Source organism: Pelophylax lessonae (genome assembly GCF_965119305.1).
Source record: "Pelophylax lessonae genome assembly, chromosome: 1".
NCBI lineage: Eukaryota > Metazoa > Chordata > Amphibia > Anura > Ranidae > Pelophylax > Pelophylax lessonae.
In genome coordinates, this window is record NC_138768.1 from 427069809 (window position 1) to 427141897 (window position 72089).

Consider the following 72089-nt stretch of genomic DNA (forward strand, 5'->3'; position numbering starts at 1 on the left):
AAAAGGGTCAATACATTTGTCTTTATCTAGATAGATTCCAAAGCGTCAGAGCAATCTGTCACAGATAATTGGGTTTCATTTTGTGTAAAAGTTGAAACGAATCAAATCTATCTATATACAGGCATAGCCCACTTTAAGTACACAATGGGACCAGGGCATGTATGGAAACTGAAAATGTACTTAAAGTGAAGCAATCCCTTTTTTCTTTTCTCGATGCATGAAAATACACCAGCTCCATTGTAAATTTTGGCCACATTGACATAGCCTTACTCCCAAACCATGTGGGAGCATGTTAAGGGGATCCAGGACTATGACATGATAGATTACCTAGGCAAGCTGGCCAGCCACAAAATGGATATGGTGTAGTCCTGGGTACCCTGTCGTTGCTCCCTAAGTTTGTTATCCCTGTCACTTATGGTTTGTGAGCAGTGTCATGGCAAGCTGAACAAGCTGTGTCCTTACTCACGATTGTATATAAAGTGAGTGTACTTAAAGCAGGGTATGCCTATCTATATCTATATAGAAAGTTCAGAGATGTGAACCTGTTCCCTATTATATACACTAATATATGGTATATAACATATTCTATAATGTATCTAATGTATATATATTGTATATAATATATACATAGTATATATATTGTCTAATATATATATTTTGTATAATATATATTTTTTAGATACACATACATACATCTATATATATATAATATATATATAATATATATATAATATATATATATAATATATATATATATATATATATAATATATAATATATATATATATAATATATATAATATATATAATATATATATATATATAATATATATATATATATATATAATATATATAATATATATAATATATATAATATATATATATATATATATATATATATATAATATATATATATATATATATATATATATAATATATATATATATATATATATATATATATAATATATATATATATATATATATATATATAATATATATATATATATATATATATATATATATAATATATATACACACATACATATATATATATATATATATATATATATATATATATATATATATATATATATATAGGGAACAGGTTCACATCTAGGAAGTTTCTATAACAGGAAGCTTCTAGATCACGTCTAATAGGCAGAAAGTGCATGCGCAGATCAGCAGACCAAAAGTTTCTTGCACACCCGCTAGATAAGCGACCCACCCAGCCACCATCCCCCATCCCGCACCCTGCACATTCACACCCCCTCCTTACCTTACACACAAATGCCACTATTTCGGCTGTAAACAGTGCAGGAGCCATGATGCACACTTACGACAGGGCCTGGACAATTTCCGGAAACGTGTGCACGCACCAAAAGTTTCGTTTCCGGTTTCATGTATAAATGTGAGAACGCGGTTTTGTATATTCGCGAATTCGCGAATAGTGAACATACACAATCATTAAGCAGATTTAACTTAGAAAAAGAAATACAAATACATACATTTGTGGACACCAGAAAACTTTATTTAGACACATGAAGACATTTTAAAAAAAAAATTGGAAACATGCTGTTTATTACATTTGTATTTTTCAAACCAAAACAACCTTTGTACAACATTTAGACCATATACATCGACAAAGAGCCCATAATCAACAGATGCATGTGCAGATTGACAGAATTATGTTAACAGCAATAAATACTTACAGAGAGTCAACACACAACACAGCCAAATCTCACCTCCATAAATAACAAAGGGCCAAAAATGTTACCCATAAAACATGTGACACACAAATATATTGGACCTCTTCGTAGGTCAAATCTTTCCTGATGTCTGAGTGAGCTATATATAATCCAAGCAAACACACCCAGAATGGTAACGCCCAGTCCAAAAATTAACTGTGTGTATCCTGTGTGTTTTGGAGCATGCTCAGTTGCCAAAACAAGGGAAATAGAAATGAGGAATAGAAATGTATGTAGGTGTGTATAGTATATGTGAATTGAAAAAATTCTCTCTTGAAGTTTGCTAGTCATTATTTAGAATGTTTAGATACAGGAATACATACATATATATACAATTACGTGAGAGAGAGAGAAATATATATTTAGGGAAACAATTGAAACACACCTTTTGGGATTTGAGAAGTGAGATTGTGACGATTGAACAGATATGTAAGCCAACAATCTGACTCATCACTCATGAACATCCCTAAATTTGGCGTGGCAATTATATCAGGCGTTCTTATGTGCATTTTGGCTGGCGTTTTCACAGGCGTTTTGACATGCATTTTTTGGGCAGGCATTGTTATATGAAATCACCTACAAAAGCCCCAAAAACAGACCACAAACACGTACATGTGAACGTAGCCCGTTTGGGGGCGTTTGAGGGGGATTTGTCCAGCTCAAGGATCAGCTCCCAAAACAGGCAAAAAATCCAATCCTATTCAGTTCAATGGCCCCTGTTCCCATGTGAGCATTTTGACGGCATGAGGAAAACACCCAACGCTCACTGAGAAATAGCACAATGATTAGGGAGTCTGCCTTCCTGCTGTAGGTTTGTAAGTTCGAATCCGGAAGGTGCCCTCTGTATGGGCAACACTTGGATATCTCCAATCCTCCAAATGTTGACATCATTAATTTTGTTCATGTTTGAAAAAGGCATGTGTATCAGCAAACTTTTAATCCAAAGACATGAACAAAATACAAAAGATGCCCCATAAAGTCAATATGTAGCAATATTGTGAGCTAAAGCTCTATTTGTTTGTTGGGCATACTTTGCTAATTAGCCAAGTATAAGGGATATATATATATATACCTTCAGTTAAATGTGTAGTAAAATGGTAACACTTGGCCATACCCATATGGAAGAAAAGGTAGTATTTGCAATATATTTCTAAAAACATTCTTTGGAAACACATAAAATATTGTCAAAATTGTGACATTTCCTTGATATGTGTGAAATGCTAATAATCTTTCTTTGAAATATGTTTTACATCTATTTTTTTTCTATCTGACGACCAATTCCCCAATGTAATATTTTGTGGGTTTTTTCAGAGAATGTGGAGGTTCTATATAAACACTGTAGATTTGACTGCTATGATTTCGGAGTTAGCAGGAAAGGTGTATGGAATGTGATGGTGTTTACTAAAGGATCCCTTGTTGGAAGTGTGCATGTTTTTCCAATTCCGCCGGTTTTTGCCATTTTCTATGGGCGAGACAGCGGATTTGCAAGCGGTATTCAAAAAAAAATTGACCCAAAATCGCGCTGGCGAAATTTTTTGAGCCAATTTGACGTTGCGCATGCGCACATTCGCGAGTTCGCAGCTCGCGGCTGGAGGAGCTGTTTAACCTTTCCACACTTTCGCAGATATCTCTCTTTCTAAGTCAGTTTTTGAGATTTTTTAAACGCAAGTCATCTCCAAATTGACTTCCACACCTTCCACAGTGATTTGGGATTTTTGGGGGTACAGGGGAAAATTTGGCTAAACTTTAGTCGAGCTTTTAGCTGGCGTGGTTTTAAGTCGCGCTCTGACCATATTGCATCTTAATGAATCTCACACTAGGCGCTATTTTCCGCCCGCCGTTCTTTGAATGCCAATTTCAGACTTAAATAATCGCCGCTTCGCAAAATCACGCCGAAACGCCAATTCGCCGTACTATGAATCAGGCCCAGAGTCTTTAAAAGTCCAAGTCCGATGTTAATTAATAATAGTAGCTTGAAGGTCTGATCGCTGCAGGATAAATATTGATGGGGAAATGACCATCAAGGCTGAACTATGACAACACTCTGTGCTGTGAGGGTCAACTGCTGGGAAATTAGAGATATGCTGATTCTCTGGTCTTATGGGATCCAACCTGAGGGGAGGTGACGTGATCCTTTCACACATGCATCTGAGTCAGTGCTGGGAAGTTTGATTACATTGGCCCTATTTACATATATTTGTGTGGCTGGGTCCGGGAGGTTTGCTGTATCCTGGGGGTGTAACATACTGAAAGGATTGATGCTTGCGTATTTGACCCGCTGGTAATACAGGGGTCATGTATTGAGGTGAGCGCATATGTGTGCCTTTGGTGAAGGGGATGAGCACTGGACATAGACTGCCTTTCAGCACCTCATGTGGATCCTATTTACTTTAATGGTTTTTGGGACTTTACCTCTTTTCATGGACGGTTCCTCTACCCATCCTTTATTTGTTGTTGCATTTTAATCATCCTTTGTGAAGTTATTTGATTTGCGCTGCACCATTTCACTGTGTTTATTTCTGTCTGGGTTTTGCACTGTGTTTCCTGGGTCGGTGTTCAGCATGCATTTCTGCTTTTAGTTTTAATTTATACATTCTCTGTCTGCGCTGATTGTTTTTGTGTTATTATATAATTTTTATTGCCCACTGGGTGAATCTTCTAACGGCCGTCAAGCATGTAACCCGTGGCACCCGTGTAGATTTGGATTTACCACCACGGATTGCATGCAGGCCTGCCTCTTCTTCTCCTCCTCCTACTCCATCCTCCCTCTCCTTCTTGGCTGACTACTCCTTTTCCGCTGCTACCGTCTCTTCCGCTGCGCCGCCCAAAATCCCCAGAACCTATTCGGCATGCCAGGTGAGATGTTGCCATGCTGTGTTGCGTCTGTTGTGCCTGGAAGCCAAGAGCCACACTGGTCCTGCACTCCTTTCAGCTTTGTGTTCACAGGCAGATCAGTGGCTAACACCGCTCAATTTGACAGTTGGTAAAGTGGTGTGCGACAACGGTGCCAATCTGCTGAGCGCGCTGAAACAGGGCAAAATTACGCATGTGCCATGCACATGTCCTGAATTTGGTCGTTGATTCGTTGTCAAATACCCTGGGGTCCAGGACGTCTTGCAGCAGGCCAGGAAAATCTCGGCCCAATTCAGAAGATCTTACACAGCCATGGTTTGCCTTGCTGACATTCAGCAGCGACACAACCTGCCCATCAGACGTCTTATTTGTGGCTGCCCGACGCAATGGAACTCAACCTTGTATATGCTTGATAGGCTGCTCCAGCAGAAACGTGCAGTTAACGACTACCTGTACGAACTCTGCGGCAGGACAGGTTCTGGGGAGCTTGTTTTTTTTTCACTGTGCCAGTGGCTGCTCATGCGCGACACATGCAGACTTCTGCGGCCATTTGATGAGATCACCAAACTGGTCATTCGCAGCCAGGGCACCATAAGTGACATCGTACCTTACGCCTTCTTTCTGGAGCGTGCATTGTGTCGTGTCATTGATTAAGCCGTCGAGGAGCAGGAAGATGAGGAAGTCGCAATGCTGGATTAATATAGAAAGCATATTATAGTGGATTTGTATTGTGCAGCATTGTTACTGGCAAGCGATTCTGCAGCGATACTACAACTACTAAGAGTGACAAACGCAATTAGAAAAAAGTATTATAAATGGTGTGATAGACCAGTGAGTGGCCCCACAAAACAACAGATTAAAGCGGGTGTGTTATATAACAATATACTTTCATAATAGTGTATTTGGGTACTGCAGAAATTTTGCCTCTGCATCATCGACATCACCTTCCCCACCACTAACATTAGAGATCTCGGAGTAGGCAGCAACAGTGGGGGACCAACCTCCTTTGGCTGATCTGGGTACTGTCGTCAGACTGCTGAGTGGCCGCTGTTGCTACCTCCTCTTCCTGATCCGATGCCAAGAATAGCTGCGCATCGTAAATGTCTTGTGATGGATCGGAAAATAATTCCTGTGACTCAAGCGGAGGGTATATGTTGGTGGTGGTGTCTTTGGGGGTGCACACAGCAGAGAGTGAAGAGGGTGCAGATAGAGAGGATGAGGAGGGTGCAGATGAGGAAGGCTGAGTGAGCCACTCAACCAAGTCTGTTTTGCGTCCTTTGACGTAATCAAACGCACCTCCTGCAACTTCCCATTTTGGCTCCAGACTGGTGCTCCTGCCCTACCCCTACCACCCCTGCGGAAGGGCCTGCCTCTTCCTCTGCCTGTCATTTTTTAAATGAAGCGTAGTATATGTGGAAGAAGGTATATAACACCCCGCTTCAATCTGTCGTTTTGGGGGGGGGGGGGCACTGGTATATCACACCAGTTATAAAAAAAATTCCCAGTAACTTTTGTCACTGTGTGTAGCAGAGTTAAGGCAGCGAAAGAGGCAAAATTTCTGCAGTAACCAAATACAATATTATGAAAGTATATTGTTATATAACACCCGCTTCAATCTGTTGTTTTGGGGGCCACTGGTTTATCACACCAGTTATGAAAAATATATTCTAGTAACTTTTGTCACTGTGTGTAGCAGAGTTAACGCAGCGAAAGAGGCAAAATTTCTGCAGTACCCAAATACACTATTATGAAAGTATATTGTTATATAACACGCCGCTTCAATCTGTCGTTTTGGGGGCCACTGGTTTATCACACCAGTTATGAAAAATATTTTCTAGTAACTTTTGTCACTGTGTGTAGCAGAGTTAACGCAGTGAAAGAGGCAAAATTTCTGCAGTACCCAAATACACTATAATATGCTTTCTATATTAGAAAGTATATTATACAGTAAGTGTATTACACCCCTATATACTGCACACCAAACAATAGTACACCTATACCAGTCCTTTAACCACTTGCCGACCGCGGAAAGTACATTTACTGTCCCCCTCCTGGGCAAAGTGACGTAGTCAGCCCCTCCTGGGCAAAGTGACGTAGCACTACGTCGCTCGCCCAGGAGCCTGTAGGGGGTGAGCGGGCGCCGCCAGAGGCGCGCTCCCGCCCCCGCTCGTTCACTGAGGTCCCCGCCGCGAGTGACCAGTGGCTCTGATGTCCGCCGGCCACTCGCGATCTCCCGCTGGAGAGGGAGAAAGGCAGGCGGCTAATGTAAACAAAGCCGCCTGTCATTCTCCCTGGTGTAACAGCAGAGATCATACGATTCTGCTATGTAGCATCATATGTCTCTGTGGTTACATCAAAAGACACGCCCCTCTACAGTTAGAGTCACGCCCCTAGGGACACACTTAACCCCTTGATCTCTAATAAAGTTAACTCCTTTCCTGCCAGTGTCATTTTTACAGTAACAGTGCATATGTATAGCACTGATTACTGTAGTAATGTCACTGGTACTCCAAAAAGTGTCAAAAATGTTAGTCAGGGGTCCGATCTGTCCGCCGCAATGTCGCAGTCCCGCAAAAAAAAATCGCAGATTGCCGCCAATACTAGTTAAAAAAAAAAACAATAAAAATGACATAATTCTTTCCCTTAGTTAGTAAACGCAATAACTTTTGCGCTAACCAATCAAAATACGCCCATTGCGATTTTTTTTTACCAAAAATATGTAGCAGAATACAAATTGGCCTAAAATGTTAAAAAAGTGTGATTTTTTACATTTTTTTGAGGAATTTCATATAAAAAATGTGAAAAATATTGTTATTTTTTCAAAATTGATGCTCTTTTTTTGTTTATAGCGCAAAAAGTAAAAATCGCACAGGTGATCAAATACCACCAAAAGAAAGCTCTGTTTGTGGAAAAAAAAAGGAAGTCAATTTTATTTGGGTACAGTGTTGCACGACCGCACAATTGTCCCTTAAAGTCACGCAGTGCCGAATCTCAAAATAGGGCCTGGTCTTTGAGCAGCCAAATCCTCCGGGGCTTAAGTGGTTAAAGGTTAACGACACCCCCAGCTCAGATCGCATATCGCAATGCGATCTGACAGTTCGCACAGAATTGGATCGCACTGGTGTGAACCACCATGCGATCCGACTCTGCTGCTGACCAAAAAAAGGGTCCTGTGCGTGTTCACTGCGATTGCGGTGCGAATTCAGCCATACAAACTATATGGCTGAATTTGCACCGCACAGACATTGCATGTAATTTTAGGAGCAGTGCGCTCCGAATTACATGTGATCGCATCAGTTTGAACTGGCACTGACAGTCTGTCCCTGCTCCCCACAGCAAACCTCTCCCTACACTGACAAAAGACAGAATATAGACAGTACACCTATACCAGTCCTTAAAAGGACTTTTGTGGACCTATTACTGAGCAATCTGTGTCACTGACAATCTGTCCCTTCTCCACACAGAAACCTCTCCCTACACTGACAAAAAGCAGAATGTAAAATGTCAGCCAGATCAGGTCTATTTATAAGGTAGGGGCAGTGGTTGGATTCAAAAATTTTAGTAACCAGTTCCAACTTTCAAGCATGGTGTCATTTTTTTTATCTAATGTCAGTTAGTGTCCGATCTGTCTGCCGCAATGTTGCAGTCTCGCTAAAAATCACAGATCGCCGCCATTACTAGTAATAAATAATCAAAAATTACATAAATCTTTTCCGTAGTTTGTGGATGCGATAACTTTTGACAAACCAATCAAAATACGCTTATTGCGATTTTTTTTTTTTACCAAAAATAAGTAGCAGAATACAAATTGGCTTAAAACGATGAAAAAAATTGATTTGTGTGAGTTTCTCCACCTCAGGGGTCTCATCATCCCTGTCGGGCAGCAGTAGGGCCCCCGGTACTCCCTGTAGGAAAGAGTTCCTGGTGGGAGATAGCCACGGAGAAGCCTTAAGGTGAGAAGGGGTCCCTGTCCCCAGGGGAGAAGAAGTACCTGTCCCCAGGGGAGAAGGGGTCCCTGTCCCCAGGGGAGAAGGGGTCCCTGTCCCCACAAAAGAAGGAGTTCCTGTCCCCAGAAAAGGCGTCCCTGTCCCCAGGGGAGAAGGGGTCCCTGTCCCCAGGGGAGAAGGAGTCCATGTCCCCAGGGGAGAAGGGGTCCATGTCCCCAGGGGAGAAGGGGTCTCTGTCCCCAGAAAAGTAGTCCCTGTCCCCAGGGGAGAAGGGGTCCCTGTCCCCAGGGGAGAAGGAGTCCCTGTCCCCAGAAAATAAGTAGTCCCTGTCCCCAGAAAAGAAGGAGTCCCTGTTCCCAGGGGAGAAGGGGTCCCTGTCCCAGGGGAGAAGGGGTCCCTTTCCCCAGGGGAGAAGGAGTCCCTGTCCCCAGAAAAGGTGTCCCTGTCCCCAGGGGAAAAGGTGTCCCTGTCCCCAGGGAAGAAGGGGTCCCTGTTCAGAGGGGAGAAGGGGTCCCTGTCCCCAGGGGAGAAGGGCTCCCTGTTCCCAGGGGAGAAGGGGTCCCTGTCCCCAGGGGAGAAGGGCTCCCTGTTCCCAGGGGAGAAGGGATCCCTGTTCCCAGGGGAGAAGGGGTCCCTGTTCCCAGGGGAGAAAGGGCCCCTGTCCCCAGGGGAGAAGGGGTCCCTGTTCCCAGGGGAGAGGAGTCCCTGTCCCCAGGGGAGAAGGGGTCCCTGTCCCCAGAAACAGAGTCCCTGTTCCCAGGGGAGAAGGGGTCCCTGTCCCCAGGAAAGAAGGGGTCCCTGTCCCTAGGGGAGAAGGGGTCCCTGTCCCCAGGCGAGAAGGAGTCCCTGTCCCCAGGGGGGAAGGGGTCCCTGTCCCCAGAAAAGAAGGAGTCCCTGTCCCCAGAAAAGAAGGAGTCCCTGTCCCCAGGGGAGAAGAGGTCCCTGTCCCCAGGGGAGAAGGGGTCCCTGTCCCCAGAAAAGAAGGGGTCCCTGTCCCCAGGGGAGAAGGGCTCCCTGTCCCCAGGGGAGAAGGGGTCCCTGTCCCCAGAAAAGGAGTCCCTGATCCCAGGGGAGAAGATAGAGTGGGGTGGGGGATGAAATGGTGTGTGGGGAATATGGGGTCGTCTCACTCACCATGACAAAGCTGCAGCACACTCATCCTTGGTCACCAGGGCTCCCTCCAGCAGCAGCATGGATGGGTGATCACTCAGCATATCTCAGACTCCGACCGAGGGCGACCTGTATATGACAGGGGGGAGGAGGGGGGCTGGCCTTGCAGACAAGCCTGCTGTGTGCTGTGTCCTCCGGCTCTCATAGGGCTTCTGTACAGCAGCACCTGTGTCTAAACTTCATTTGCGCGGGAGATGACTCGAGGGTGGGGGCGGGACTCTGGCTGGGGAGACTTCGCTGAGCTACGCTGCAATGAGCAGGAGAAAGGAAGAGCCAGCTGAGCACAGGGGCGGGGAATTTCAGATTGCTGCCTGCTGCCTGCTGCCTTGCGAACTATCAAGACCCTGTTACATGACCTTCTGTTGCACGACGCCTGGCGTACATTGAGGATCAGGATCGACTATGTCTTTGTTTCCCAACACGCTCTTCTGTCCCTACTACGTGCTTCCATAGAACCCATGGTCCTATCGGATCACCATCTTATTTCCATCACACTTCAGATGGGGTCAGACACCCGTCGCTCTCGCACCTGGCGCCTGGACAATTCACTTTTATCTGACCTGATTTGTTCCGCCGAAATTGCCACCTCCTTGTGCCAGTATTTTACAGAGAATGGTTCCTCTGAGATGTCCCCGGTCACTTTATGGGTGGCGCATAAGTGTGTAGTCAGGAGGAAGTTCATTGCCCTAGCAGCTAAGAGAAGTAGGGAATGGCGGGCACGTATCACATCTCTCACCGCTCGCATCCAGGCCCTCGAACGCTCCCATAAGCAATCCCTCGTGGCACAAACCCTGTTGGCCCTTACACAGGCTAGGCAGGACCTCCTGGAAGAAATAGGTAGATCCACTAAACGTAAATTCGCCCTGCTGCAGCGCAATTTTTACGAACTTGGCAACAAATCGGACAGCATGCTGGCGAGAGCGCTCCAGGCCAGGAAGGCCGCCAGAACGATCCACTCTATTACTGACCCCAGGGGTCGTAAGGTGTCCTCCAATATTGACATAGCTGACCAGTTTCTTTCTTACTATCGCTCCCTGTATAACTTACCTCAGGATCCCTCCCGACGCTCATCCATAGACCGCGCCAAACGCATTAGGTCCTTTCTGCAAGAACACTCTCCTTCCCCGCTGGCTGCTGCAGATCTTGAATCCTTGGATGCCCCAATAACCACGGATGACATTTCGTTGGCCCTTAAGCAACTCAAACCTGGTAAGTGCCCAGGCCCCGATGGGCTCACGGTGGGATACTACAGGTCCTTTCCCAAGCTCTTGTTATCTCCGCTAACACATTTCTTTAATGCCTTCCCAGACTCTCCGACCCCTGGCCTGGACCTCCTGGAGGCCCACATTGTTGTGATTCCCAAGCCAGGCAAGGATCCTTCCTTGGTGACCAATTAGAGGCCCATTTCCTTACTTAATGTGGACATTAAGATTTACGCTAAAATTCTTGCTAACCGCCTCCTACATTTGATCCCCAACATCATCTCCTTCGATCAGATGGGGTTTGTCCCGGGCCAAGAGGCCAGGGACAACACCATTAAGGCCCTCAACGTCCACCACTGGCTCACCTCTTCCCGCACACCAGGCTTTCTCCTGTCGCTCGACGTGGAGAAGGCGTTCGACAGGGTGGCTTGGGACTACATGATCGCAACCCTGGAAGCTATTGGCATCTCCGGCAGGATGCTAGACTTTATTCGGGCCCTATACTCCGGCCCCACTGCCAGGGTGCGAGTCAACGACCACCTGTCGGATGCCTTCCCCTTGTCGAATGGCACGCGTCAGGGCTGCCCCTTATCCCCCCTTATTTTTATCCTTACCCTGGAACCCCTACTTCGCAAGCTTAATTCGAATCCGGACATTACTGGTGTGACTGTAGGTGCCAAATCCTACAAACTCGCGGCATACGCCGATGATATCTTATTATTTATCACGCAACCAGAAACCACTCTGCCGAACCTCCTGAGGGACCTGGATATGTTCCAAGCACTCTCCAATCTCAAAATAAATTACTCGAAGTCCGAGGCACTGAATGTTTCCCTACCAGGGAACCTTCAATTTTTTTGCCAACAGAACTTCCCTTTCCAGTGGGAACCTCAGGCCATTACTTACCTGGGTATTCATATCCCGGCCAAGCTGTCCGACCTATACGCAAAGAACTTCAACCCCATTCTTACGGCAGTTAAGTCGGACTTGCATAAATGGGAACATGGGTCCTTCTCGTGGTTTGACAGATTGGCCATCATAAAAATGAACATCCTCCCTAGGCTGCTATATGTCCTTCAAACGGTTCCCATCAAAATTCCCCCTGTGTTCTTCCATTCTTATAGACAAATATGCTACGATTTTATCTGGCGCTCTTAGCGCCCTAGGCTGTCTTGGGATCTCCTAACCATGTCGAAATCGTTCGGGGGCCTGGGCTTACCCCACCTTCGGAGGTATTATTGGGCCTGTCACTTGTCCAGGATTGTTGACTGGCACAGTGGTCACCTCACGAAGGACTGGGTGACTCTTGAGGACGCCATGTCCCCCTCCCCCATACGCTTCCTACCATGGTCTAGCCCCATTTCCACTCCGGCGCCCTGCGCAAAACACCCTCTTACGCATCCCACCCTACTTGTTTTTCGCCAGCTCTGTAAGACCTTGGACATATTCTCCAGACCGGGCCCCATGGTCCCCCTATGACATAATCCGGACTTCCTCCCTGGCTTGGTGCGCCTCGATCCACCTGTACCCTTGACTGACATCCCACACAGGGCAGCTCATTTCTTCAGGGAGGGTTCCCTTCTCACTTACTGCGTTTGGGGAAGGCAAGGCCTAGAAAAGGCATAATGGAAATAAATTTCCAAAAAAAAAGATTTGGGAATACGGGGAGACCACCTCACCAGAATGAGGTGGACTACTCCTCAGATTCACAATCAAACTCCTCCTCCTCCACACATTCCTCACTGGATCATCGCCCGGGTAAACGGAAGGGTAATCCCTTCAAACGCCAGGAACATGATGTAAGTGAAGGGAATTTGCAACATGGTAATAAACAAGCGAAGGGAACTGACCCCCCAAGGGGGCAATCAGACAACACCAACAAAATATCTCGGGCAGGCAATAGGAATGACATCAATGGCAATGGGCAGAGGATCACAAGATCCACCCAGCAAAATGCCAAAGACCTAGGAGCAACACCCAAAACCAATGATGGGCCTTTTTTAGGCAAGGGCTCAGTGGCCAAAACCAACGGCCAAAAGGAGATAGAGCAATACATGCTCAGGTCGACCTCGAGTCCGAGCCTAAGCGAGACTCAGGCTTAAATATCATCAACCTGTCCTCCCACCCCCTAACATCGGAGGAAAGGGAGGTCCTATCTTTGGGCTTATTTTTCTGCCCAACAAGATCGGTAGACAAATTTGAACTGATCAAACATACCTATCTCTTTGCTCGGCGGCTCCTTTTCAAAAGTATGTACACCAAAATTGAAAACAAAGAACCGACTATCCAATCAGGCCTTACTGCGGCAGACTTCAGGGCCCTCAAAGACCTTAATATTCTGCTCTGGGAGAATGTCCTGGATAACTCAGATGAAGATGAGGAAGATGATTCGGGACCTGTAGAGGTACCCTCTTCATGTTCCCCTCTATCTAGTCTCCGCAGAGGCTCTTCAAAATTTCCCTCCTTCGATTTGAACCCAGCCCTATCATTATTTGTGAAGCAAGTCACCAAAGACTTGGAAGCCATAGGTAATGACAACTCTTATACCAACTTGAGTCCAACACTAAAACCAGCTTTAAAGGCCCTCCAAGATAACACAAGTATCACCATTAAGCCCTCCGATGAGGGGGGGCAACATTGTCCTTATGGACAATGAGAATTATGTACATATGTGTCAAAAATTTTGAAGGACCCGAGATGGTACCGACAGGTACCAGGCTCCCTGATGAATAAGTCCAACCTGGAATTTTTTTGCCTCTTGGATGAGGCTGGTGTGGCAGGCACCATCACCAAAGAGATTTGGGATTATGCACGGACCAGGCATCCCAGGTTGCCGACCATGTATGCGCTTCCCAAGGTGCACAAAAGTTTGGACGATCCACCAGGGAGGCCCATTATCTCGGGGAACGGTAGTATCTCTGAAGGCATTAGTGTAGTGATAGATGCTTATTTGCGACCTTATGTTCTCAATTTAACCTTGTATACCAGGGATACCCTGCACTTACTTCAGATTTTGGACAACCTACAAATTCCCCAATCAGCCTTCCTTGTATCTATAGACGTAGAGTGTCTATATAATAGCATTCCACACGATAAGGGGAAACAAGCTATTAGAAGGATTTTGAGCCAAAAAGGGATGGACAATTGGGCATTTGACCAGTTAATTTTGTCCATGTTGGATTTCATCCTTCACAATAACATCTTTCTGTTTCAAGGTTCCCACTACCTCCAGGTGCAAGGTGTGGCTATGGGAACCTGCTGTGCCCCCACCTATGTCAACTTGTACCTGGGGGAGTGGGAACATGCCATCTTCTCAGACGAGGCCTTGTCTATGTACACCTGCCACATACTCATTTGGCAGAGGTACATAGACGACGTCTTTCTAGTCTGGGATGATTCTTTTGATCTTCTTGAAGCCTTCCTTCAGCGTCTCAACCAGAATACCTACACGCTGACAGCTTCCATCCGGAGTCGCTCAAGAGGTCAATTCCATACAGTCAGTTTCTCAGAGCTAGACGAAACTGCTCGACCCTTGACGATTTCCAGATGGAGGTTGATAATCTTACAACAAGATTTTTGGCCAGAGGATACACAAAATCCTGTCTTAGAAAGTCCTTCAATAAAGTAAAAAATCTTGAAAGAAGGGATTTGATTTTCAAACCTGGCAAGCAACGAGAAGACCATATGGTTAGGATGATCACCCGGTATTCCAAGGAACATGAGGCTATTACCAAAATCTTAGCCAAACATTGGGATATTTTGACGGGTGATCAAAGTTTATCAAAATTCATTTCCAATAAGCCATCAGTAGTGTTTAGAACGGCAGGGTCAATTGGAGAAAGGTTGGTACAAAGTGAGTTTAAGGGGGATCTCAGAAATGATCCATGTAAAATTTGGGGCACGTACCCCTGTGGCACGTGCTCTTTCTGTCCCCATGTACAGAAAAGACTATCTTTCACCCTTCCCAATGGTGACAGATTTAGATTACGCCACTTTGCCAACTGCAAAACGAGGGGGGTCGTCTACTTGGTGGAGTGTGAATGTGGTTCTTTTTATGTGGGGAAGACCAAGCAAGAATTTCAGGCACGGGCCAACAAACATCTAGCAAGTATGAGAATAGGCAACCTCTATCTGCCTTTGGGCAGACATGTGTAACGCTTCTGCGTTTCTTATATGGTGTGGATTTTCAGCTGCAGAAATAGTTCCACGTCAGCAGTCATGTAAGAGATATGCTGAGATACCATTCCCAACCTCAATGACTCATCATGTGTGGAAGGTCTTATTTCAGCCAGTAAATACACACAATTAGCAAGCTGGTTCCTAGAGTGACTTTATGTATGTGGTAACACAATGATGAAGGTTGAGAGATAGGTTGAGTGGAGGTGGTAGGTGATAGACACTTGAAGGTGAGACAGTAGCAGATGGATGCAGGAAGGTTTAGCAATGTTGTATGATAGCAGATGATAGAATAGCAGGTGGACATACAAAAGAGATCAACCCAGTGCAGAAAAGTAGCAGTAGTCTCAAGAGCTAGCAATCTAGTTATGCAGATGTGATAAACAGTCTTTACTATGCAGAGCTAGATAGTGTAAGCTTAGTATAAGTTTATAGAGAATTCCCCTGCGGGGTACTTAGCACTATTAGCGATACAGCCGAAGGGTGGTTCAGGAGAGGCGGATGATCCAGTAGCGGGATACAGGGATCAGCGCAGCGAGGTTCCGTCAGCAAAGTAAGCTTGCAAGCATGGAAGCTTCAAGCAAGGTTAGCATCCAAGTAAGGGTGTTTGAACGAACACATGTGAGTGAGAGCCGACGCCTTAAATAGCCATCTAGTCCGGCGCTGAGTGATGACAGCTCCAGTCTTAAAGGTGTATGCGCACCTTTCCAAAAGTAAATGGTAGGGCGCATACACTTGTGGAAAGTGTAATTTAGGGTACCAAAGGTACCGGAACATTACAACATGTTGCCTGGGACCACCACTATCACATGCCTCTGGTCAACTTCACTGTCTTGGACCGCATTCACATTCCACCAAAGGGCGGCAACTGGAACAAGCTTTTGCTCCAAAAAGAGGCTCGGTGGATCCGGATTTTGAATGCCACGACACGGCCAGGTCTCAATGAGGCTGAGAGTTTTAGGCCGTTTCTGGAGGGGTTCAGTTCCGGGAAGACGGACTGAGTCTTGCTGACGATTCTCCTTTATATTCTCCCCTTTATATTCTCTCACTTTATTTTCATCAGCCTTTTTTTTTTTTTTTCGTCTTCCTTTCCTTCCCCTTCCCCTTTTTTCCTGTATAGTTTTTTCAAACAGGGCTTTTTTGTATATTTTTGTATATATTTTTTGCATATTATTTGCAAATTTCTAGATATATGTTTTATATTTTTGTTCGAAACAAAAGCACTTGTGAGGCCATGGTTGCTAAATCCTCCGGTAGGCGACACCCCTCTATTTGGGATTTTGCCTGATCTGGAGTGGCGCTTCATGGCCACGCAAATGTGTTTAACCTGTTTAATTTGTTTATCATGTTTATTCATATAAGGAATATATTATAATTCAACTGTTTGATCTTTGTGGCTTGAAACTGTGAGGGATCCTCCAAGTGGATGCACAGGGGACATTGACCATTTACATTCTTTGATTGCTGATTCTCCCAGATAGAACTTACCAAAGTTTTTATTTATTCATTTTTTAATTTCCCCCATTTACCACTGTGGGAATTTGATCACTGTGGGAATTCTAACTCAATATGGGTGCCATGGCGGTTGGTTCGTGCAGTGCATACATGTGGGATGTCCCGCATGTGCGCTGGCACTCACTGACATCTTTTGGTCCCTTTCTGTTTGACTCCCCCACAGTGGTTCAATTATTTGCTATCATCCCGTATATATATATATATATATATATATATATATATATATATATATATATTTCGCTCGGCTGTAGGGGAACCTTTCATGATTTTTGACCTCCTTTCCCAGTCCGGCACAGGTAAGCCCGCACATGCAGTTGTGTGGCGGGCAAAGAGCGATGCATTTAATACAGCAGTGATCACCTCTGTCCCCTGTCTGTTTAGTGCCCGTTCATCCTGTGTCAGTGGCTATTAGTCTCCGGCTATGCCCTCCCTTTAGGACGGAGCGGAACACCTTCTGGCGTCATTTCCGGAGCGCCGGTTGATATATTTCCGGTCCGTTGGCTTTGAGGCGATGACTTCCGGGTCTCGCCGAGAAGGGGGAGGCTCCCAGCGTGCGGTTTCCTGCCACGCATGGGCAAACAAAAGGGACGCCAAGGGCCATCATCGGCGCCATTCTTTTCCACTCTCCTTCATGGAAGGAGGTGGATATTTATATAATTTATTTTACTTTAACTGACAAATTGGGAGTGAACTTATGGCTATTCCGTGAAGGCTATCTCTGCACTTGACAATCCAGTATACAAGCATATATTTTTTCTGTGAGTACCTTCATATCACTGGTCCGGTCTTGTATCTCATATCCTTGAAGTGCTATGCAGGCTTTGCTAGGAGCGGCCATTTTGATCCCTTTAAAACGAATAGCCAATTTTCTCTCCTATTTGTCAGAATACCAATATTGCATTTTTTCTTTGCTTTAAGGCACCGCAATCTTTTGAGGTCCCTCTAACCTCGTACCTCATGGTCCTACTGGGATTAGGAGCTCTTCCATCATATTTGGTTCTGTTGTGGATCGGCATTTGGCTTCTCCCTCCCCTCTCCCTGTTTGAGTCTAATACGGCATTTGGATTTTGACATTTTCTTGGAAGAAAGTGTGGATGAATTATGTTAAGACAAGAAGCCTGGTGGGTAATGGTTCATGTGCTAATATGTGGAGGATTCACGTTTGTGGCCATTCTCTGTCAATCAGTGATGTAATGTATATATTTTTTTTCTTTGTTTGTTTGTTCTTTCTTCTCCATTTTTTCTAGAAAGGGGATTACAACATGCACATATCCCTTATGAAGATTTGAACTCAAAGTTCACAAATTATTTCGAAACACATTGGATTCACCATTCTCCCCCTGTGGGGGCTCTTTCCCCATGGTGGGAGTCATGTATTCCCCTCTTCTCTTTTTCGTCACTAATTTTTGATTGAGTATTATATGTGGTTCCACCTGCTTATGGTCAACCGTGGTTTCTGCCAGTTTGGCCATATGATCAGGGCTAGGCAATGTGGTTATTTAATACTTGTACCATTATCATTTTAACCAGTTCTTAATAAACATTTATATTTTATTTTAGATTCATTTTGTTTCTTTCTTTTCTTTTGATTGCCTTCAAAATCCCCCACAAAGATGAGAATAACCTATATGTATTTCAAATGTTTTATGGGATGATGGCAATCATGAGTCACTCACCATCTGGGATAACTCTTTTCAAGGTATAAAAACGGAAGAACCCGTCACATCTACGACTGAAAGAGGGAGAAAGCTACCGGTTAGCCTGCCACGCCTAGTAGTTTACTATATTCAGGGGAGAAGGAGAAGTGTAGCCAAGTGGCCCAAGTGGTGTAAAATTTGTCAGGGGAGTCGTGGGCTTGATGGGTCAGGTCTTCCATCTCCGCTATCCTTACCACTCTGCAGAGCCAGTCCGCTACAGTGGGAGGATGGGGCGACAACCAGCGACATGGAACGCACATTCTCGCTGCGTTAATGAGATGGAGAGTCAATGATTTCTTGTATGCTTTTTGTGGGATGGGCGTATGGTGGAGGAGGTACTGAGCCGGGGAAAAGGCTGGGGAGTAGGTGGTGATGTGTTTAATAAGAGAGTGGACCTCCTGCCAGAAGGGTTTTATAAGAGGGCAGTCCCACCAGATGTGAATCAGAGTACCGGTGTGAGTGTTGCACCTCCAGCACATAGGAGATGTGTCCGACGAAAATTTGTGCAAAATATCAGGGGTCCTGTGCCATTTAGAGAAGATTTTAAAACCTCTTTCTTGCACATATACATTCCTTGCAGCCCTTGTGCATGTGGGTGAAGATCCTATCCCAGTCATCTCCACTAAGTGAGATGGCGAGGTCCGCTTCCCAGCGATCACAGAGTCGAGCGACCCTAGGGGGGAGTCTCGGCGAGAGGAAGGAGTACAAGGTGGAAATTAAGTGACGTTGGGGGTCTTGCGAGCGCACAGGTCCTCAAAGGGGGTGGGATCTCTATGCCATGCAGTGAGGTCATTGGTATGTAGTAGAAAGTTCCTGATTTGCAGATAGAAGAATGGGATCTTACATTTGGGGAATCTCTGTGAAAGATCTGAGTAAGTGAGAAGGGAACCCCCCCTGAAGAAATGAGCTGCCCTGTGTGGGATGTCAGTCAAGGGTACAGGTGGATCGAGGCACACCAAGCCAGGTAGGAAGTCCGGATTATGACATAGGGGGACCATGGGGCCCGGTCTGGAGGATATGTCCAAGGTCTTACAGAGCTGGCGAAAAACAAGTAGGGTGGGATGCGTAAGGGGGTGTTTTGCGCAGGGCCCCGGAGTGGAATTGGGCTAGACCATGGTAGGAAGCGTATGGGGGAGGGGGACATGGCGTCCTCAAGAGTCACCCAGTCCTTCGTGAGGTGACCACTGTGCCAGTCAACAATCCTGGACAAGTGACAGGTCCAGTAATACCTCCGAAGGTGGGGTAAGCCCAGGTCCCCGAACGATTTCGACATGGTTAGGAGATCCCAAGACAGCCTAGGGCGCTTAGAGCGCCAGATAAAATCGGAGCATATTCCTCGATAAGAATGGAAGAACACAGGGGGAATTTTGATGGGAACCGTTTGAAGGACATAAAGCAGCCTAGGGAGGATGTTCATTTTTATGATGGTCAATCTGCCAAACCACGAGAAAGACCCATGTTCCCACTTATGCAAGTCCGACTTAACTGCCGTAAGAATGGGGTTGAAGTTCTTTGCGTATAGATCGGACAGCTTGGCCGGGATATGAATGCCCAGATAAGTAATGGCCTGAGGTTCCCACCGGAAAGGGAAGTTCTGTTGGCAAAAAAATTGAAAGTTCGCCGGTAGGGAAACATTCAGTGCCTCGGACTTCGAGTAATTTATTTTGAGATTGGAGAGGGCTTGGAACATATCCAGGTCCCTCAGGAGGTTCGGCAGAATGGTTACTGGTTGCGTGATAAATAATAAGATATCATTGGCGTATGCCGCGAGTTTGTAGGATTCGGCACCTACAGTCACACCAGTAATGTCCGGATTTGAATTAAGCTTGCGAAGTAGGGGTTCCAGGGTAAGGATAAAAATAAGGGGGAATAAGGGGCAGCCCTGATGCGTTCCATTCGACAAGGAGAAGGCATCTGACAGGTGGTCGTTGACTCGCACCTAGCAGTGGAGCGGGAGTATAGGGCCCGAATAAAGTCTAGCATCCTGCCGGAGATGCCAATAGCTTCCAGGGTTGTGATCATGTAGTCCCAAGCCACCCTGTCGAACGCCTTCTCCACATCCAGCGACAGGAGAAAGCCTGGTGTGCGGGAAGAGGTGAGCCAGTGGTGGATGTTGAGGGCCTTAATGGTGTTGTCCCTGGCCTCTCGGCCCGGGACAAACCCCATCTGATCGAGGGAGATAATGTTGGGGATCAAATGTAGGAGGTGGTTAGCAAGAATTTTAGCGTAAATCTTAATGTCCACATTAAGTAAGGAAATGGGCCTATAATTGGTCACCAAGGAATGATCCTTGCCTGGCTTGGGAATCACAACAATGTGGGCCTCCAGGGGGTCCGGGCCAGGGGTTGGAGAGTCTGGGAAGGCATTAAAGAAATGTGTTAGCGGAGATAACAAGAGCTCGGGAAAGGACCTGTAGTATCCCACCGTGAGCCCATCGGGGCCTGGGCACTTACCAGGTTTGAGTTGCTTAAGGGCCAAGAAAATGTCATCCGTGGTTATCGGGGCATCCAAGGATTCAAGATCTGCAGCAGCCAGCGGGGAAGGAGAGTGTTCTTGCAGAAAGGACCTAATGCGTTCGGCGCGGTCTACGGATGAGCGTCGGGAGGGATCATGAGGTAAGTTGTACAGGGAGCGATAGTAAGAAAGAAACTGGTCAGCTATGTCAATATTGGAGGACACCTTACAATCCCTGGGGTCGGTGATAGAGTGGATCGTTCTGGCGGCCTTCCTGGCCTGGAGCGCTCTCGCCAGCATGCTGCCCGATTTGTTACCAAATTTGTAAAAATTGCGCTGCAGCAGGGCGAATTTACGTTTAGTGGATCTACCCATTTCTTCCAGGAGGTCCTGCCTAGCCTGTGTAAGGGCCGACAGGGTTTGTGCCGCAGGGATTGCTTATGGGAGCGTTTGAGGGCCTGGATGCGAGCGGTGAGAGATGTGATACGTGCCCGCCGTTCCCTACTTCTCTTAGCTGCTAGGGCAATGAACTTCCCCCTGACTACACACTTATGTGCCGCCCATAAAGTGACCAGGGACATCTCAGGGGAACCATTTTCTGTAAAATACTGGCGCAAGGAGGTGGCAATTTTGGCGGAACAAGTCAGGTCAGATAAAAGTGAATTGTCCAGGCGCCAGGTGCGAGAGCGACGGGAGTCTGACCCCATCTGAAGTGTGATGGAAATAAGATGGTGATCCGATAGGACCATGGGTTCTATGGAAGCACGTAGCAGGGAATGAAGAGTGTGTTGGGAAACAAAGACGTAGTCGATCCTGGAGTACTTATTGTGGGGGTGGGAGAAGAATGTGTAGTCCCAGACATCAGGATTCAACGTACGCCAGGCGTCGTGCAACAGAACGTCATGTAACAGGGTCTTGATAGCTCGCAAGGCCGAATACGGCAGTGTGGAGGCGCCCGACGACACATCGAGCAGCGGGGAAATGGCAACGTTAAAGTCGCCCCCCACCACCAGCGTCCCAGCCTTGAATTCCGTTAAAAGGGAAAGTGTACGTCGAAAAAAAGGTATGGACTGTTTATTCGGGGCATAAATATTCGCAAAAGTGAACACTTGGCCTTTAATGGTGCACTTAACGAAAAGGAATCTGCCATCAACGTCCGCTTTAGTGTCAATCGGAAGCATCGGGCATGACTTTGAGAATAGGATAGAGGTGCCTTTTGACTTGGTGTCAGCTGCAGCGGCATGGAAGACTGTCGGGTAATGGTAGTTTTGTAGTTTTGGTATTGTGTCCGCCCTGAAATGGGTTTCTTGCAGAAACACAACATCCGCCTTGGAGAGGCGCAGCGTGAGAAGCAAATTGGAGCGACGTTTGGGTATATTAAGGCCGCAAAGGCTTAGGGAGAGGAGTTTTAGCGCATCCTCGGGCAAGCGCGGTTATGTTTTATACAAAAACAAAACTAACAATGTTAAGGCAGTCATAGACTGATCAAAGTTCAGCCAGCTGAGCAGCAATGGGCTGAATTTAAATCCATCCTTGGGCAGGCTGATTGTACTAAGGTTTATCTGTCAATTAAATTGGGGGGCCTGTGGGTTTTTTCCTTTGATCTCTGCCGGCAGCTAAAGCTAGAAATCCTCCTGCTGTCAGAATAGAATAGCACAGTGGGAGGAATTTCTCCATCAACTGTATCATGTATGGCCTTGCTTACTTTGTATCTCTCTATCTCACTGATCATTGTTAATAAATGTTGTTTCAAGGCACCTTCTTTTAACAGCAGCAGCAGCTATAATAGTATGTACACAAATACAGCAGCTATTATAACTGCTGCTGTAAAAAAAAGTGTCTTAAAACAACATTAAGAACGTGTTTTGACAGTTGGGAAGTGCTAATAAATGCAGGGGTGGGGTTGGCAATGGGGGAAAAGGACATGGCATGCTACACACGTCCTGTGTACTTTGGGCATGAGTAGCACACCCAATGTCCAAAAAATTCCCATGACATTACTGATAAATATGCTCCAGAGTCATGGAGGTTTTATTTTTTAGTAACTTTAGACTGACCCCATCAGCACATGATCTAGTAGGAAAAATAACATTAGGTAAATGCCAACGACAAACATTGTTTTTTTTTTTTTTTGTGTTTAACTTACAAATACATTCTATTCTGTTCTAGTTTTACTAAAGGTACCCAAATATTTACAATGACCATAAAACAATACCATGTCCTTCTTTTACCTGCTGGTACCTAATGTTTTTCTTGGCATATACACAGCGCATTGTCACCTCAGCTTCAGCTTACATATATATATGAATAGTTCTAGTGCCCTTTTTATCACTCTCAAGATGAAGGTTATCTATGCACTTCTCCTGGTCTCTCTGGCAATTGGCAGTTTTGCCGAAAATATTTGTGACTTGTACTCAGCAATTGAAAATTTTGGCTTTTTAGACAACACCGAGAAGGCACAACGTAAGTAGACCTCAGTTGCTTTAGTTAATTGTTTGAATATGCATAGTTTCTCTTTGTATGGTTCCTGGGCTCCCACTGGGTAGAACATAGGAAAGATCGCCATCTAAAATTAGAACAGAATGGAGCACATAGAAAAGGAAAACTCTAATGGTTATTTACCTGTGATCTGATAATTTCTTCTGGTTTAAAAAATAAAAACAAAAAATCCCTGAGAGAAAAGATGGTGCTCCTATAGGACATGGCGATTTAAACCATAAGGCCTCATGCACACTGGATGTTTTTGCAGCTGATTTTTTTTTTTTCAGCTGTAAAAAAGCTTTAACTCTGATAAAAGATTAAAACGCTAAAAAAAAATGCTGAAAAACGCTGCTATTCTGGGTTAATCAACATTTTTGAGCCATAAGCTTTTATGGGAATATCGTTTTGCTAAAAAAAAAGCTAAAAAATGGTATACAGCTGAAAAAAGCGAACAAATGCTTTAAAATGCTACTGCAAAAAAAGTTGAAAAACGTCTTCTACAGCTTTCTACTGACATTTTGATAACGTCCAGTGTGCATGAGGCCTAAGCATAAGTTGCATCTCCAGAAGCCATTTTAGAAAAAGGTGTAGTTTGATTAGTAGTTGTTTGTGTCTTAGAAGGCAGGTGAGAATGGCATTGGTTTCTATGGGAGGTATAGATATTATATTGCATTTTTCTGGAGCATATTATATTTGTAAGGAGTGTAGCATTCAAGGACAACTATAAACCTGTATTTAGTTTCCTTCTCAATATGTGACAAGCTCACCACAACAGTATCTTTCATCCACAAGTGCACTATGATAACCTTTTTAACTTTTTTTGTTTACAAAAGTTTTATTAGAAAGTCATGTACCAAAACATAATCCAAACATTGCATAAGGAAAAAAAAAAAAAAAAAAGTACAGTGTGGGTTAACATGGAACATATAGCAAATAACAGTAGACATGATGTACATGCAGAACAGAGCAGGATATAATATAACAATCAAGTTAAGTAACATATCAGATATATCAAAAACCAGTATGACAAGGCATAATTTACAAACAAGTATCCCAAATATCCCATTTAGCATGAAAAGCTGGCATAGAACCATGCAGAGAGTGAAATACCCTCTCCGAAAGCTTGAGAACCTCCATTCTCGCTAAAACTTGTGACCAAATGAGGGTATTTGACCTCCAGTTCAAGGCAATCATCCAGTGGATAGAGCACATTAATGTATATATTAACCTAGAAACAGGAGTGGAGACGCCTGGAACCCGTGCGAAAAGGAGGCAGATTTTCAGGGAAAAGGTAACACTAGAACCTGTTGCCTGTGATAACTTGAGTTTAGCTCTATCCCAAATGGTCTGCAAATGATTACAGCTCCAGAAGAGATGCAGAAGAGTGCCCTCCTCCACACATCCCCTGAAACATGAAGGGGAGACCGAGTCGTAAAAGGAGTGTACTAGGGAAGGGGTCATATACCACCTAGTAAAAAGTTTAAGGGGGGACTCTCTGCTCGCACTAGAGCGTGTGCATTTACGTAGATTACTTATCATTCCCTGCCATTCTAGAACAGAAAAAGTACAGTTAAGATCCTCTTCCCATTTGCTCATATATTTATATTTATCCGGTATAGGGGAACCATTAAAGTGATTATACAACAATGAGATTAAGCCCCTGCCCCTAGGAAAGGAGCAACAGATTGTCTCAAATGTGGTATAGGGCGGGTGAAGAGTCAGAGAGCCTTGAGATTGAAAAAATTCCCTTATAATATTATAGTGTTCAGCTTCTGAACTAGGAAGTTTGTGTATATGCTTAAGCTGTTCAAAGGTACAGAATATGTAACAAAAAGATAATGCTTTGAGAGAAAACAGGCCTCTGGTAATCCAAGGTTCCAAAACCTCTTTTTTTAGTGGTAAGATAGGAGAGTCTATATAGCCCAAAAATGAGGTCAAGGGGGGAACGGGAGAGACCAACTTATGAGTATCTTTAAACTTCATCCACATCTGATATAGATGATTAATAACCTTGTTAGAGTGGGTGATGTATCTGGTTGTTACAGAACTGCACCATAGAATGGCGTGTAGAAAATGGGGAGAAATAGAGGTCCGTTCAAAAACCAGGGGATATCCTTATCCTCTGAATGCCATTGTGCGATCTGCGTGAATTTAGCTGAGAGGTAATAAGACCATAAATCTGGAAGTCCCAATCCACCGAGAAATTATGGAGCGTGAAGCACATGTTTGTTGCATCTGGGCCTCTTCCCGCTCCACACAAATCTCGACAAATCTCTCTGAAGTGTGAGAATGTGGGACTTAGGTATATTAATTGGGAGAGCTCTAAAAAAGAATAATATCTTAGGGAGGATAACCATTTTTACAGCCATAATTCTACCCAAGAACTAAATAAAATATGAAGACCATGTATTTAAAAGAGCTCTTAATTTTTTGAATAATGGGGGAAAATTTTGATAGAAATAGGGAGTCAAAATGAGGAGTGATAGAGACCCCTAAATATCTGAAAGATTTTAAGCACCAAGAAAATGAGAAGCTTTCTTTAAGGGAGACCTGCATCCAGTTTGGTAAATTAATAGGCATAAGGGAACATTTTGAGATATTAACACCCAGACCTGATATAGACCGGAAATAGTCCAGTTCTACAAGCAATTGAGGTATTGATATATGTGGATCAGATAAAAATAACAAAACATCATCAGCATAAAGGCTAAGCTTGAATTCTTTACCTTCTTTATGGTAACCACTAATCTAAGGCTCGGTTTACACTTATGCGTTGCGGGAAGGCTGCGAATTCGCAGCCTGTTCCCGCATCGCAAACGCACCCCTGGCAGTTCACACTGCCATATGCCATATGCGATACACTGGGGGTGTCAATGAAATCTTAACGCCACCCCCAGTTTGATCGCATATCGCAGTGCGATCTTGCAGTTCGCACAGGATCGGATCGCACAAGTGTGAACCGCTGTGCGATCCGATCCTGATGCGGCTGCAAAAAAAGGGTCCTGTGCGTCTTTGCTGCGGGTGCGGTGCGAATTTAGCCATACAAAGTGTATGGCTAAACTCGCACCGCACAGCCGATCGCATGTAATGAAGGAGCAGTGCGCTCCGACATTACATGCGATCACCGCAGCCGTACATGTGTGAACCGGCACTTAGTGTTGTTTCGGATAGAGCAAGCTAAGGGTTCAATGGCCAGGGCAAATAATAGAGGGGAAAGAGGGCACCCCTGCCTGGTTAAGATGAAAAAAATCCGAATTACAACCAGGCAGGCGTACCCTCGTTTGAGGGGAGTCATACAGGGCTTTAAAGCCATGGATGAATCCGTCTCCCAACCCATACCTAGGTAATAAATGTTCCAGGTAAGACCAACTGACGCTGTGGATGTCCAAACTAACTAAGCATGTAGTAATTTTGCTAACATTAGCATCCTGTATAATATTGGCGACCATCTGATGTTATCCGTGAGCTGTCTACCTGGGATAAATCCAGTTTGGTCTGGGTTAATTAACTGATTTATGTTACAGGCTAGTCTGTTGGCAAGAAAGCGACCAAACAACTTAAAATCTTTGTTCATGACCGAAATAGGTCTGAAGTTTTGAGGAAGGGAGTGATCTTTATCAGGTTTGGGAAGAAACAACATATTAGCGAGGAGCATCTCCTCAGGAAAGCCTCCGCCTTGGAGGACATAATTAAAGAGTTTAGTTAAACGCGGAACCAGTACGGAGGAGAAGGTCTTGTAATAAGATGTGAAGAAACCATCGGGGCCTGGGGCCGTAGATGAGTTCACGGATTTAATCATTTCCAATACCTCTGCATCCGTACATGGAACATTCAACGCATCTCTCTGCTCCACAGAGAGGAATGGGATGGGCAACCCATTAATCTAAGAGTCAAATCTTGCCATGGATATCTTTGAGGAATCCGAGAGGAGATCTTTATAGAAGTCTGTGAAGACCTCCAAGACCTCCTTAGGACGTGAAACCATTCTGCCATCCGGTCTCCTAAGTTTCTAAACATTAGTAGGTTTAACTGCTTGTGTAAATTTTTTGGCAAACATCATGGATGATGTATTACTGTTAAGAATAAATTTAGCTTTAGACCATCTAAGTGCTTTTTCAGTATTGTTAGAAAGAATCTCATCCACGGCCTTTCTCTTAGTAGAAATCTGATCCAAAATGGCGGGGGAAGGAGAAAGGTTGTGTAAGTTATAAAGACGGTCTAGATCTTTAGTTAGAGTTCTGATGTCCGCAATCTGGATTTGTTTCTCGCTGAAGCCAGGGCTATAAATTTACCCCTGATGACTGCCTTATGAGCAGTGCAAATAGTAGAAGTGGGGGTGTCTTTGTTCTCATTTATAGCAAAATACTCTTCCAGAGAGGAGGAGATCTGGGAGACAAGTGTGGGGTCATTGATCAAAGAGTCGTTCAATCTCCAATTAAAAGATGATCTCTCCATTCCTATATTAGAAGTATTAAAGGTGACAATCTGATGATCAGACCAAGGGCAAACGTGAATATTAGCATCAGACGAATTTGCTAATAGGATAGGAGTGCAGAAAATGTAGTTTAATCTGGCAAAACTATCATGGGGGTGTGAATAAAAAGTATATGCCCTGACACCAACATTATGGGCCCTCCAGGCATCCACCAACTGCAAGTCACTGAGTGCACGGGTCAAGTGGGTGAGCCGACAGATTAAAGTCCCCCCCAACAATCATATGTGGGCACTGGAATCTGTTCAGGGTATCAAAAAAATTTTTAAAAATCGTGGATTGAGCATCATTAGGAGAGTACAGAGAAGCTATCGTAATCAGTTTACCACAAATGCTACCCTTGAGGATCAAAAATCTACTCTCGGGGTCACTATATGTAGAAGATACATCAAAAATGATATTATTGCGGATGAAAATGGCAACACCCCTTGTTTTATTGCTAAATGTAGAGCATTTAAATTGTTGGAAGGATTTGTTAAAGTATTTAGGGTGTTTATCTATGGCAAAATGGGTTTCTTGTAGAATGATTATATCTGCACCCAACTGTTTATATTGCTTGAATGCTTTATGTCTTTTATTAAGGGAGTTAAACTCCTGTACATTGTGTGAAAGTATCTTAAGCCCCATTATTAGTGGTCAAGGAGTAGATATAGTATTTGATGATTAGTTGATATGCAGTTATGCAAAACAGATAGAATAGGCGCCTAACTGAAAACTGGGCATTAAGTAAAGAAACCTGCGCAGACAGGGGAGGGAACACTGAGATGGTATGAAGAGCCTAGCTAAAGGGGTCAATACCTGAGTCAATCTCCGACCAATAAGCCAGAGCCCAATAACACATCCATAATAAGGTAAATAGCACTGAATGGATCAGAATACATGACTTTCTTTTTTCTTTTTTTAAGAGAAAACAACAAATAATACACAAGTGAAAAACAAAAATGTTCAGAAAGATAAAAATTTCTCGGGGGATGGGCAAAAAACGAAAACCCATCCAACAAATAACTGACCCATGGACAACAGCGTCCAAAAGCCACTCGTGAGGACTCACACCTCGCCCTGCAAGGGACATGAGCTCCCAAGAGAGCAGATGTAAGGCCAAAGTGCGAATCATCACGAACCGGCAAAATAGGGACAAACCAACGGGAGGGGAGAGAGAGAAGCCTGAAACACTTATGTATAAGACCTGCCGTATGAGGTATGAAGGTCAATATATAGTGTACATGTAAAGCGCAAAACAGCCTTGCTGGGGAAAAACAGACCCCCAAGCTGAGCAGCAACCCAGATGAACACAGCTGTCACCGCATGCCCCCCCCCCCCACTAAACCTCAGGGTAGCCATGCAGCAATGGGGGCCCAACCACAAGTACCAAACCATTCAAGGTGCTAAATGCAAATCACATGTAGGACCTTCAAAAGAAACTCCAGGAGGTTAGAGATCAGAATGAACCGTCTCTAAAGGGGTTCCACCATCTACGCTGATCATGTCTCGTTGCAGGAGTAGCCCAGATTAGCGATGGTCTAGGGGTTACATGCTGGTGAACGTCCGGTTCAGCCTCCAATAGGCCTAGCTTGATTAGCAGTTCTTTGCCCTCAGTGACATTATAGACCACATAAACTGAGCCATCATGTGGGACAGTGAGCCTAAAGGGGAAGCCCCATCTGTATCTGATCCGAGGGGCCTGCAGTACTGAAGTGATCTCTTTCATTCTGTGGAGTTTTTCCAATGTAGCCTGTGATATGTCCAGAAAAATCTGGATTTTAGTGCCTTCCAAAATAATATTTGGAGTGTTTCTGGAAGATCGCAGAATGTCTTCTTTGACTAGGAAGTCCTTGAGGTACAAAATTACATCCCTGGGGGGCTTATCAGGAGGTGGTTTGGGGCGCAGGGCTCTGTGAATCCTATCACAAATGAAGGCAGCCTCAGGTCTGTCAGGTAACAAATCCCTGAAAAGCTTTGTAACAGCAGGGGAGAGCTCAGCAATGGATTCTGGAATACCTCTGAGACGTAGGTTATTCCTGTGGTTTCTGTTGTCCAAATCCTCAACTTGAGATTGGAGCAAACTGTAGTTATCAGACAAAAGCTCAAAATCTTTCCTGAGATCATTATGGGCTAGTGAGAGTTCATCATGTTTTGTCTCAGGTAAATCTGTGCGGCCTCCTAGTGCAGCAATCTCCTGTGTCAGGGTGTTTGTAGATTTATGAATTTCAGTCTGAATTTTATCAGCCAGTTTCTCATAAATGGCCACAAAACCTGCATCCAAGTCTGCCTTGGTGATATACTCACGGTCTCTAGCAGCAGTTGTGGAAGAGGAAGGTAGTGAAGAAGACTCTGCAGGCCACGTGGATTGAGACTGGCCTCCATCTTTGGTCATCTTAGTGGCTTCCTTGGTGCGGAGTAAGTATGTAGTTAAGGAGTGTTGCGGCGGGCGGCCCCGGTTTTTTTTAGCTGACAGCATGCACGGAGTGTTCCTACGGGGGTGCGGAAAGAAATAGGCTAAAAAAGTATCGATCTGGCCCCGAGGAATCCGCTTGTCTCTCTCCCCTCCGACGGAGCTGAGACTCTAGCAGCCGTCCAGCATCGCGCCGCGCATGCGCCCCCAACCTTTTTACCTTCTATAGGCACCAACTTTTTTTTTTTTTTTTTTTACAATTCTAATATTTATCTAGTGCTTTTAAGAAAATATAACAATCACTGTGGTAACACAATTCAGGACAAAGGTGCTGGGATCTATGCAGGGTAGGCATTCTGAAATCATGGGAGGGGGAATGTGTTAATAAATTGCATGATTTTTTTTCTTTTTGTTTAAATTGTACTTATCCTTTCATTTATTATTTTGGCTGGGGTGTACTATTTATGGACAGTTGTAAACCTGTATCTTGTTTCCTTCCAGTTATGTGCTTATTCGATGAGTTAGGGACTACCCCTAGGCCGCAAGATAATTTTGGATACTTCTGGATTGGCAGGATAGATTGGTGTTATGATCCTAAACACCCTGGACGAAACCGATGTAAAATGAACTGTGCAAGTAAGTAAAAACAGTGGAATTTTTACAACCATAACATATATTGCCAGCCAAACCACATCAGCCATACAGTTAGTCAATTGAACAGCCATATCATTATACTTCACTATTACTTGTTCAATGTGTAATGGTATCCTACTGTAGAAGCCCTAACATTCTATGATGGTGTATTTATAAATCATGATTAAATGAACCCCCTTCATCAGAGCAGGGCAGCACTTTTTGGCTCTGAGGGAGGGGGTTCGCCCTCGAAATGCATCAGCCGCAGCAGATTTGTGCAGACATCTGCCCACTATCCAGCACCGTGCAGTGCCTTGCTTACATTGGAGATCTTTCGTTTGACTATTATATGTGTGCTATCTACAATTGATTTGTGAGTATTATGTACATTATTTTAAAATTTTAATAAACCTTTTTAGTGGTAATGCACTAGGTCGGTGCGGCCTTTTATTATTGTTGTTACTTCAAAATTAACCCCAGCTTGTAAAAAAATAGCATCTTAAAGTGGTTGTAATTGTAAACTCTACCAGATAAACTTTCCCCATTTAAATCAGTAATACACATTGTAAAAATTGCTGTGTATCAATCAACTCTAACCTGCTCAGTTCGCCTGTAATCTGCACTCTTCATTGTCATGACGTCCCCGGCGCATGCGCATATTTCGCCCGATTCACGCAGTGGCGGAACTACCAGGGTCGCAGCAGTCGCACTTGCGACTGGGCCCTGGTGTTCCACCACTGTAAGGGGGCCCGGAGACAGCAGGAAAGACTTCCTGTCCAGTGTCTGATGTAGCGGCTGCAAGGAGGGGGAGCTCCAACACTGCTTGTACTCACTTGGCTACAGTGACTTGCTCGCAGCTTGTGCGGGGTGTTTCAGGTCCAAAACGCTGTGATTACTTTGTAGGGCAGCTGCACCTCTTCCTTTCTCCCCCTCCTGCCTCACACTGCATACACGGACTGAAGCTCCTCCCCCTCCTCGGCTCGGATGTCTTCCTATACAGAGACAGGAGGGGGAAGAGAATGGACACAGCATCAACAGGACGTGCTGATCTGAGGTTTGTTTTGAATCTGAAATGTACACCATGACACTTGCAGGGGAAGGGGGACAAGTTGTCAAAGAAGAATGCTCACAGTGATTTGGGGGGGATAAGAGGATGCTGTATGTGCTAGGGGGCACTTTGGGAGGGGAGAGAATTTGTACAAGAAGGGGGGTTAAATATAAAATTCGACCCCCCCTCCCCGTCAGAAACAGTTCTCTCCCCTTCAAAGTGCCCCCTAGCACATACAGCACCCCCCCCCCCCCAATCACTGTGAGAATTACTTTTTTGACAACTTGAAACAGAAGCTGGCTGCTATTGAGGAGACAATCGTGGTGTCTGGGATCCCAGGCACCTCGCTAGAGATTCAGGGTGATCGCCCCAGGTGCCCACACTAGTACCCCCCTGTCAGGCAAGTTAGTGGAGCCGAGAGCTGGAACTGTTTTCAGCACTGGGCTCCAGGACTCAGGGCCGGCTCACACCACGAATCACAAAGGAACGCACTGTGTTGCTGTGTGATACACATGCCTTCCCAGTGCTGTGCGATTTCAGCCCTTGCATTTGAATGGGCTGATATTGTGCCCATCTTCATTAAGAGCTGTGCATGCTCTACTTTACAAAATGCACTGCAACTGGATCGCATGATACTTCTGATCATACAATCTTGGGCAGGCAAACACTGCATTTGCGACCTGCATTTGGGGAGTCATTAAGTTGACACACCCCCGGCGGATCATTACAGCACTGCATTCTGAATACAGTGTGGGAACCCTCACGGCATTCTGGTATGAACAGACCCTTTGTCTGGATACACAGGATTTCATTTGTATCTCAGGAGGGTCCCACCAAACTAGGACAGTTAGGAAGTATGGATCTGTATTAGAAGGGGAAAGGATTTGTTTTTTTTTTTGTTTTTTTTGGGGGGGGGGGGGGGGTGTTTGTACTAGGAGAGGAGATTAGGATAGTGGGGTTTGTGACAGAACTGAGGAAAGTACTTATGGGGGAGGGTTTTTTTGCTGGAAGGGAGGACCTGGGGGTGCATTGTGGAGAGGAGAGGGGGGGTGGTGGGGGGGCACCAAAATGCACCTTTACCTGTGTAGACAAAAATCCCTGCGCCAGCCCTGCTGGTACTGATATCCACCGCCTGGCTTGGTTCCCCCGCCGCTCTCAACTGCTGCTAGCCCAGTGCTGTCAGCCTGTTCATCCATCAGTGTCCCCAGCATTAGCAACTTGCTGTCAGAGCTCTCCTCCTGCACCACTGCAGCTCATATTCCTGAGGTTGGCAATGGGTATGCTGGTTCTCCTGTCATTGGTGATCAGCTCAGGGTCCGCGCACTGAGCCAATCAGTACCATCATGTTTAAAAGCCTTTTGGAAGCTGGGAGTGCAGATCTTATATGTCAGTAAAATCTATAACATTTATAGCAGTATCTAAATGCAGGTGATACACAGTGGGGGCGAAACTACCAGGGCCACAAAGGTTGCTTTTGCGATTGACCGGCGGCTCCGATGTTCGCCAGCCACTCTCGATCTCCTGCTGGAGAGGGAGAAAGGCAGGCGGCTGATGTAAACACAGCCGTCTGTCATTTTCCCTGGTGTAACTGCAGAGTCTATACGAACCTGCTATGTAGGATCGTATGTCTCTGTGGTTACATCACAAGCCATGCCCCCCCACAGTTAGAATCACGCCCCTAGGGATACATTTAACCCACTGATCACCAATAAAGTTAACCCCTTCCCTGCCAGTGTCATTTTTACAGTAACAGTGCATATTTATAGCACTGATTACTGTAGTAATGTCACTGGTACCCCCAAAAGTGTCAAAAATATCAGTCAAGGGTCCGATCTGTCCGCTGCAATGTCGCAGTCCCGCAAAAAAAAAAAATCGCAGATCGCCGCCATTACTAGTTAAAAAAAACAATAAAAATGACATAAACCTTTCCCATAGTTAGTAAACGCAATAATTTTTGCGCAAACCAATCAAAATACGCTTATTGCGATTTTTTTCACCAAAAATATGTAGCAGAAAACAAATTGGCCTAAAATGTTAAAAAATTTTGATTTTTACATATTTTTTGGGGAATTTCATATAAAAAAAATGTGAAAAATATTGTTATTTTTTCAGAATTGTTGCTCTTTTTTTGTTTATAGCGCAAAAAGTAAAAATTGCACAGGTGATCAAATACCACCAAAAGAAAGCTCTGTTTGTAGGAAAAAAAGGACATCAATTTCATTTGGGTACATCATCACACGACCGCGCAATTGTCCGTTAAAGTCACGCAGTGCCGAATCGCAAAATAGGCCCTGGTCTTTGAGCAGCCAAATCCTCCGGGTCTTAAGTGGTTAATGGGTTTTACAACACCTCCATACCAGGGGAGGAAATGAAGGGCAAATAGGGATGAGGTTCTTGCTCGTCACTTCCATGGGTTGGTGATGAATCTCTGAGAAAATTTGCAGACTTGCTGCAAGAAATAAGGAACAGCTTATAATGAAACCCATAGCTTTTGCCCTTTGTCACCTCAGGCCACCAATCCCAGTGCTGCCCACAGTTCAAGGCCCAGCACCAACTACTTTTTGTGACATCACTTCCGGGCAACGGGTGCGGCTTCCCCATGGAGCAACTGTCATTCCTAGGCGCTCGGCCACTCTCATCCATGCTGGTGTCCATGGCTGTCTCCTCCACTGCTGCAGGAACCCCTCTTCGGTTCCCCCCATCCATTTAGCCGGACAATTATGAACCTCCCCCCGAATGCACTCCATCTGACAGTTCAGCCTGTCCCCAGCCAGCTATCATCCCAACATCCTCTGGTAACTCATGTGGCATCCACCTGCAGGTAACACATTTGGGTCAGCCAGGCTGTTCATTGGATGTTCCTTGTCCACTGTATGCCTTGGATTGTTAAAATAAGTAGACATGTTTTACTCATTCAAAATTGGTTTTATGGCTCTGCTACAGTACAGCGCATTTTCCAATTTGTGTTCCTTTGTCGGATGAGTCAAAAGAGCCAATCGTCTGCTGTATGGGATACATGAGTGGGTGTTGCAGACAGTTTTGTGTAGGGAGAGATACTGCTCCTTTTTTTTTTTCTTTTTAATTTTGGCAGCATTACATGCATCCATAGGCGTGCACAGGGGGTGTGCCAGGTGTGCTTGGGCACACTCTAATCACTACGTGCGGTGCCTACTAGCCCTTTCCCCCCTGTTGGCCCCCCTGCCCCGCAGTGCTGCTGGCTTTCCTTCTCTTCTGCTGCGGGGGATGTTTCAGGATGAAGAGTGGGGAAGGGGCTAATAATTTACCAGCCCCTTCCTTTTCTGAATGAACACAGTAAACAAACTCGCACAGAGCACTTCCCATTCATTCACTGCCCTGTGCAACTGAGGCTGCAGAGAAAGGCATGTGTGTTTGAGGTTTGGGGTGCACACCATAATATAATTGGCTGCGCACACCTATGCATGCATGCATGGCAGCTTCACGTTGTTTGACAATAGCTTGCTTATACTGTAAGCCCTACAGTGGCCAGAATTGAACAACAAGATTTGCCCCTATAGACTTCAATGGGTTTAGCCACAAACATCACCGACTTTGAACCTAGAGAAAGGTTTGCAGACTCTTTGTGAACTGAACCTAGGCAGATTCACTCACATAATAAACTAGTAAATATGATTTTAAATGGGCACAGGTATGTTTTTCATTGTACTAACACAAATGATGACTTATAGAATATTTTATGGACATGTTCTACAGTTGTCACATGGTGCATGATTTGCACTTCCTCAACAAGAAACAGCCTTCTTACACAGCCTGTAGAAACCTTCACTTATTATGGCCCAATTTCAGTCCAATTTTTTTTTTTTTTTTAAATGAATCTTTATTTAGTTTAACAGAAAAATACAGAAAGGGAAACAACAACATCAGGGGGTAAGAGGTAAGAATGAGGCCAAACAGTACAAAAGTGCAATTCAGAACATAGTGTAGAAAATTTGAATATAGTGCATTGCAAAACCAACATTTGACAGAGGGCAGGATGCTGGAGACCACAAACTAGGGGTTGACCACAGATAGCCACAGGTGCCAATCTGGGCATGGGGCCTGGCCTGGGGAACCCCAAGCCAAAGTCCGCCCCGGGGGAGGGGGGGCATTGGCCTCCATCAGACCTTCCCTGACGCGGCCCCGTGACCAGGGGCCCCTCCGAACCCGACCACCAACCCAAAGCGGGTAGGAGGGAGAGTCGCAGCAGCAGCCCAGGTCCCCACGGGAAACCTATGCGGCCTCTAGGCAACCCCGGCGGCCCGAAAAAATTAGGGGGGAAGCATGTATAGCTCCGGCAATCTGCCTTGGAGCAAACCACCTGCGGTAGGTTGAGCAGCATGTGGTAGAGGAAGAGAAAGGGGAAAATGAGGAGGAGAGTAAGAAAGAGAAAAGAGAAAGGAGGAAAGGAAAAAAGAAAAGAAAAGAGAAAGGGGAAGACACAAGGGAGGAAGAAGGGGAAAGAAATGTTGTACCTGCTGGGAACCGGAGCGCCTCGTGCACCACGCCTCCATGGGGTCCACCATTCCATCTAAAAGTCAAAGATACCCTACTGGAGAAGGTCTAGGGGTTGGGCAGGGGGAGGCCAGCTAAGGACGAGTCGGCCAGCACCAACAGGGGCTGGTCAAGGCTCGAAGGAAGTATAGCCAGGTCACCCGACTTGTCGAGCCACGGTCTCCACTTCGTGTCATTACACTCCCGTGTCCCTCTACATTTAGCTACCCATTCCTTTGCATCCCTGATACTGTCTACCGTACGCTTCCACTCCGACCTGTCCGGGACCTGCGGCCGCTTCCAGTAAATCGGGATCAGCCTCCTAGCAGCATTGAGGAGGTGGGGCAGTAAGCTACGCCGGTAACGGCTGAGCGGCATACAGGGAACGTACAGAAGAAAGTGGAGGGGGCTGAATGGGACATCCAGGTCAAGAATGGACTTAATCTGCTCCCGGACATCTTGCCAAAAGGTGGCAATGACCAGGCAGTCCCACCACAAATGGAGCAGAGTACCATTGCCTCCACAGTTTCGCCAACATGCGGAGGAGGCCGAGGGATATATGCCGGCAAGTCCGCCGGGTACCAGCGTTTCAAGAGTTTGTAGTTAGTCTCTTGCATTTTAGAGTCAACCGAGCTCGAATGGGTAAGCTGATAAAGATAAGTTAACTGAGTGTTGGAGAGCTGCAAACCCAGATCCTGCTCCCACAACCGAACACACACAGGTGTGGAAGTGGAAGAAACAGCACCCAGCAATTGGTACAATTCAGAGACCATATGGGGGATGGGAGTATCCTGTATGAACAGGCGCTCAAAGGGCTTGAGGGAGGCCTGTGGACGGATGGAGGGGAAATGGACCATAAAGAAATGATGCAGCTGTCTATGCTTCCAAAAATTCTTAGGGGAACCGCCATGGCGGGCTCTCAGAGTTTCGTAAGACAGGAGCCTACCCCGTTCCATCAGTTTCCCACACTGGCATTGCCATCATCCACCTAAGGGTCAAAGAAGGCCATCTGCTCCCCCAGGGGGAACCAAAGGTAGCCCCCCAACGGCGCCAACGGGGAGACAGGGGGTGCCAGACCCATCAGGCTGTTCACCCGGTCCCATACAGCAAATGCATGGACCGTAAGGGGAGAAACGTAGTCTGACAACCCCCAGTGTTCTCGGGAGAGCCAGGGGGCATAGGACAACTTTCTGCTAGCCATAAACTTTTCAAGTGAGACCCAAAGCTTGGAGTGGGTGTGGAAGCGCCAGTTGAGAATACGTTGAAGGACAATAGTCCTTAGTAACTCTGAACATCTGGCATGCCAAGACTCCCCAGGTGCTTGGGGCGCTTCAACGTCGCCAGAGCTATGCGGGGACGTTTAGCGCTCCAAACAAAGCTTGTGATCATGCTATCCAGGAGACGGAAGAAACTGCGGGGCAAGGGGATAGGGAGCATCTGTAAGTAGAACAGCACCCGCGGGAGGACATTCATTTTAATTATATTAACCCTCCCCAACCAAGTGAAGGCTGTCTTGGTCCAGTGTAGAAGGTCCTGTTTGATGTCTGCCAGTAGGCGGGGGGTAATTAGCCGTGCAAAGTGTGTCAAAACGGTCCGTGAGGTGGACCCTGAGGTACGTCAGGGTGAAGGTGGTCCATTTAAAGGGAAAGGCAGCCCGAAGGGAACTGGATAAGGATGGAGGCACACAGATGGGGAGAATCTCAGATTTTGTGAGGTTAATTTTAAAATTGGAGACATAGCCAAAGCGCTCAAACTCCTGCATCAGAACCGGCAGAGAAAGCAGGGGGTCAGTAAGGTGGAACAGTATGTCATCGGCATAAGCCGAGAGCTTGTGCTCCGTCATGCCCACCTTCACGCCTCTAATATCCCTGTTCACCCTGACCTTTGCCAAAAAGGGTTCCAGGACCAGGGAGAAGAGGAGAGGCGAAAGCGGACACCCCTGTCTGGTGCCGATTCGGATCGGGAACGTGGTTAGAGAGGCAGCCATTAACGTGGACTCTGGCGCTGGGGTCCCTGTATAACGCCATGATCCAAGTCAGCATATAGGGGCCCAAACCCAGTGACTCCAAAACCCCCCGTAGATAGCTCCAGTCCATCTGCTCGAATGCCTTTTTGGCGTTGGTCGAGAGGATCAAGTAGGGCGGAGAGTCGGGATGGGAGGTTGCCCAGTGGATCAGCTGGATCGCCTGAATGGTGTTATCTCGAGCCTCTCTGCCGGTAATGAACCCGGTCTGATCGAGGTGGATAACCTGGGGCATAAGGTGCTTCAGGCGGTTTACAAGGATCTTAGACAGGATTTTTATGTCCGTGTTAAGCAAAGAGATGGGACGGTAGCTCTGCGGTGTCGCTGAAACTTTATTAGCCTTCGGGATCACCGTGATATGGGCCAATAGAGCCTCCGAGGGTATCACCCCACCTGTGGCCAACAAATTAAAGTAGTCACACATGGGCTGCTACAAAAGAGGAAAGAACGTCTTATAGTAGGTTTTAGTGTAGCCATCAGGGCCAGGACTCTTGCCATTAGGCAATGAGAGTATGGTACGTTCTAGCTCGGGCGACGTGATTGGGGAGTCTAGGTCAGAGCGTTGGTCTTCGGTCAGGGAGGGGAAGGCATGGTCTGATAAATAGTCCTGGATTGCAGTCAGCTTAGCAGACTGGGAGTCCGCGGTGGCAGAGCCGGACAAGTCGTAATGGTCAGCGTAATAAGTGCGGAACTGGCCCGCAATCACAGAGGGCTTAAAAACTGGGCCACCTGAAGAGGAGCACAACTTTTGCACATACATCTGAGCTCGCTTCCGTCGGAGAACTCGGGCAAGCATTCGGCCACATTTATTGCCCTGCTCATAAAACGTATGTGACACGTGACGCAAGCGGGCCCGGGTATGTCGGTCTAAAAGGCGAGAAAAAAGAAGCCGCAGGTCAGTCAACTGCGTCAGCTTGTGGGATAGTTCAGCCTGTTGTAGGGAGGTCAGCACTCTATAGATGTCTGCCTGGCATTCACGTTTAAGCTTAGCCCCCAAGGAGATGAGTTCCCCACGCACAACCGCCTTATGGGCCTCCCACACCAGTCCCCCACTCAGATTCTCCGACTCATTCTCCGTGAAATAACACCGCAAGACTTCCGAAACCCTGGAGACCACCTGCGAGTTGTCCAAAAAATTTTCATTCAGCCGCCAGGTCCATGACCTGGAGGAGGCAAGTGGTAGAGCAAGCTCCAACATAATCGGCGCGTGGTCAGAGATCGTTATATTACCGATAGACAATCGCAGCAGGTACTCCAGGGTAGGGTGGTCAACGTAATATCCTCGTTTACACCTTGTGTAAGGAGGAAAAGTAACTGAAGTCCTTCACTTGGGGATGCAGAACCAGCCAAGAGTCTACAAGGAGATGGGACTGGAGAGTCTTACGGTAGTGCTTAAGAAAGGCAAAGGAGTGGGAGGATCGACCATGGGAAGTATCTATTAGGGGATCAAAACAGACAATAAAGTCACCCCCAACAACCAGGGACCCCTCCCTCGAGTGTCGCGTCTAGAAAAGTGAGCTGACCAGTATTAGGGGCATAAACAGAAGCGAACCTGAACATCTTACCCATAATCATGCCTTTCAGAAACACATAGCGACCTTGCGGGTCCACCAAGTGATCCGTAGGGGCTGGAAGGGACATGCCCTATGGATAGCAATAGCTGTGCCCCGGGATTTGCTGACCAGGGAACGGCTGTGAAACCACTGACTAAAAAGGTGAGTGGGGAGCCTCGGGAAAGATTTGGGGGTGAAGTGGGTCTCCTGCAGGAGGACCACCTGCACCTTAAGCTTTTTCAGTTCCCACCACAGTTGATTACGCTTGTGCGGGGAACACAAGGCATGGACGTTCTAATATATTACCTTAAACAAGGCCATCAGCAGTCTGGTGGGGAGGAAGGACCCTCAGGAGGCGGCAGACACGACACGAAGAGCAGATAGGCAGGCAAATCCGGACCGGCAGGCACGACGAGGATCAGGAAAAAGAAAAAAGAAAAGTGAGAGGAAGACAAGGCATAGGAACAAATATACATAACAGTAGATAATGTACAAAAGCCACAATAGGTGGAAAACATATCTCACCACTGGGTGAAAAAAAATCTAAGGGTCCAGCCAAGGATGTGTCCCCGGGAGGAGGCACATCTTGGGCCGGAGCCACCATCCAACAATGGGGACTAAAACAACCCGTATAGGTAGGGCCTACAGGGAGGTATCATGGGCTAGCCACTGAGGGGGGTAGTCACGGTTCCCAAAAAAGGAGGATGGACAGGGAGGGAAACCCACCCCGCACCCGCCAGCCCAACCCATGAGTAAAGTGCATCTAGACCAGGAAGCAATGGGGAAAGCCCAGGCCAACCAGACAAAGTTCAAACTAGCCCCCCCTAGCTAACAGTCTAAGGCACAAGACATGAGGGTCAAAATGGGGGACCAGGGGGGAATAGGGGAGACAGGGAGCCTCAGTCAAAGCAGGGGGGGCAAATGAGGAAGTGTAGAGGACCAGCAATGCAAGTGTTCAGGGTCCCAAAGCGGGGGGCGCAGGAGCCGGGTTTCCAGCAGAAGGCGGGCGATTCCGCTTGCGGTGCTTGTGAGAGATGGACTGCCATGGCTGGGGAAGGGGCACCGTAGGAAGGTCAGAGACGATTCTCCAGTTGGGAAAGTCCACAGGTTCCATGTCCAGGGTAGACAAGAACTCAGGGAGGTCATCTTTAATGCGGAGGGTAGCAGAAACACCATTCCTGGAAGCTTGGAGATAGAAGGGGAAGCCCCAGCGATAGGTAAGGTCTGCTGCTTGGAGAGATTTCAGGAGGGGGTGTAGGGCCCTGCGCTGCATAAGCGTATGGCGTGACAAATCTTGATAGAAGTATAAGCAAGCACCATCAAAGTCAAAGAAAGGTTTGTTGCGCATTTTCCGCATGATGTTGTCCTTGAGAGTGAATTTGTGGAGCTTACAGATAATGTTATGTGGGTTATCTGCGTTTTGGAGACTGCAAGGCCCTATGAGCCCTGTCAATTTCTATCAGAGCTGTAGCAGGGAGTTCCAGGATCGCCCGGAAAACATCAACCAGAGTGGGAATGATGTCCCTCGGTGCCGTGGCCTCTGGGAGGCCGTGAATATGAATATTACCACGTCGGCTGCGGTTTTCTTTTTTTTTTTTTTTTTTTTTTTTTTTTTTACAATCCGGCTGCGGTTTTCAAAATCATCTAGCTGACATAGCAGGGTCTCTATCCTCCTATCTTGGTCCACACAGCGGGCCTGAAGCTGGGAGATAACAGGGATAGTCTCATCCAATCGCTGTTCTAATGTCTCAATGCGGGACCCCAAGTGAGAGGTGTCAGTTTTGAGTTGGGCAATGTCCTCCTTGAAAGCCGATTCCACCCTTGTGATGAATCTGTCTAAATCTGCCTTAGAAGGCAAGGCCCAAATATGTCTCCTTAAGTCCCCATCTCCTAAAATGTCAGCGACATCAGAGCCCCCCTCTGGGGAGGGGGGGGGGATGCTGGGGGACCACTGTTCTGACGGACCGATGCAGGGAGAGTCCAGGATCTTTGCTCAAGGAAGGGCTCGCCTCGTGGTGTGGAGAGGCAGGCGCGTCCGGCGCCATCTTGGAAGTCTGGGCCTCTCTGCTGCGGGTCTCCAGGAAGAAGGAAGGAAGGCATCCCTGTCGGGCCGCGGGGGCTGGGAGGCTGTCGGGGGATGGTGGGACATCGTGGGTAAGTGCTGAAGGCCGGGAGATCCCAGGAAGCTGAGTGTGATGCGGCGGCGGGTGCGGAGCTCAGGCGCCGTGCGTCCTCAAACCTCTATAGCCAGGCCACGCCCCCAGTCCAAACATTTTGTCAACTTTTTACTTTGCATCTTACCATCTAAATTGTGGGCCTGACGCCCATGTATAGGGGTGGCAATAAAAACAGATTTTTATAGTAGAGTAAGAAAGATTTAGATGATTTTTTTAAATGTCCCTCCTCCCAATAAATGTCCAGGTGACAGAACATGAAGGAATGTCCTTTATACGGACATAAACAGCATTCCAAATCTGTCACAAAAATTTATTTTATGGGGATGCAAAGTGAAAAAGGTTTCCCTGGAGTTGGGCTGTAATTATTATTTATTGTAATGGAATATATGTACGATAACATTTTAATAAAGGTATGTTCAGTCAGATTTAAGGTGACCCTTGACTGCTGAGGCGCATAGGCCTAGGAAAAAACAACTATTAACATAACAACAAACCCCTTGCCCCCCTAATAAAGAAACCACACTTACAGCCATTAGGTTGGAAAAGGGCAACACCACAGCTTTATTTAATTACCAACTCTGAGCATGTAAACACTTTAAAACCAGTGCCAGTCACAGTTGTACTGTGAGCACGCTTTAACATTACTAGACAAAACTCCAAAGGGGGGCCTGTCCTTACCATAAGTGCTGGACAGACAGACTAATTCCAACTTCAATCCAGGGCATAGCCCATTATAGCAACTTTAAATGGTGGCAAGGTAAAAAAAAAAAACGCTGCTAAAGCTGTGACATACTATCCAAAAGAGGGCCAGTGGGTGGTCCAGACACAAGTTCTTCAACAAAGGCCCAGAATTCCCTGGGGAAGAACTTTACTGAGCTCAAACCCGTCCCCCACCTTGTGACCTTCATCCAATCCCCGTGACCACTTCAGCCATACCCCCATCAGTCAAGGCTCTCTTTCCCTAAAGGGATCATGAGGCCTTCATTCACCATAGGTTTGATTTTAAACTAACCCCAGCTTTTAAAAGTAAAACAATTTACCTTTCCAGCAGCCCATGTCATCCAGCTATGTCACTTTACTACCCCCTGGTCAATGCAGGCATTCCACATTTCCCAGTGCTCTCCCCACTGCATGCTGTGGTTCCTTCTGCCAGCTCATACAGTACACGTATCTAATACTGGCAATATTCTGACACCAGATGTGGAACTGATACATTTATGAGAACAAAAGATTGATTATCTTCTAATAACATCCCTAAGGGTTGGCTTTATACTTTTTAAAGGGACCAGCTGATATTTTACAACTTTTATATTTTTATTTAATCTTTTATAAATATATTCTTATATTTGTCCCCAAATTTCAGCTTAGCTTTGCTAGCAATGTTGGTGTTTACAATATTTATTTTTTGTTTAGGTTTAGGGGATGCTACCTTTCGCAATGACATTCGATGTGCTTTCCTAATCCTGAACACCCAGGGAATTTCTGCTTGGTAAGTATAGATATAACCAAGTTAAAAATGAACCCTGACCACCTAATTGGCTGACAACCCTCAGTTTATTTTCTCTTCTACCAATAAATGAGCTGTGTTGCATGAAAATCTATCATCTGAACTTTCCAAGCTGTAACATGAACTGTACAACTAAAAAGTGATGAGCCAAGCATACCTGGGTTCGGTCCAGTACAAACTAGCAAAGTTTGGATGCAAGAATCCAAACAACATTGAAATCAATAAGAGGGAATGGCTATTTCCAGTAGAGGCCATTTTCTAAGCGGTCAACATAAAACATATGTAATAACTTTAAAAATGTGATTGGGGATACCTTACAGCGGTACGTTTAGTATTCAATAGTTTTTTATTGATTTTAAACAACATATTGCAGTAATACAGCATAAAATAGAAAATGTAGAAAACATAGGCAAGAGAAAAGGGGTTGGCCTGCGAAAAGGCACTCCATACCCGGACAATACATAACAAAATATGGCTCCAGACATTATTAGCAACCAGGCAGACAGTGATAAAAATAAACAGCAAAATACATTAATTCGCAACAGCCGTAGTCCCCTCCACAGGAGACACATCAAGAGTCCAGAAGACTCACCAAACTCCAATAAGATATCAGCCAGCAGAGGGCTCCCCCCCCAGACACCCCCAATGGGCACAAACTGTGTCCACGAAAGGGTGAAGCCCCCCCCCCCCCAGCCTCCCTCCCCAGAAGGGGAAACCAACCGGCTCCCACCAACGGCCAAGTAGTAGAAAGCATCCTTGGCCCATAGCAGAAAACCCAAACCAGGGTTCTGGAGCCTGAGCCAAGAACACCCTTCCAGCAGCCAGACCCCCAAGAGAGTAAAGAAACGGAAAAGCAGAAGAGCAAAAGGAAAAGGAAGAGAAGAACAGCCCACATCTCTATGGGTAGAAAGAGAATTAACCATGCAGGAAATCAGGAAAACAGAAAAAAGAAGGAAAAAGCCAGAAAGAAAAGAGACCAAGAGAAAAATAGACCTAAGACAAAGGCTTACAGCTGTACGTTTAATTACAGAGCATTATGACTCTTGGATACAGCATCAGTGATACCATACTCTGGCATTGTATGTATATATATATATATATATATATATATATATATATATATATATATTAATTGCTAAGCAGGGCAAAACAAGTCACAGAGCATAGCATGTTTTGATTCAGTAACACACTGTACTGTGTACAAATCATAAACCCATAGTGCAGAGCTAAGGCAGTTATGTTAAAGGATAAGTCCACCCTGAAACTAAAATCCCTGCATCTACAGTATAGATCTCCATAATCTTACACTAATCTATCTAGCCCTGTAAAGAAGAAATCAGTATACTTACCTTTTTTGAAGCCAATCCGACCCAATCCCATGCTGAGCTGTTAGCCGTGGCTTCGCTGTGGAGGCGGGTGCAGAGGACAGAGCCGACAACGAAAGCCCATAGTAAGTCTATGGGTGACGTCACTTCCCATTCATTTCACAGCCATTGTCGGCCGTGTCCTCTGCAGAGCTTACGCCGCTGGAGAGAGGAATAGCTTCAAAAAAGGTATGTATAGCGATTTCTTCTTTAGAGGGCTAGATAGGTTAGTATTAGATTGTAGAGAAAAAGGATCCACGCTTGTGGACAGTGAGCAAAGGCTGCAGCCTACCTCAAAATATGGCCAAAAGGCTATATCAGAATATGTGGGCAAGGTGAGGTAAAGTGGCGCTGCCTAATTATAGGTGATCCAAATGGATATGGTTGATTAAAGTGCAGTGATGCAAATTAATAAAACTTCAGTGTAAAAGCAATATCAAAATTGATGTATAAATTAGTGGAGGTGTCTGTAAAGTGTTTTAGTGCAAGGTGCATAAATAATAAATGTGCTGATCTCAAAAGAAATATATAAATAAAGACACACTCAATATAATATTCTGTGGGCTAAAATATAAATACAATACATTCACATCTGTGTTCTTAACTAATAAAAGCAATAATAAACAGCTATGATATGACTTACCTATAGGTACTGTAAATATCTCCTAAACATGCACCGTTTAGGAGATATTTACCTTACATGCAGCCAGTGACGTCACTGGTGTATGCGCTCTGAAGGATTTCAGGAAAAAATATCATAAAATTAATCTTAGTGCAAAACCACGCCATACAATACCAATTTTTGGTTAAAATATAAAAGATGAGGTTGCATCCAGGAAATAGATACCAAACATTCCATGTCTTAAAATGACAATATCACCAAAAACGATGGTGCCCAAAAATCACCAAGGTGGCGCTTTAAAAGCCTTTACAGCTCATAAGTTTAGAGTTACCTAGGATCTCTTGTGCTAGAATTATTGTTCTCACTCTGACGTTCATGGTGATATGTCACACGTGTCACACAGCAGTTCACATACGCATGCACACCCTGGGCTTGCGTTTGCGTTTGCACAGGTGTGCGGGGCAACAGGGGTTATGGCAATTTTTTTTTTTTATATATGTTTTATTATTATTTTATTTTTTAAACTTTTTTCTTTTATTTTTTACTTGATTGCTATCTCAAGGGGTTAATAAGCCCCCCCACCCCCCCAAGCACAGATCGGCTTGGTTAGATGTGTGCCCTGGGTGTACTGGACAGGAAATGGTGGATCTGAAACTGGACAAGTGAAAAGTGACATCAGTTCTGGTTTCATTGTTTGCATGTGAGATCGAGGCATGGATTTGTCTCAGTCTCACAGTGATCTCCCTCCCCTAGCCGATGGTTGTGTTCCCGGGCTCCAGCCGCCAGCGATAATCACAGGTACAACCCGGCATGCTGGTTGTACCCAAGTTGATTGATCGATCAACTTGGTAATTCAACCTGCCCATACATAATTTGCACCGTGTATGGCCTGCCTAACACATGTAAATATTTAAATGTAGAATGATGTAATTCATTTGATGTCAACGTGTTTTAAAGGAACAATATAGGGGTCGATTTATAAAAAAAAAGGTTTGCTGTGTGGCCTTAAGCATTTGTCAGCTGTCGTGAATAATCACTTAATATATAAACATACTATATATTTGTCAGCTCCATCTAGTGGCCATAATGTCATATTTTCCTAAAATACCTCAATCAGGAAAATATTGCATTATGCCCACTAGATGGAGTGGACAATCATAGCAAATAAACATATTAGACACAATACAGTGATTATTTGTGACAGCTGTGAAAATGCTTGTGGCATTCACACAGCAAAGATTTTTATAACTAGACCCCATATTGTACTTCCCTTAAACACATATTTTGAGCTTTTATAATAGTGTTTATCTTATTAACCACTTGACTACCAGGGCAATTTGTAAATTTTTAAAATGAGCATTTTTTGCTATATACACTATCTCACGAAAGTGAGGACACCCCTCACATTTCTGTAAATATTTTATATCTTTTTATGTGACAACACTGAAGAAATTACACTTTGCTACAATGTAAAGTAGTGAGTGTACAGCTTGTATAACAGTGTAAATTTGCTGTCCCCTCAAAATAACTTAGTCCCTCCCTGGTGTCATGTGACTCGTTCATGTTACAAGGTCTTAGGTGTGAATGGGGACCAGGTGTGTTAAATTTGGTGTTATCGCTCTCACTCTCTCATACTGGTCACTGGAAGTTCAACATGGCACCTCATGACAAAGAACTCTCTGAGGATCCAAAAAAAAGAATTGTTGCTCTACATAAAGATAACCTAAGCTATAAGAGGATTGCCAAGACCCTGAAACTGAGCTGCAGCACGGTGGCCAAGACCATACAGCGATTTACCAGGACAGGTTCTCACTACTTTACATTGTAACAAAGTGTCATTTCTTCAGTGTTGTCACATGAAAAGATATAATAAAATATTTACAAAAATGTGAGGGGTGTACTCACTTTTGTATGTATGTACATTATATGTTTTGTGATAGCAGAGGCCCTGTAGAATAAAATAAACAAAAAGTAAATAGATAACAAATATGTCAAGCTTTTAAATTATGTGTGCCCTTAAAATGGCAAAAACGACAGTACCCAAAACTTTTTCTTAGGCAATGCTTTGAAAGTCTTTACAGGTTATCAGTTTAGAATCACCCGTGAGCCCTCACTTTTTTCTGTTGATGGTGATACCTCACATGTGTGATGGAATTGGTGTTACACATGTATTGCACTTTCTCGGTACTGTAAAAGTGAGCAGCTTGCTGGCTTAAAAAAATACTCATTTTAACCCTTTGTATATTAGGACATTTATAAAACGACCTTGTTAGACAAGGGGTGAATGTTTGATGTACCTTCCACATACTTCAATTTTTTTTTTTTTATCTCTGTTTTTATTATATTAAATATCGAAAACTATACTGTAAAATAACCATTTGAGGAAATTTCTTTTTTGACTCAGCCTCAGTAAACCTCTCTTACAACGGTTCTGTTGGTAAAATAAAACTTTGGTTTTTAGGAAAACATTAAGTGTTCAGTGCTCACCTGTTCTGCTGCCTGTGACACAGACCCCCGCAATAGTGAAAAGATACCTGTGTCTGAAGATCCTGAAAATCTGATACTCAAACTGGCATAGTTATTGCCTAGGTTTGAACTGCAGAAGTAGGATCAGGTACCTGTCATTAAAAGGCACCTGCTCCCAGGAAAAAATAAAAATTAAAATTAAGACGAGGATTTGGGGGGGGGGGGGGTGTTTATAAATTAGTAAAAAACAGCTGCCTATAAGGCAGAACATACAGGTATAAACTGTATAAATATGACCAGTACAGAATCTATAACTGCAAATTTACACATCAATACTGGGTACTTTCACCCCCTTCCTGTCCAGGCCAATTTTCAGCTTTCAGTGCCGTCGCACTTTAAATGACAATGACGTAGTCATGAAATCTTTACCCATATAACGTTTTTATCCTTTTTCTGAGACAAATAGTGCATTCTTTTGGTGGTATTTAATTAACATCGGGTTCTTGGTCAAGTCGCTGACAAAGGCCCTTCTCCCTCAATGGCTCAGTTTGGCTTGCCGGCCTGCTCTTGGAAGAGTCCTGGTGGCTCCAAACTTCTTCCATTTATGGATAATGGAAGCCACTGGGCTCATTGGGACCTTCAATGCTTCAGACATTTTTCTTTACCCTTCCCCAGATCTGTGCCTCGATGCAATCCTGTCTTTGAGGTCTACAGCCAATTCCTTAGACTTCATGGCTTGGTTTGTGCTCTGACATGAACTGTTAAATGTGGGACCCTATATAGACAGGCGTGTGCCTTTCCAAATCATGTCCAATTAACTGACTTTACCACAGGTGCACTCCAATCAAGTTTTAGAAACATCTCAAGGATGATCAGTGGAAATAGGATGCACCTGAGCTCAACTTTGAGTGTTATAGTGTTATGGCAAAGGCGGTGAATACTTATGTACATGGGATTTATTTTGTTTTTTATTTTTAATACATTTGCAAAGATTTCAAACAAACGTATTTCATATTGTCATTCTAGGGTATTGTTTGTAGAATTTTGAGGAAAATAATTAATTTACTCCAATTTGGAATAAGGCTGTAACATAACAAAATGTGGAAAAAGTGAAGTGCTGTGAATACTTTCCGGATGCACTGTAAATGTACAGGAAAGTTTTCAATTTCAAGGCCCAAAATAGCTTAAGAATTGAAGATAACAAGTATTCTAGTTTCTTCTGATATGATCTGAAAAGATTGAAAACTGTTGAGATGTTTTTAGTTCCAAAGAATATGCATTAGATTGCCTACAGTGTCACACCCTCTCCAGAAAAGAGGAGAATGATGGTACTTCACTTTTAAAGAGGAAGTAAACTCTTAACTCTTTTTTTTCTTTTTTTTTCCCCCTGCAAAGTAAATGCATAATGTGCTAGTATGCATCGCATACTAGAACATTATGTGACACTTACCTGCAATGAAGCCCGCATTGTCCCTGCTGCATCCATCTTCACCCCTCTTCCTTCCAGGTCTGCGGACTCCGGCTATATTACTGGCTGGAGCTGTGTGACACGTGCGGGAGCCACCAGTCACGGCACAGGGCTCTGAAGAAACTGCACGGGCGGCCATTTCTTCAGAGCGCATGCGCCGATGACATCATCGGCTGCATTCAATGTAAATATCTCCTAAACGGTGCAAATTTAGGAGATATTTACAGCACCTATAGGTAAGCCTTAACCACTTTAGCAGATTTGGCAGCTCAATGACCAGGCCCTATTTTGCGATTCGGCACTGCGTGACTTTAATGGACAATTGCGCGGCCGTGCGATTCTGTACCTAAATGAAATTGACGTCCTTTTTTCCCCACAAACAGAGATTTCTTTTGGCGGTATTTGATCACCTGTGCGATTTTTATTTTTTGCGCTATATAAAAAAAAAAAGAGCGACAATTTTGAAAAAATAACAATATTTTTCACATTTTTTTATATGAAACTCAAAAAAAATTTAATTTTTTTCTAACATTTTAGGCCAATATGTTTTCTGCTACATATTTTTGGTAAAAAAAAATCACAATAAGCCTATTTTGATTGATTTGCGCAAAAGTTATTGCGTTTACTAACTACGGGAAAGATTTATGTCATTTCTAATGTTTTTTTTTTTTTTACTAGTAATGGCGGCGATCTGCGATTTTTTTTTTCCGGGACTGTGACATTGCGGCGGACAGATCGAAAACCCTGACTGACATTTTTGACACTTTTGGGGGTACCAGTGACATTACTACAGTAATTAGTGCTATAAATATGCACTGTTACTGTAAAAATGACACTGGAAGGGATGGGGTTAACTTTATTGGTGATCAAGGGGTTCAGTGTGTCCCTAGGGGCGTGATTCTAACTGTCAAGGGGCATGGCTAGTGAAGTAACCACAGAGACATGCGATCCTATATAGCAGGATCGCATAGCCTCTGTGCTTACTTCAGGGAGAATGACAGACAGCTGTGTTTACATCAGCCGTCTGTCTTTCTCCCTCTCCTGTGGGAGATCTCGAGTGGGCGGCGGCCATCGGAGCCGCGGGACACATGTGCTGAAACCCCAGAGAACGAGCGGGGGCGGGAGCGCGGCGGCGCTTGCTCGCCCCCTACAGGCTCGTGGGCGAGGGACGTAGGGCTATGTCACTTTGCCTGTAAGTGGCTGAGTGTCACAGTAAATAGACGTTAGGCTGTCGGCAAGTGGTTAATATAGGCTTACCTATAGGTAAAAGTCATTAAAGTGGGTTTACAACCACTTTAAGTAATGGTCCGCTTTAACTAATTATTTTAGACACAGGGTCACTTTAACTGGCACCCCTGAGTGAACTTGGATGGGGTATGATTGCAGAAAGCTTCTGTAAAACAACTTTGAGGCTGATTTCCTTATAGCTGTTCTTGATGATGACCTCTACTGTTTTACAAATTGCTGTGTTCTGGGCAGAATACTAAAATGAACGATTTCCATAGAGTTGTGATACTGTCTTGTTCATTAGCAATAATTAAGCTGTAATGTCACCTGACTGAGCTACATGTTCTACATCATCGTGACTATTATACATTTTTTTTTTTTTCAAAGGAGAAACCTTGCACCCAAATGTCTAAGATCAGACTTGAGCCAATATATCCCTATATGTGCTTAATTTATGGATTTGAAGAAAGAAATAGAGACACTATAATTCTCTTCCCTTGGAATAAATCGGAGCTTAATCAATTTTCAAGTGTAATGTGGAGCCTTTGAAAATTATGTTTCATTTTTTTTCAAATCAAATAAACCCTTTTCAGAACCAGTCATGTCTGTGTAATTCTTAATAGTGTGCAAAAACATTATAAATGATTAGGACTAGCATCCAGGTCAGCAATGGCAGCCGCTGCACTTTGTTCAGTACGGGGTTATAATAATGTAACTAAAATAGAGGGGAAGAGCGCAATGTTGGTGCTACACATTTCCAATGAGGTGGTATAATTCCATCCATCCCCAAGTAGACTACAATCAAAAGAATAACGGGACTAGCACACATTACGTTTATATGCATCAAAGCAAAGAAAGTACAAAGTATCTAACAGAATGTTACTAGCAAAAGTCCAATATACACTATAAGGCTGGCCATACATTAGCATGGCCAGCCTTAAAAAAGTTTTCCTTTTTGGTGGTAGCATGGGATTTCTCCATAGGACGCAGTGCTTGGGCCTAAGTAGCCAAAGAGAAACATTGTCACATTAGAAAGGGGAGGAAGGCATTATCTCTGTATAAGCTCCAAAACCTTCTGAAAAGGAACTTAAACAGGGCTTGGACTCCTGGCTCCAACAGGCTCCTGGCTCCAAATAAGGTAGTTTGGAAGTACGGGGGAAATAAAGTTGGGGGAGCACAAGGAAAATGCGTATATGTGGGTGTGGAATGTTCTTTCGCAAGAACTTTTCACTTTGTGCTGAATCAGCAAAGTTACAGAGTCTTTATGGCCCCTTTCACACACTCTGTCTGTCGGACGTACTCCGTTTTTCTCAGCGGGGAATCGATCCGCAGATCCCCCGCTGAACAGGAGGATGACAGCTGTGTCTCCGTGCTGTGTGCGGAGACACAGCTGTTAGTTCCCCATGCATCTCTATGGGGAAATCGGATGGGAACGGTCTCATCCGACCCGACCCGATCCGCTGGAGGGATGGAAAATAGGGTTTCCTGACAGACTCCATGGCAGCATACGTATCGGGTTTGGCCCCGCCTCCAAACCTACCCATAGGACCTCACTCCCATAAATCTTTGCTCCTGTTCAGCACACGTGTCCTTTTTTTGTCCTCCAAAGGATTACCTGATATCCTACTTGAAAATGGATTCCGGGAGATGGATGTCTCTACCAGTCGGGTATTGAGCTCTCCAATAAGCCCCAGCTGCTGCGGGGTATGGAGTAGGGGCGAAGATGTAAGCAGCCTTTGGCCAAAAAGCCCAGCTGCTGCGGGTGGCCGGTACCCTAAGAGTGATATAAGTGCGGTGTGTGCATCCATCCCTGGTGGTCAGCGGTTCGTGAGTAATGTACTCCATGGCAGCTATTTTGTGTATTTTTGCTTATATGATGTCTATATTTGTGCCTACCTTGTTTTCTGCCTTTCCCTGGTGGCTAGTGGTCCGGGGCCGGTCAGCGCTTCACTTCCTGACCGGCCGCCGGTGCGTTACGCTACTGCGCATGTGCGGCGCCTCGGGAACGAGGCTTGGCTCTCGCGCATGCGCAGTAGGAACACAGCGCATGCGCAGTAGGTCGGCGATCTCTTATGACGTCACCAGGCGCCATATTTAAACCCCAGAACTCTCAGCAGTGTTGTGTTTGGTATACACTGCTGATATTGGAGCCTATTATACTGCCAGCCGATTCCTTTTGCTTGGGAAATCCTTGCTGTTTTGCTGCCGCTCTGCCTGGTCCCCACCTGGTTCCTGGTAAATAACTGGCCCCAGTTTGGGAGCCCCCCCCCCCTTGCTTCATGGTTTCTGACATCGCTGTCCGGCTCATCCCTGTAGGTCAGCGCCAGAATGGAAGCTACTTTGCCCTCCAGTGGTCAGCCCGCCCTTAACAGGTATTGGGGGCTTCTTAGTGGGGGTGTGGGTTACAGGGGGTGGGGGTTTGGAACTCAGGTGTTCCTAGCTTCCTGTCTGTTTTTTCTTTTGTTTCTATTTTATTTCAGCCCTCCTCGTTCAGAGACTAGGCACTCTTCTCAAAGAAGCGAAAGGCGTTCGAGTTCTCGCCACCGGCACTCTACAGGGAAATCCCGATCGGGCTCCCATCATCATAAGAGAGCGTCCACATCAGCCAGTCACTCACGAAGACCTGATAAAGCAGGTTGTAGGGGCTGTGGCGCTAGTGTCCCTGAAAGGAAGTCCTTCTGTGACAGATGTTTCTCTCAGGCTGCGGGAGAAAGGGATACTTCCGATCAATGCATTGAAGCCCTGGTCAAAAGGGTATTGAAGGACTCTTTAGCCGAAATGGGTGTCAGTCAGTCCCAAGGCTCTGCAACGGCTCCCCCAAGCCCTTCCCCTGTAGCACTTCAAATACAGGAAGATTTTGAGTCGGCCCATACAAGCCATCAGTCGATGCTCTTGTCAGGTAGCGACTCCGAAGCTGAGGATCCCTGCCTGGGTTTCGAATATGCCTTAGTGCCTTCCCTGGTTAAAGCGGTCAGGGAGACCTTAAACTGGGAGGAGTCAGCTGTTCCCCCTCCCAAACAAAAGAAGTACTTTAAACAGCTCAATAAGGAGCGTGTTAATTTTCCCTTCCTGGGAGAGTTGGGAGAAATTATATCAGAGGAGTGGAGAAAGGTGGAACGAAAGAATTTCTTAGTCTCCAAGATGGCGAAACTATACCCTTTCAAAGAGGAAGATGTTAAGAATCTTGAGTCCCCTCCTTTAGTAGACGCAGCAGTGATGAGACTGGTCAAGCACGTGACCCTTCCCTTAGAGGATACGGTCTCGTTTAAGGATCCGCTGGACCGAAGGATGAACTCCGATTTGAAAAGAATCTACCTCACGGCAGGTATGGCCTGCAAGCCAGTCCTGGCCTTAGCCGCTCTATCCAAGGCTATGGAATCTTGGGCTGATGTGGTGGATGAATCTGTCAGATCAGTGTCGGAGGAGGTTGCCAGAAGTGCCCCAATCCAGGAGCTTAGGCTGGCCTCGTCGTTCCTTGGTGAGGCTTCCATAGACCTGATCCGTCTGTTAGCAAGAGTTATGCTGTCCTCAGTCACAGCTAAGAGAGCCCTTTGGCTTTGCCCTTGGGTTGCTGATCCGGCATCAAAGCAAGTTTGGTGCCGCATTCCCTTTGAGGGGTCCTCCCTTTTCAGGAACAAGCTCGATGAGGCCATAACTCGGGCTACGGGCGGGAAGTCTGGGTTTCTTCCCCAGGATCGGCGCCAGTTAAATATCAAGAAGGGACAGCCTAGTAGGAAGTTTGTCCCCGTTCGGGCCAGGGAGGCTCGTACTTATAGACCTGGTCGGGAATTCAACCGAAATTGGAGATCCAGACAGTCTTCCAGGAAGACGACAAAGAATGTCTCCTCAGGGGACCACGAGCCCACTAAGTCCTTTTGAAGGTGGGCCCGCTCAGGCATGTCAAGTGGGTGCGCGTCTACGCTCCTTCCGTCATGTCTGGGCGGCTTCGATTCAAGATCCCTGGGCCTTCAGGACGGTGTCTTCAGGCCACAAGTGGGTCTTCAAGGAGATGCCAGGCTCAAGATTCCTGCCTACTGCCATACCATCCCTAGAAGAAAGGCGTCAAATTTTATTTTCCTACGTCGAGTCTCTCATTGATCAAGGGGCTGTCATCTCCGTTCCAGAGTCCGAGCGAGGCCAAGGAATATACTCTCCGCTTTTTCTGGTCCAAAAGAAAAATGGATCATGGAGACCAGTCATAGATCTGACCTTTTTGAACCAATTTATAAAAAAAGAGAGGTTCAAGATGGAGACCTTGCTGTCCATACAGCAAGCAGTTCAGCCGGCCGATTGGATGGTGTCCATCGACTTGAAGGACGCCTACTTTCATGTCCCTGTGGCAGAAGATTTTCAAAGGTTTCTCCGGTTCGCAGTGGGCGGCTCACATCTTCAATTTATCTGTCTCCCATTCGGGCTCTCAACATCTCCACGGACCTTTTCAAAAATCTTATTGACCGTGGTAGCCCTACTGAGAATGAGAGGTATTCGACTCCACCAGTATTTGAACGATCTCCTGTTGTCCCAAGACAGAGATCAACTCTTAATTCATCTAGAACAGGTCGTGTCTACTCTCCAGAAGTTTGGATGGCTGCTCAACGAAGAGAAGAGCCACTTAATTCCAACACAGTCCCTGGTTTACTTGGGCGCCCTGTTCGACACGGCGAAGGCAACTATCTCCCTTCCAGAGGAGAAAATAGGTACAGTCCGAGACAGGATTCGCCTTGCCCTCTCATCTTCTCATCTTCAGGCACGCCAATGCCTGAAGGTGATCGGGACTATGGTCGCAGTAGTCCCCATGGTGAAGTGGGCCCTGTGGAGGATGAGACCCTTTCAGAAGGGATTCCTACAACAATGGGATACTTGGAATCTGGATCAACTCATCTTCTTAACCCCATCCATGACAGCGAGTCTCCCCTGGTGGTTATGCAGAGGTCACCTGCTGAACTGCCACTCTCTGAAGCCGGCTCCGTGGGTAGTGATCACCTCGGACGCCAGCAACATAGGCTGGGGTGCCCACTGTCTGTCGGAGGTGGCTCAGGGCAGGTGGAATTTTCCTACTAGAGGGATAGTATCCAACGTACTAGAACTTCGAGCAGCATTCCAAGCTCTACGAGCATTCTCTCATCTGACAAAGGACCAACCTGTCATGTTACGACTGGACAACACCTCAGCAGTAGCATATGTGAGGAAGCAGGGGGGAACGCGCAGCTGGTCCCTATTGAGGGAAGTGGAACCGATCATGTCCTGGGCACAAAGAAATCTCTTGGATCTGTCGGCAGTTTATGTTCCAGGAGTCCAGAATGTCAAAGAAGACTTCTTATCCAGAGTAGACCTGGACAACAATGAGTGGTCCCTTGACAGGGAAGCATTCGACTGGATCCTGTCATTGGGGTTCTCCCCAGAAGTAGACCTCTTCGCCTCCCCCTGCAACTACAAGCTGCCGAAGTACTACTCAAGATTCAGAGATCCCCAAGCATTCGGGTTGGATGCACTCTCGGATCAGTGGAGATTCCACAGGGCATACGCCTTCCCACTAATTCTGATTGTGTTACAGTTTCTTCGGGGACTCAGGTCGGAGCCGGTGGAGGTAGTGGCAGTGATCCCCTTCTGGCTGAACAGGCCATGGTTTCCCCTTCTGACGCTTCTCAGTGTCCAATACCCAATCCCACTGCCCTTCAGACCGGATCTGTTGTCCCAGGGGTCTGTACTTCATCCATGCCCGGCCCGTCTACATCTGAGGGTTTGGATGTTGAAAGGAGGAGGTTGCAGGCTTTAGGTTGTCCGGAGGTGGCAATCTGGGCAAGGTTTTCTTCACAGTTGGCTGCAAGGCTTGATCCTCAATCCTCCATCAAGGTCCAGGATGTATTGAGCTTCCTACAATCAGGGTTGGATTTGCCACTCTCTGTGAGTTCTCTCAGGGTCCAGGTTTCGGCCATTTCAGCTTTCACGGGGATCTCCTGGGCCAGTCATGCCTTAATACGTCAGTTCTTTAAGGGAGCAGTAAGAATTAGGCCTCAAAGAAAGCCTAGGTTTCCCAAGTGGGATCTGCCTCTAGTACTGGATTTCCTGTCAGATCGTATCCAAGACATGTCTGAATCCATGACCATAAGGGAACTTACTCTGATAACAGTGTTTCTAGTGGCTGTAACCTCAGCAAAAAGAGTATCAGAAATTGGGGCCTTCGGGGCACAAGAGCCCTTCTTAACATTCTTTCCTGACAGAGTGGTGCTTATTCCCATGTTGGGGGCGAGACCAAAAGTGACCTCTGTCTTCCACGAAAACATCGAAACTGTGTTACCGACCTTCAGACAAGGGGAAGAATCCATAGAGTTGTGGTACTGTCTTGTTCATTAGCAATAATTAAGCTGTAATGTCACCTGACTGAGCTACATGTTCTACATCATCGTGACTATTATACATTTTTTTTTTTTTCAAAGGAGAAACCTTGCACCCAAATGTCTAAGATCAGACTTGAGCCAATATATCCCTATATGTGCTTAATTTATGGATTTGAAGAAAGAAATAGAGACACTATAATTCTCTTCCCTTGGAATAAATCGGAGCTTAATCAATTTTCAAGTGTAATGTGGAGCCTTTGAAAATTATGTTTCATTTTTTTTCAAATCAAATAAACCCTTTTCAGAACCAGTCATGTCTGTGTAATTCTTAATAGTGTGCAAAAACATTATAATTGATTAGGACTAGCATCCAGGTCAGCAATGGCAGCCGCTGCACTTTGTTCAGTACGGGGTTATAATAATGTAACTAAAATAGAGGGGAAGAGCGCAATGTTGGTGCTACACATTTCCAATGAGGTGGTATAATTCCATCCATCCCCAAGTAGACTACAATCAAAAGAATAACGGGACTAGCACACATTACGTTTATATGCATCAAAGCAAAGAAAGTACAAAGTATCTAACAGAATGTTACTAGCAAAAGTCCAATATACACTATAAGGCTGGCCATACATTAGCATGGCCAGCCTTAAAAAAGTTTTCCTTTTTGGTGGTAGCATGGGATTTCTCCATAGGACGCAGTGCTTGGGCCTAAGTAGCCAAAGAGAAACATTGTCACATTAGAAAGGGGAGGAAGGCATTATCTCTGTATAAGCTCCAAAACCTTCTGAAAAGGAACTTAAACAGGGCTTGGACTCCTGGCTCCAACAGGCTCCTGGCTCCAAATAAGGTAGTTTGGAAGTACGGGGGAAATAAAGTTGGGGGAGCACAAGGAAAATGCGTATATGTGGGTGTGGAATGTTCTTTCGCAAGAACTTTTCACTTTGTGCTGAATCAGCAAAGTTACAGAGTCTTTATGGCCCCTTTCACACACTCCGTCTGTCGGACGTACTCCGTTTTTCTCAGCGGGGAATCGATCCGCAGATCCCCCGCTGAACAGGAGGATGACAGCTGTGTCTCCGTGCTGTGTGCGGAGACACAGCTGTTAGTTCCCCATGCATCTCTATGGGGAAATCGGATGGGAACGGTCTCATCCGACCCGACCCGATCCGCTGGAGGGATGGAAAATAGGGTTTCCTGACAGACTCCATGGCAGCATACGTATCGGGTTTGGCCCCGCCTCCAAACCTACCCATAGGACCTCACTCCCATAAATCTTTGCTCCTGTTCAGCACACGTGTTCTTTTTTTGTCCTCCAAAGGATTACCTGATATCCTACTTGAAAATGGATTCCGGGAGATGGATGTCTCTACCAGTCGGGTATTGAGCTCTCCAATAAGCCCCAGCTGCTGCGGGGTATGGAGTAGGGGCGAAGATGTAAGCAGCCTTTGGCCAAAAAGCCCAGCTGCTGCGGGTGGCCGGTACCCTAAGAGTGATATAAGTGCGGTGTGTGCATCCATCCCTGGTGGTCAGCGGTTCGTGAGTAATGTACTCCATGGCAGCTATTTTGTGTATTTTTGCTTATATGATGTCTATATTTGTGCCTACCTTGTTTTCTGCCTTTCCCTGGTGGCTAGTGGTCCGGGGCCGGTCAGCGCTTCACTTCCTGACCGGCCGCCGGTGCGTTACGCTACTGCGCATGTGCGGCGCCTCGGGAACGAGGCTTGGCTCTCGCGCATGCGCAGTAGGAACACGGCGCATGCGCAGTAGGTCGGCGATCTCTTATGACGTCACCAGGCGCCATATTTAAACCCCAGAACTCTCAGCAGTGTTGTGTTTGGTATACACTGCTGATATTGGAGCCTATTATACTGCCAGCCGATTCCTTTTGCTTGGGAAATCCTTGCTGTTTTGCTGCCGCTCTGCCTGGTCCCCACCTGGTTCCTGGTAAATAACTGGCCCCAGTTTGGGAGCCCCCCCCCCCCCTTGCTTCATGGTTTCTGACATCGCTGTCCGGCTCATCCCTGTAGGTCAGCGCCAGAATGGAAGCTACTTTGCCCTCCGGTGGTCAGCCCGCCCTTAACAGGTATTGGGGGCTTCTTAGTGGGGGTGTGGGTTACAGGGGGTGGGGGTTTGGAACTCAGGTGTTCCTAGCTTCCTGTCTGTTTTTTCTTTTGTTTCTATTTTATTTCAGCCCTCCTCGTTCAGAGACTAGGCACTCTTCTCAAAGAAGCGAAAGGCGTTCGAGTTCTCGCCACCGGCACTCTACAGGGAAATCCCGATCGGGCTCCCATCATCATAAGAGAGCGTCCACATCAGCCAGTCACTCACGAAGACCTGATAAAGCAGGTTGTAGGGGCTGTGGCGCTAGTGTCCCTGAAAGGAAGTCCTTCTGTGACAGATGTTTCTCTCAGGCTGCGGGAGAAAGGGATACTTCCGATCAATGCATTGAAGCCCTGGTCAAAAGGGTATTGAAGGACTCTTTAGCCGAAATGGGTGTCAGTCAGTCCCAAGGCTCTGCAACGGCTCCCCCAAGCCCTTCCCCTGTAGCACTTCAAATACAGGAAGATTTTGAGTCGGCCCATACAAGCCATCAGTCGATGCTCTTGTCAGGTAGCGACTCCGAAGCTGAGGATCCCTGCCTGGGTTTCGAATATGCCTTAGTGCCTTCCCTGGTTAAAGCGGTCAGGGAGACCTTAAACTGGGAGGAGTCAGCTGTTCCCCCTCCCAAACAAAAGAAGTACTTTAAACAGCTCAATAAGGAGCGTGTTAATTTTCCCTTCCTGGGAGAGTTGGGAGAAATTATATCAGAGGAGTGGAGAAAGGTGGAACGAAAGAATTTCTTAGTCTCCAAGATGGCGAAACTATACCCTTTCAAAGAGGAAGATGTTAAGAATCTTGAGTCCCCTCCTTTAGTAGACGCAGCAGTGATGAGACTGGTCAAGCACGTGACCCTTCCCTTAGAGGATACGGTCTCGTTTAAGGATCCGCTGGACCGAAGGATGAACTCCGATTTGAAAAGAATCTACCTCACGGCAGGTATGGCCTGCAAGCCAGTCCTGGCCTTAGCCGCTCTATCCAAGGCTATGGAATCTTGGGCTGATGTGGTGGATGAATCTGTCAGATCAGTGTCGGAGGAGGTTGCCAGAAGTGCCCCAATCCAGGAGCTTAGGCTGGCCTCGTCGTTCCTTGGTGAGGCTTCCATAGACCTGATCCGTCTGTTAGCAAGAGTTATGCTGTCCTCAGTCACAGCTAAGAGAGCCCTTTGGCTTTGCCCTTGGGTTGCTGATCCGGCATCAAAGCAAGTTTGGTGCCGCATTCCCTTTGAGGGGTCCTCCCTTTTCAGGAACAAGCTCGATGAGGCCATAACTCGGGCTACGGGCGGGAAGTCTGGGTTTCTTCCCCAGGATCGGCGCCAGTTAAATATCAAGAAGGGACAGCCTAGTAGGAAGTTTGTCCCCGATCGGGCCAGGGAGGCTCGTACTTATAGACCTGGTCGGGAATTCAACCGAAATTGGAGATCCAGACAGTCTTCCAGGAAGACGACAAAGAATGTCTCCTCAGGGGACCACGAGCCCACTAAGTCCTTTTGAAGGTGGGCCCGCTCAGGCATGTCAAGTGGGTGCGCGTCTACGCTCCTTCCGTCATGTCTGGGCGGCTTCGATTCAAGATCCCTGGGCCTTCAGGACGGTGTCTTCAGGCCACAAGTGGGTCTTCAAGGAGATGCCAGGCTCAAGATTCCTGCCTACTGCCATACCATCCCTAGAAGAAAGGCGTCAAATTTTATTTTCCTACGTCGAGTCTCTCATTGATCAAGGGGCTGTCATCTCCGTTCCAGAGTCCGAGCGAGGCCAAGGAATATACTCTCCGCTTTTTCTGGTCCAAAAGAAAAATGGATCATGGAGGCCAGTCATAGACCTGACCTTTTTGAACCAATTTATAAAAAAAGAGAGGTTCAAGATGGAGACCTTGCTGTCCATACAGCAAGCAGTTCAGCCGGCCGATTGGATGGTGTCCATCGACTTGAAGGACGCCTACTTTCATGTCCCTGTGGCAGAAGATTTTCAAAGGTTTCTCCGGTTCGCAGTGGGCGGCTCACATCTTCAATTTATCTGTCTCCCATTCGGGCTCTCAACATCTCCACGGACCTTTTCAAAAATCTTATTGACCGTGGTAGCCCTACTGAGAATGAGAGGTATTCGACTCCACCAGTATTTGAACGATCTCCTGTTGTCCCAAGACAGAGATCAACTCTTAATTCATCTAGAACAGGTCGTGTCTACTCTCCAGAAGTTTGGATGGCTGCTCAACGAAGAGAAGAGCCACTTAATTCCAACACAGTCCCTGGTTTACTTGGGCGCCCTGTTCGACACGGCGAAGGCAACTATCTCCCTTCCAGAGGAGAAAATAGGTACAGTCCGAGACAGGATTCGCCTTGCCCTCTCATCTTCTCATCTTCAGGCACGCCAATGCCTGAAGGTGATCGGGACTATGGTCGCAGTAGTCCCCATGGTGAAGTGGGCCCTGTGGAGGATGAGACCCTTTCAGAAGGGATTCCTACAACAATGGGATACTTGGAATCTGGATCAACTCATCTTCTTAACCCCATCCATGACAGCGAGTCTCCCCTGGTGGTTATGCAGAGGTCACCTGCTGAACTGCCACTCTCTGAAGCCGGCTCCGTGGGTAGTGATCACCTCGGACGCCAGCAACATAGGCTGGGGTGCCCACTGTCTGTCGGAGGTGGCTCAGGGCAGGTGGAATTTTCCTACTCGAGGGATAGTATCCAACGTACTAGAACTTCGAGCAGCATTCCAAGCTCTACGAGCATTCTCTCATCTGACAAAGGACCAACCTGTCATGTTACGACTGGACAACACCTCAGCAGTAGCATATGTGAGGAAGCAGGGGGGAACGCGCAGCTGGTCCCTATTGAGGGAAGTGGAACCGATCATGTCCTGGGCACAAAGAAATCTCTTGGATCTGTCGGCAGTTTATGTTCCAGGAGTCCAGAATGTCAAAGAAGACTTCTTATCCAGAGTAGACCTGGACAACAACGAGTGGTCCCTTGACAGGGAAGCATTCGACTGGATCCTGTCATTGGGGTTCTCCCCAGAAGTAGACCTCTTCGCCTCCCCCTGCAACTACAAGCTGCCGAAGTACTACTCAAGATTCAGAGATCCCCAAGCATTCGGGTTGGATGCACTCTCGGATCAGTGGAGATTCCACAGGGCATACGCCTTCCCACTAATTCTGATTGTGTTACAGTTTCTTCGGGGACTCAGGTCGGAGCCGGTGGAGGTAGTGGCAGTGATCCCCTTCTGGCTGAACAGGCCATGGTTTCCCCTTCTGACGCTTCTCAGTGTCCAATACCCAATCCCACTGCCCTTCAGACCGGATCTGTTGTCCCAGGGGTCTGTACTTCATCCATGCCCGGCCCGTCTACATCTGAGGGTTTGGATGTTGAAAGGAGGAGGTTGCAGGCTTTAGGTTGTCCGGAGGTGGCAATCTGGGCAAGGTTTTCTTCACAGTTGGCTGCAAGGCTTGATCCTCAATCCTCCATCAAGGTCCAGGATGTATTGAGCTTCCTACAATCAGGGTTGGATTTGCCACTCTCTGTGAGTTCTCTCAGGGTCCAGGTTTCGGCCATTTCAGCTTTCACGGGGATCTCCTGGGCCAGTCATGCCTTAATACGTCAGTTCTTTAAGGGAGCAGTAAGAATTAGGCCTCAAAGAAAGCCTAGGTTTCCCAAGTGGGATCTGCCTCTAGTACTGGATTTCCTGTCAGATCGTATCCAAGACATGTCTGAATCCATGACCATAAGGGAACTTACTCTGATAACAGTGTTTCTAGTGGCTGTAACCTCAGCAAAAAGAGTATCAGAAATTGGGGCCTTCGGGGCACAAGAGCCCTTCTTAACATTCTTTCCTGACAGAGTGGTGCTTATTCCCATGTTGGGGGCGAGACCAAAAGTGACCTCTGTCTTCCACGAAAACATCGAAACTGTGTTACCGACCTTCAGACAAGGGGAAGAATCTTCAGTTCATCCACTGGATGTTGGGAAGTGTATTAGGAAATATCTGGAAGCCACATCTTCTTTCAGAAAGTCGAAATATCTTTTTGTTACCTTCTATGGTAAAAACAAAGGTTCAAGGGCCTCGACGAGATCTATCTCTTCATGGATCATTCAAACCATCCAGTGGGCTTATAGGGCTAAGGGCTTGACCCCTCCAGCAGTAGTTACAGCTCATTCGACGCGGAGCATCTCTACCTCATGGGCAGTTTCCAGACACGTGGCTCTGGATGTTATCTGTAGAGCAGCGGCATGGTCCTCTGTTAACACATTTTTGTCCCATTACTGTGTTGAGCCAGCGGCTCTTTCTTCTGTGAATTTTGGTTTGCAAGTTTTGTCTGTTGACAAAGTGAATTAAACTTTTTTCTGTTCAGCACCTGCCCACCCTGTTGTGTACGGCGAGTTATTTCCCGATACGTATGCTGCCATGGAGTCTGTCAGGAAAACTGAAAATTTATATCAAATACTTACCGTAATTTTCCTTTCCTGATGGACTCCATGGCAGCAGGAGTTCCCTCCCGGATTCTGTGGAGGATAGTTACAGAACACGTGTGCTGAACAGGAGCAAAGATTTATGGGAGTGAGGTCCTATGGGTAGGTTTGGAGGCGGGGCCAAACCCGATACGTATGCTGCCATGGAGTCCATCAGGAAAGGAAAATTACGGTAAGTATTTGATATAAATTTTCCGTTTTCTATCCGTCCAGATTTGACGGATCGGATGTCAGCAGACATGTCTCCGCTGACATCCGATGCCCCATAGGAATGCATGGGGGGGAGGGGGACTGTTCAGATCTGCCAAAAAAACGGACAGGCGGATCTGAACGGTCCACCTGTGTGAAAGAGCCCTAAAAGTCCAAGTCCAATGTTAATTATAGATAGTAGCTTGAAGGTCTGATCGCTGCATGATAAATACGTGCAAAGGCAATTGTGATATAAACAGGCACCATCCTTTCAAGTAGTTGTTAGAGCTAATTTAAATTCAGGACAATAGCAATCTCCTGGGAAAATGATGGATTTTCCACCATTTGGCTAGAAGGTGTATGTAGAAGCCTCAACAGTCAGAAGACACACCACACATGGCAAGCAGTGTAATGGCACTTTTCCACTGCAAGTACTGGCTCGGCTCTACTCGGCCCTGCTTGGCCCTGCTTGGCCCGGTTTGGTTTTCCACTGCATGGTACGGTGTTGGAACGGTTCGGTACGGTTTGGTATGGTTTGCTTTTCCATTAAAGTAGTACTAAAGTAAGTGGGTGGGATAACAATGATTCTCTGACCAATCAGTGGCTAGTAGTGACAAACAGTCAAGGCTGCATGCAAAGGATTGTGGGATATGGTACCGGTACGGCCCTGTTGGAACCACAACTGAGGTTGTACTGTTTAAGCGAGCCATACCGTTCGGTTCCATGTAGTGGAAAAGCGCCGCCGTACCGTCCCGAACCATTCCTACAACGTACCATGCGGTACCAGCAGTGGAAAAGCACAAAAGCGAGCCGAACCGTTCGGTTCCATGCAGTGGAAAAGCGCTATAAGAGCACACAGAGTACAAGCACAGTTAGTGCACACTTAATATTCAGTGCACACACAATGGCCTGTGCATGAACAACACAGAGATAACACACTGTCAGTGCAAATACAACAAAGCACAGACAACACACAGAGAACACACACTATTAGAGCAGACAGCACAGGCAGAGAACATTTACAGTCAGAGCAGACATAGTTAGAGAATGAATAGCATTCAGAGCACATAGAGGGGTTGATTTACTACAGGCAAATCAGCTGTTCACATTGCAATGAATATGGTAAAAATTCACTTTGTGAAAAATACCCAATCCATACAAGGAAAACAATAAAAAACAGTATATTTGCTTGCACATGATTGGATGATGGAAACCAGAACCAGAACCAGAACTTCACCTCATTTATTAAACTAAGAGAACGTTCCCTTTCAAAGAAAATATTATATTTGCCTTTATTAAAAATCAACCCCCTAGGCAGCGAACATGTACATCTCAAAAAATTAGAATATCATCAAAAAGTTAATTTATTTCAGTAATTCAATTCAAAAAGTAAAACTTGTATTTTATATATATTTATTACACACAGAGTGATATATTTCAAGCATTTTTTTATTTTTGTTGATTATCTTTCAACTAGTAAAAACCCAAAATTCAGTATCTCCAAAAATGTGAATATTGTGAAAAAGTCAATATTGTAGACTCATGGTGTCACACTCTGATCAGCTAATTAACTCAAAACACCTGTAAAAGTTTCCTGAGCTTTTAAATGGTCTCTTATGCCCCGTACACACGTTCCAATAATCGTACGATAAAACTCGCTTTCGACCTGATCGCACGATAATCTGATCGTTAGTACACAGCTTTCGACAGCCGATCACGACAGTTGGTCCAACAAAATCTGAAGGGACAATCAGGAAAACTTCTGTTGTAGGATAGCCCCGCGAACGACAATCGTTTCATCAGTACACTATGCGTCCGCTAAAAATCGATCGACAAAGACCGCGCATGATCAGAAACACTAAAAAGCCTGGCTGCCATTGTTTTTGTTTTGCAGGATCTGATACGTAGCTAAGCAACCAGGAAGCTTTTCCCAAATTGTACGACAAAAATCATATGGTTTGTACGCACAGAGCCGGTACAAGGGGTGGGCGGGAGGCACGGCTGCCCTGGGCATCTGTGTCATGGGAGGTGGAGGGGGGCGCTGCCAGGAGTGTTTCAGTGACTATTGACAGGAGAGAGCGGGATGTGCTCTCTCTCTCTTCACACTCCTGTCACTATAGCGGTCATCAGATCGGGACTTCTCCTTACCTTAAAATGTCAGAGTGGAGGAGGAGCCTAGGAGAAGACAATTCCTAAACCTTTGCATGGCAGCTGGCGGGAGAGATGCGGCTGCAGAAGCAGAAGGGGAAGAAGATTGCGGCTCAGGAATGACACTGGATGTCAGATCGGGACTATACAGAGTTTGTTACCCACTCCCAGCAAACAATGTGGAAAGGGGGCGGGTAACATACTCTGTATAGTCCCGATCTGACATCCAGTGTCATTCCTGAGCCGCAATCTTCTTCCCCTTCTGCAGCCGCATCTCTCCTGCCAGCTGTCCGTACAAAGGTTTAGGAATCGGCTTCTCTTAGGCTCCTCCTCCGCTCTGACATATGAAGAGGAGAAGGAGCCTCAGAAGAGGAGGATCACAAAGTGATGTGCCGCGCTGTATCTGAGGTCTGCATGCGATGCTGGAGGAAAGGGAGAACTGCACTGGGGGCACAAATCTTATCCTGTCACCTCCCAAATTCCCCATAACAGCACAATCCCCTCTCCCCCTCCCATATTGATCCCAACTAGAAATCATCCTCTCCCCACCCCTCCTAGTACAAATTCTCTTATTCCCTCCCCCCCCCCCCAGGACATTCCTGCAAAAAGTATTTGTACTAGGAGGGATGGGGAGAAGATGGTTACTTCTAGGTGGGATTGATAGGGGGGGGGGGGGGTTGTGCTGGGATGGGGAATTTGAGAGGTGACAATTTAGCAGGGGAATTGGGGGGGGGGGGGGTGCTAGGAGGAGTGATTCATGCTGGGGGGGGGTGAGGATTTGTGCCAGGAGGGGGGATTTGGGGATCGTCCTTGAAGAGATTATTGGAATGGGGTGGGGGATGGATTTGTGCCAGAACAGGAAGTCTTGGGGCTGTTAAAAAGGAGTATGGGGGGGGGGGGGGGTGTGCCAGTAGGAATAATAGGGTTTTTTTGTGCTAGGGGGAAAATTTTGATGGGGGGAGGATTTGACGGGTAGGATTTGTTCTAGGAGGTGAAATTTGGGGGGGTACTAGGAGGGTGATTTTGGGGGGTGTGTGGTGGGGTCGGGGGAAGAGGATTTGTGCTAGGAGGGGGGATTTGTGCTGCTGGGATGGGGGTAGAGGATTTGTGCCAGGAGGGGGGATTTTTGCTGTGGGGATGGAGGGAAGAGAATTTGTGCCAGGAGGGATATTTGTTCTGTGGGAAGGGGGGGGGGAGAGAGGATTTGTGCCAGGAGGGGGGATTTTTGCTGTGAGGATGGAGGTAATAGGATTTGTGCCAGGGGGTGGGATTTTTGCTGGTGGGATGGGGGGGATTTGGGCTAGGAGAGTATTTGGGGGGGTTGTGTTAGAAGAGGTGATGGGGGATTTGTGCCAGGATGGGGAATTTTTGGGCTGTTAGAAATGGGGATGGGGGAGATTTATGCTAGTAGGGATGATTGGGGGTATTTGTGCTAGAGGGGAAATTTGGGGGCCCAGGCCCAGATGCAGAGAGGGCTCCCCTTGCGGCTGAGTGCGGCACACCCCTGGGATTGAGACAGACGGTGTAGTGCCCACAGAAGCACTGGTTGCCAGCAGGGTCCTGCGAGTAGACAGGCGGTCTCCAGCAGAGTGCTGGGCAGGAATACACCAGACAGTCCGAGGAGGAACCAGGAACAACCAGGCAGTAGGCGAAAGACCGGCCGGGTGTCAAACACAGGGCTCGGCAGGAAGCAGAAACAGGTGCAAGCCAAAGGTATAGCAGGAAGACCAGGAGCAGACAAGTCTGTGGGGAAGCCGAGATCAGGTACTGGAGAGCAGGCAGACAGGAAGCAAGTCCATGGGCCAAGCCGAGGTCACGTAACAGGAGAGCCAAACTGGAGCTGGGATGGTCAGACGAAGCCAAGGGTCAAAGCCAGGAGAGTAGAGCAGACAGGTCAGGAACAAGCCGGGTCAAACTGGGAATCCAAGAAGATAGTAAATGCTCAGCATAAAGGAAGAGCTGAAAACAATCCAGCAATTTGATGGGCTGAGCAGAGTCCTTATATAGGCCAGTGATTGAGTCTATGACGCAATGCGTTTGCGCGTTCACCTATGTGCCAAATTACGTCCATTGCATATGCGCGCGCCTGAGTCCATTGTGCCCAGTACTGGCGGAGTAACACGGTTATTTCTCTGACATGTGGGCACAGGGCAGCATAGGGTGGCATGTGTTTTTTCTCTGCGGTGAAGGGAACAGAACTGTTTCAGTAGGGCTGGGGGGGGGTGAGAGGAAGTGGACGGCCCTAAACTCCCAGAAGCACCCCTGAGTGGAAGTGAAGCTGTGCGAAGCGAGGCATAGGACAGATCACTCCGCCTTGACAGGGCTGCAACGGGGACTAGAGGAGCAGTATCTGCAAATGCAGCTTTTGGCAACCCTGGGCAGTGTGAGCTCACAGTGCAGCTGTTTGGGCCCCACAACAATGGTTGGTCCCGTGGCAGGTGCCCCTTTTGCCCCACCTTTAATATGGCCCTGAATATATACAGTATATATATGAACACCTGGTACCCGGCAAATCTTGTTAAAACAGTGATAGCCCAGGACTGGAGCGCAGTGTTACCTTTAGTTTTAAAGTTTTGATAGTACATTATAATATAAGCAATATTTGTGATTTTAGTGAATTAAAGTGCCTTGAAAAAGTATTCATACCCCTTGAAATTTTCCACATTTTGTCATGTTACAACCAAAAACATAAAGTGAAAGGGAAGGAAAATTATAAATTGTTTTTAAAATTTTTTACAAATAAACGTGAAAAGTGTGACATGCATTTGTATTCAGCCCCCCTGAGTCAATACTTTGTAGAACCACCTTTCACTGAAATTACAGCTGCAAGTCTTTTTGGGTATGTCTCTACCAGCTTTGCCCATCTAGAGAGTGACATATTTGAACATTCTTCTTTGAAAAATAGCTCAAGCTCTGTCAGATTGGATAGAGAGCCTCTGAGAACAGCAACTTTCAAGTCTTGCCACAGATTCTCAGTTGGATTTAGGTCTGGTCTTTGACTGGGCCATTCTAACACATGAATATGCTTTGATCTAAACCATTCCATTGTAGCTATGGCTGTATATTTGTGGCCATTGTCCTGCTGGAAAGTGAACCTCTGCCCCAGTCTCAGATCTTTTGCAGACTCTAACAGGTTTTCTTCTAAGATTTTCCTGTATTTGGCTCAATCCATCTTCCCATCAACTCTGACCAGCTTCCCTGTCTCTGCTTAGGAAAAGCATCTCCACAATATGATGCTGCCACCACCATGATGTGCAGTGTTAGTTTTCCGCCACACATAGCGTTTTGCTTTTAATTCAAAAAGTTCAATTTAGGTCTCATCTGACCAGAGCACCTTCTTCCACATGTTTGCTGTATCCCCCGCATGGCTTCTCGCAAACTGCAAATGGGACTTCTTATGGCATTCTTTCAACAATGGCTTTCTTCTTGCTACTCTTCCATAAAGGCCAGATTTATGGGGTGCACGACTAATAGTTTTCCTGTGGACAGATTCTCCCACCTGAGCTGTGGATCTCTGCAGCTCCTCCAGACTTACAATGGGTCTCTTGGCTGCTTCTCTGATTAATGCTCCCCTTGCCTGGCCTGTCAGTTTAGGTGGACAGCGAAATCTTGGTAGGTTTACAGTTGTGCCATACTCTTTCCATTTTTGGATGATGGATTCTACAGTGCTCCATGAGATGTTCAAAGCTTGAGATATTTCTTAACCAAACCCTGCTTTAAACCTCTCCACGACTTTATTCCTGACCTGTCTGGTGTGTTCCTTGGCCTTTGTGATGCTGTTTGTTCACTAAGGTTCTCTAACAAACCTCTGAGGGCTTCACAGAACAGCTGTATATATACTGAGAATAAATTACACACAGGTGGACTCTATTTACTAATCATGTGACTTCGGAAGGCAATTGGTTCCACTAGATTTTAGTTAGGAGTTTTAGAGTAAAGGGGGTTGAAAACAAATGCACGCCACACTTTTCAGATATTTTTTTTATAAAAAATTTTGAAAACCATTTATAATTTTCCTTCTACTTCACAATTATGTGCCACTTTGTGTTGGTCTTTCACATAAAATCCCTATAAAATACATTTATGTTTTTGGCTGTAACATGAAAAATTGTAGAAAATTTCAAGGGGTATAAATAATTTTTCAAGGCATTATATATGTCATTTTTTACACTCATAGCATCCAGCAGATCTGAAGTAGGCTTAAACTCTTTATGGTAATGTAAACTTCATAAACCAATGACTCCATTGGTTTTTAGATTTTCCAGTAAATGAATGGATCAGAATTCTTGTTTACATTGAAGAACAGATGGTATAGCAACATGGATGGCAGATGAATCAGTCTTTACCAAGCCATTGGACCTATTGGGGGTTGGAGAGCTCTGGTTCTAATAAAAAATGCTAGTCTCTTTCACACTCAGTGTAGCAACTGACCTTCCTGTAGCATTATAAATAATAACTGGGGTCATGGGGCTCTGTTATATATAGTAAATCAGAGTCCAGAAAACCTTAGATACAATAATGTGACGTGAAGCCCATTTTAACTTAATTTTACAACTTGGGAATTTAGATTGCTAAATGCTATTTTTTCCGATTGTGTAAGAGTAGCAATATCATTAAACAAATAAGCTCCAAATGTTTTATTTAATCTTGGTGCAAAAGATAATGATACTAAGTAATTAGATATAATAGTCTCCAAAATGTCTGCAGCTGGGGACTATAAGGTTGTATAAGGCCTAGACAGTGACTGCTATTACTCCTAAAGTTATGTAATAGTACAAGGTCAAAGAAGCCTCCCCATACATAGTAAGTATCTTTAGGGGCTCTCCAGAACACACATGTAACTGGATTAAGGGTTATAATGAAATGTTTGGTAAAATGTAATAGTCATGCTTCATGTTAAATTGCATATTTATTGTATGTTGTCAAATTGTTGTATAAAATCTGTTACTTTACAATATAAAGATAATAACAGGAAACTGCACATTAAAAACATTATTACTTATTATGACAATAAGAAAACTCTGAAAATCAAAGGGCTGTCTTTCTTTTCTCTTGTTTGATGGTCTGCACAATACAAGAGCAGAAGTGATTATAAAGCAGACATCATGCTTTCTCCAAGAACACATTCAGGTTTTAGATTTTGTCACAGGGGTTGGTGAAACCTCCATATCAGCAGTAGGGCGCAGAACATTTGCTGAGGCACCACCATGGGGAAAAGATCTCTACTAGAGCTGTTCTGCTTTCTCAATCTAAGCACTGAAAATGTGATCTCTATAACTGATTCACTTATGGTGAGATAGCTTAGCTTATAGTTTCAGTAGCTTCGCAGACAGTGACTCGATCCAAGTGACATCTTGCAGTTCATAGAAAGCTTTAATACAAAAATGTGTGCCCCAATCTGTGTTTTCAAAAGTAAGCTTCTTAGAAGTATCTTACCCTGAACGGTAAAGGGTGTTATGAAGCCCAAAGGATCATAGATGATGTTCACAGCAGATGAGTTTGTCGATTCGTGGTGCCTCAAGTCAAGTATGGGATTTTAAGGGCAGGAGTAAGGCGAAATAAGCAATAGTTGTACAATTTATAGGTAAAATTTATTTACATATATAGTAGTATACAGAAATTCGAGTGAGTTAATGGGTAAAGTCCCATTGTGATAGTGAAGAGAAAATAGTATGGTGTGTTTACACGTGGAATAAGTGACTTTTGAGCAAAATAGTAGATGGTCCTGCTCTGCTGTTCCTCATATCAAAGAATGGGAATGATTGCAGAGAGGGGCCTGATCGGTATTTCTGACATGTTTCGGCCTGTGGCGGCCTTTATCAAGGATATGTTACCGATTATATTTTTTGTCCACTTCCTGGAGTATTGCTTTCCCAGAGTTTCTCCGGGAGCTGCAGGAACAATGTTCTTGGGCCACGTTTTTCTGGTCCAAAAGTTCAATGTGGCTGTGGTTTGTAGATTTCCACATTGATAGAGATCATGCTTGGTAGAGAAAATTTTGGTGTGGTATCACAGCATGTTGCCTCCAGGTCCTGTCCTCCCTCAATCCAGGACAGGACCTGGAGGCAACATGCTGTGATACCACACCAAAATTTTCTCTACCAAGCATGATCTCTATCAATGTGGAA

General features: G+C 45.7%; 1 protein-coding gene across 1 annotated transcript; it reads left to right on the forward strand.

Moving 5' to 3' along the window:
- Nucleotides 1–23098: 23098 nt before the first annotated feature.
- LOC309546672 (lysozyme C-like) lies at nucleotides 23099–51273 on the forward strand (the record flags this gene model as incomplete). Its single annotated transcript, XM_082246389.1, has 4 exons — nucleotides 23099–23222; nucleotides 30626–30760; nucleotides 43481–43556; nucleotides 51109–51273. The coding sequence occupies 4 exons, from the start codon at nucleotides 23099–23101 to the stop codon at nucleotides 51170–51172; spliced, it is 399 nt and encodes a 132-aa protein (XP_082102515.1). The 3' UTR covers nucleotides 51173–51273.
- Nucleotides 51274–72089: the final 20816 nt, after the last annotated feature.